At 43.4% G+C, this 68,609-nt stretch overlaps 8 protein-coding genes across 14 annotated transcripts in view; 4 read left to right on the top strand and 4 right to left on the bottom strand.

The window, feature by feature from the left end:
- Positions 1–13,703: 13,703 nt before the first annotated feature.
- fnbp4 (formin binding protein 4) lies at positions 13,704–22,798 on the bottom strand. Of its 2 annotated transcripts, none has more exons than XM_037450852.2 (17): positions 22,640–22,798; positions 21,980–22,057; positions 20,834–20,952; positions 19,709–19,880; positions 19,195–19,342; positions 18,925–19,027; positions 18,489–18,830; positions 17,996–18,191; positions 17,748–17,887; positions 17,566–17,670; positions 17,150–17,283; positions 15,981–16,147; positions 15,174–15,472; positions 14,955–15,072; positions 14,648–14,841; positions 14,352–14,509; positions 13,704–14,244 (listed from the first exon to the last, which is right to left on the bottom strand). In XM_037450852.2, exons 1-17 carry the CDS (start codon positions 22,641–22,643, stop codon positions 14,154–14,156), a joined length of 2,568 nt encoding a protein of 855 aa, XP_037306749.2. In that variant the 5' UTR covers positions 22,644–22,798; the 3' UTR covers positions 13,704–14,153. The 2 variants fall into 2 exon arrangements, with proteins under 2 accessions (XP_037306749.2, XP_037306748.2); XM_037450851.2 differs by having other exon boundaries at positions 22,520–22,759.
- A 469-nt stretch (positions 22,799–23,267) lies between these two features.
- LOC119195702 (seipin-like) lies at positions 23,268–26,068 on the top strand. Its single transcript, XM_037450853.2, has one exon. The coding sequence runs from the start codon at positions 23,595–23,597 to the stop codon at positions 24,828–24,830; it is 1,236 nt and encodes a 411-aa protein (XP_037306750.2). The 5' UTR covers positions 23,268–23,594; the 3' UTR covers positions 24,831–26,068.
- A 1,199-nt stretch (positions 26,069–27,267) lies between these two features.
- lrrc10 (leucine rich repeat containing 10) lies at positions 27,268–28,291 on the bottom strand. The gene has a single exon (XM_037452084.2). The coding sequence runs from the start codon at positions 28,274–28,276 to the stop codon at positions 27,452–27,454; it is 825 nt and encodes a 274-aa protein (XP_037307981.2). The 5' UTR covers positions 28,277–28,291; the 3' UTR covers positions 27,268–27,451.
- A 1,990-nt stretch (positions 28,292–30,281) lies between these two features.
- Positions 30,282–37,356, top strand: cnot2 (CCR4-NOT transcription complex, subunit 2). Of its 4 annotated transcripts, none has more exons than XM_037450945.2 (15): positions 30,282–30,422; positions 31,448–31,576; positions 31,687–31,762; positions 32,008–32,155; positions 32,294–32,476; positions 32,614–32,693; positions 33,240–33,365; positions 33,629–33,753; positions 33,870–33,987; positions 34,300–34,456; positions 34,749–34,810; positions 35,178–35,227; positions 35,323–35,423; positions 35,750–35,894; positions 35,986–37,356. In XM_037450945.2, exons 2-15 carry the CDS (start codon positions 31,460–31,462, stop codon positions 36,070–36,072), a joined length of 1,575 nt encoding a protein of 524 aa, XP_037306842.1. In that variant the 5' UTR covers positions 30,282–30,422; positions 31,448–31,459; the 3' UTR covers positions 36,073–37,356. The 4 variants fall into 4 exon arrangements, with proteins under 4 accessions (XP_037306842.1, XP_037306840.1, XP_037306843.1 ...); XM_037450943.2 differs by having other exon boundaries at positions 31,666–31,762; XM_037450944.2 differs by lacking the exon at positions 30,282–30,422 and adding an exon at positions 30,434–30,725 and having other exon boundaries at positions 31,666–31,762.
- Positions 37,357–37,952: 596 nt separating this feature from the next.
- On the bottom strand, positions 37,953–47,533 carry washc4 (WASH complex subunit 4). 2 transcript variants are annotated; one of them, XM_037450942.2, is made up of 33 exons: positions 47,427–47,533; positions 46,792–46,931; positions 46,657–46,710; positions 46,504–46,569; positions 46,073–46,118; positions 45,910–45,977; positions 45,744–45,826; positions 45,522–45,564; positions 45,329–45,432; positions 44,899–45,019; positions 44,616–44,739; positions 44,402–44,529; positions 43,774–43,934; positions 43,553–43,679; positions 43,230–43,355; positions 43,021–43,128; positions 42,772–42,918; positions 42,609–42,688; positions 42,378–42,483; positions 42,029–42,145; positions 41,721–41,889; positions 41,276–41,430; positions 41,095–41,169; positions 40,900–41,004; positions 40,685–40,819; positions 40,427–40,535; positions 40,285–40,351; positions 40,019–40,105; positions 39,622–39,769; positions 39,394–39,490; positions 39,105–39,301; positions 38,560–38,656; positions 37,953–38,206 (listed from the first exon to the last, which is right to left on the bottom strand). In XM_037450942.2, exons 1-33 carry the CDS (start codon positions 47,485–47,487, stop codon positions 38,157–38,159), a joined length of 3,501 nt encoding a protein of 1,166 aa, XP_037306839.2. In that variant the 5' UTR covers positions 47,488–47,533; the 3' UTR covers positions 37,953–38,156. The 2 variants fall into 2 exon arrangements, with proteins under 2 accessions (XP_037306839.2, XP_037306838.2); XM_037450941.2 differs by lacking the exons at positions 45,522–45,564; positions 45,744–45,826; positions 45,910–45,977; ... (3 more) ...; positions 46,792–46,931; positions 47,427–47,533 and having other exon boundaries at positions 37,953–38,203; positions 45,329–45,449.
- On the top strand, positions 47,515–54,572 carry slc41a2a (solute carrier family 41 member 2a). 2 transcript variants are annotated; one of them, XM_037450947.2, is made up of 11 exons: positions 47,515–47,815; positions 48,664–49,116; positions 49,427–49,534; positions 50,126–50,197; positions 50,327–50,471; positions 51,152–51,298; positions 51,424–51,571; positions 51,758–51,837; positions 53,045–53,176; positions 53,305–53,453; positions 53,531–54,572. In XM_037450947.2, the coding sequence occupies exons 2-11, from the start codon at positions 48,748–48,750 to the stop codon at positions 53,705–53,707; spliced, it is 1,527 nt and encodes a 508-aa protein (XP_037306844.2). In that variant the 5' UTR covers positions 47,515–47,815; positions 48,664–48,747; the 3' UTR covers positions 53,708–54,572. The 2 variants fall into 2 exon arrangements, with proteins under 2 accessions (XP_037306844.2, XP_037306845.2); XM_037450948.2 differs by lacking the exon at positions 47,515–47,815 and having other exon boundaries at positions 48,893–48,958; positions 49,048–49,116.
- A 5,263-nt stretch (positions 54,573–59,835) lies between these two features.
- Positions 59,836–65,871, top strand: si:ch211-106e7.2 (uncharacterized). Its single transcript, XM_037452317.2, has 4 exons — positions 59,836–60,070; positions 60,889–64,967; positions 65,241–65,297; positions 65,386–65,871. The coding sequence occupies exons 2-4, from the start codon at positions 60,929–60,931 to the stop codon at positions 65,508–65,510; spliced, it is 4,221 nt and encodes a 1,406-aa protein (XP_037308214.2). The 5' UTR covers positions 59,836–60,070; positions 60,889–60,928; the 3' UTR covers positions 65,511–65,871.
- Positions 65,872–67,254: 1,383 nt separating this feature from the next.
- The window catches only part of etfbkmt (electron transfer flavoprotein subunit beta lysine methyltransferase), a 2,569-nt gene continuing 1,214 nt past the window's right edge, over positions 67,255–68,609 (bottom strand). Inside the window, exon 3 of the mRNA XM_037452626.2 lies at positions 67,255–68,609. This exon is cut by the window's right edge and continues 317 nt beyond it. Coding sequence (XP_037308523.1) covers positions 68,577–68,609 — 33 coding nt within the window. The 3' untranslated portion in view covers positions 67,255–68,576.

The raw sequence follows: 68,609 nt of genomic DNA, 5'->3' as shown, positions 1-68,609 counted from the left end.
AATTGCATCCCAAAGTAACTTGATTATGACTATATTGACATTTTCAACACATCTGAAGCCCTCAGGTCTTCATGCCAACTGCTGCTTCCTCTTCCAGCGTGACAGAGAAAACATGAGCATTTGTTATCGCTCACTTAGGATTTCCTTCACCTCACTCTGTGTTACTTTGAAAGAAGAGATAGAATCCACAAGACATGAAACAGGAGCACAGAACCAAAGAATCACAATATACAATCCGGAAATGCATCAGAACGGAGCAAAATACGTAAAAAATTAAAAAAAATACAGAGCAACGTGCAGAGTAGACTGCACTGAGCTCCATCATCATGCGGAAAATCAACCAAATCATATTATTTCCGGAATTATGCGAAACGTGAAATTATATATATATTTCATCTCTCTCATACTGAACCAACAACCTTTTACAGTAAATTCAGGAATTTAAAATGGGAATCCATCTCCCTGGAGAACCTACATCACTTTCCTGAACCAGTTACAGTGAAAGCCTTTGGCAAAACAACTGAGCATCACATCTTTCAGCCACAAAACACCAGCAACACTAATTGTGAAATCTGGCAAGATGGGTCAAAGACACAATAGTTCAAATATTTAACTATTCAAATGTTAATTGCTGAATCTTTCTGTAGACCGACATTAAAATAAGCTGTAAGCACGGATGAGCAACCAGATTCGCCTGGAACAGAAAACTCCATTGTACTCCCACTCTTCCTTTGATAATTGCTTGTGACAGTTTTGTGGTTGTTGTCCATGTGTCGTTAGTCCAGTGCACCTCTGCTTCGGAGAGCAGATAGCTAGCAATGTTCCAGCGCCTGTCATAAGTAAAGCACATTACTACTGCAGCTGCAGTGTAATAACCTCCTCTCTGCTGTGCTCCCATCAGCCTGCTGACCATGGAGGTGAAGTGGGTTACAGAGTTGTGTGTGTGTGTGTGTCTTTGCACTTGTGTGCCCTTTTCCTCGTCTTAGAATTCAATTTGTGCAAGTGTGGAAAATGGAACATTTCTCTATTTCTTGGCTGTTATCGACTAGATACTCATTTTAAAATCAGTTTCTTGTTGTCCCTTGATTTGATCTTCAAAGGACTACTTAAAGGTCAAATTAATGGAATATTCAAAGATCGTTTACAGCCAATACAACCCTGTGTGTAGTTTACTGAACGACCCAATGTTTTATGTAATTTTTGAGTATTGCATAACTCTTATTGTTTTTATTCGTTCATTATTTGAGATGACGTGTCTTTAATACATGAGAAATAAATGAAATTATGTTCTCAGTTGAAAAAATATTAATCACATTTAATGTGCTTAAGAATTCAATGAACATGAAAGTAATTTAAACAATAATTGAATAATTATCACTGTGTTAATCTCAACACATCATCCGGTAGAGACAAACGGTATATTCCGCCACAAGGTAATATTCCTTTTGGCACAAAATCAATTGGCTTATTTTTAAACAAAGAAATACTGTTGGAAACAACATTTCGCCTGTAAAAATCTTCAAAGTGTTCACTGTGCTTAGACTGCATTAGATTAAACGATTCCAATGACCTGCTTCATTGGATGAACTAAACTGAGCATCCTGTACAGACTGATTTGGGCCTGAATGCATGTACTACTGCCCTTGTGCGTCTCCCAGTGATTGTGTGTTTCTGCATGTGTGTGCACCTTTGGGGGGGGGGGGGGGGGGGGTGTACATTTGGTGCTCATGAACGCCATTGTGTCCTCCCCTCCATGCTAATGCCCCTGACCACGGCCCCGGCTCTCCGCGCTGCTCTCCGGGAGCCAGCCGACCGGAAGACAGGATCAAACAGAGGAGGAGGAGATCTCGGTGATGGAGTCAGACGCTCTTTCATCTCTCCTGTGCCGTGCCAGCACACACAGTAATGCTTCATCCCCCACCCCCCCGCACAGGGGGAGGGAGTCTCCACAAAGAGCGCTTTCCAAGTGAACTCTCTGTGTCTGTCGGTCTGTCTGATTCCTCACTGATAGAAAAGCAGATCAAGATAAACCTATGTACTTCAATTTCATATGCATCCCTTTTATCCCCCATGCGGGGAGGAATAAATGTGTGCGATTCTTTCTGCCTTTCCTATGAATAGATTTTCCAGAGGTTTCGCGGGGTGTGTTTGCACAGTGCGAGAAGCCTGGCTTAGTTAACAACTTTTACAGAAAGTCTGAAGGTGGCCCACATTCGTATGAACGCTACTTACTACGATGCATGCCGTGGATCTACATCGTGTAGATTTACATTGGACTAAAGAGGCAGTCCCTGATATCAAAGTGCCCCGCAGTATATTTACTCTGAGCCCACCATTTCAAATCTGCAGCCGTGCCGGGTTTAATTATGGTGAATTAGCAGCAGAGAAAAAGATGTGTAAAATTTGAATATTCCTATTAACAAAGAAATAGAAAAGTCCTCTTTCAGCAGGAGGACGTTGGCAGGGGAAATGAAAGCAAAAATGATTTGGGAAAGAGAGCGAGAGAGCACATTTTTGGCAATGAAACAACGGTGTAGTCATCCAGCTCCATCTTATCGGTTCTGTTTAAACACTGCATTCATCCAGCGTAGAGTAGAGACAGGGGACTCTCATTGATATCTCTTCAACACAAATATGACTCTTTTTTCATAATGACATTGGGCCTCCAGTGGATCTGGCAAGATGTTAAGCACCTCTCAGCATCAGTCCTTGACCTGTGACCTGTTAGCGTGCTCCGGGTTTGATAAAGTACTTCTTATAGTTTCTTTTGCTTGTTCTTGCCTCTATGAAAACTAGGACAAGAACAAAAAAATCGGCATGTTTTGTTGTGTGCTCGATTTTATTGTCCATCCACAACAAGCTTTCGGATAAAATCTGTATTATAAAGTGCTCTGATTAGTTTACTGATAATCCTTTTCAATTCTGGTAATTCATCAACAAATATTTAATTTGTGGCCCCCATGTTTGAATGAGACAAAAGCCGGCGGGCTGACTGGAAGGACGACAACGAGACGACCGATTGGCTGCGCTGTCCAGCTGATTAGTATGCAGCTATTGTCTGCTATAAGACAGGCCGAGTGGCCCTGTGCATTGTGACTGCAGGAGTATGCTGTATATGAAAGAGAGCACAGGTTGGTCCTGAGGGTAGTACAGCAGAGCATTCCCTGGGGCGTTGGAGGGCAGGGGGGGCAAGACTGGTGGTAATCTGGGTGGAAGGCTGAATGGGAGCAGTAGTGTTCACAGATTCCTGTCACGTTGCCGTGGAAAGACAAGAGAGAGGCAGAGCCTGACACAGATGCATCCCCCCTGACGGCGAGACAGGCCGACTGAGAGGTGTAGCTGATCCCTGAGACGCACCGCCGGCTTAATATCCCCCTCTATATCCCCTCTCCGTGCCTCCTGGTACCATCGTGGGCTGACGTCAGTGTTATTTCTGTCCCTTGGTCAGGGTGGGGGTCATCAACTCTAATGCATTATTCACACCAGCTGCATTGAACTAGACAGATCGTATCTGGAGAGGCCAAAGCAACACTGACCTCAGTGGAGGAATAAACTATAAAAAAAAGCATAAATAGTTGAAGCGTTATTGGTTTTTACGGCTGTCCTTAAATTGTCTGAGAAATATGTTGTCCTGGTATTTAATTTTTGAGATGTATCTGCTCTTTGTTTGAAACTCGTTAATCCAAAGCAAAACCAGAGATATAGATGCACAAATCTCAAGAATAAAAACAAATAACTTGTCAGATACACAAGCAAATTACCATGATGAACACAACAGCTGTCATAGGACACACATTCTCAGATAAGCAGTCTTTTCTGCAGTGAACCCATGGGAAGTTAAACCACACACAAAAACACTTATTGAATACACAATAAGACATCATGTCTTTGACATTACATGCGTACAATACTCAGACAATGAAACAGAGGGATTCCTCGTCTCTTATTTTGACCCATGCATTGTCTGTCACTCTGCCCCTGATGACGACGACAGTGAGCCGCAATCCTCCACTTTAAGGCCGTTTAACTCACAGAAATCTAACAGCTTGCACATACAAACACTTGCTCGCAGAAAGCCTCGCGGATGACTCACTCGTGTTGTTGAGGCCGGCCATATCAGCGCAGGATTTCATGGATAAAAAATGGGCACATGCGTTCACATTTTCACATTCAATTAAATGTTTTAGGTTTCATAACAAACTAAATGCTTTGATTTTGATATCGGGATTCATCATATGCCATTCATGAATATCTTTGATTCATGTTTATATTGTTGAATGCTAATTTAGACTCAATTTGCATTCCGTCTAGATCTCGAGATGGGGAGAGAACTAAAGTGAAGCCTGCTCTCCTCGCTGTGTCTGATCCAGCTGTTAGGAGTAGATGTTGCTCTGCTTACCCAAACACAGCAGAGATTACCCCTAGAGGTCCTATGTGGGAGGAGGAGAGCTATGTGCATAAAATCAGAGTGGCTCATCTAAGTTTTTCCCTTTCATATTAAGTTTGAGCAGTCCAATCAACATTTACAAAAACAAAACCATAATATAGCCATAGATGCGGTAAACGACAGGCCAAGCTTAACACTGTTGCTCTTAACTGAATGCAGAAAAACATGTAATCACATCATTCAAAACCACCCATAACGTAAAGGTCCTTGTGTACAACAAAGTTCAATGATATTCACACTGCTCCCTCAGTATTATGTCCACTCACAGTTCACGGTTTTACCCGTTCAGTTAAAAAAAAAAGAGCCACGATCCGCTGGCCACGTTGTTGTGCGTGGACAAGGTGGAGTCACGTGTGGCGGGGTATTTACTCACAAACGTCGGTTAGTGGCGTGGAAGAAAGCAGGTGAGCTGCGGGCACATCACGGGCTGCAGAGGCGAGGCGGCTGGATGTCGTTGTTCGCTGGCGCGGTGAAGCCTTCGGCGCTGGCGACGAGCTAATAAAGTTCCTAAAGTTAGCTAAACACTTTTCACTAGCTAGCGAGGAGAGCCCGCCTAGCACTACACAAGCTATACTTTGCTAACCGCGGCGCCGGAAGATCTTCTACGCCGGAGGTGTAGACGCTCTTCCATCACGCGGCCACTCCGACAGTCATTCTTCCTCGACACGGACCCTGAACTAAACTTGAAGCTAAACTTGCGATTGGCTGACGTACCCTACCGTCGCGCTTCCTCAATCACAGTTGTACTTCGCGGGTCCCGCCATTCTTCTTCCTCGTCCCGCCCCGCCCCCTCCGCTCTCTCCGCTCTCTCCATTCGCCTGCGCACCAACTTCCTGGTCAATGATTGGCCGGATCTATGGCCAAGTTCAGGGGTGCTATTGGGTGTGGAACTTGAGATTGACATCCCAAAGTAATCTCAGGGGCTGTATATAAAGAAATACAGTATGTCCACACTCTGGGTTGTACCCCTACACTTAGATATAAAAAATAAATAAAGAATTGTGTTCTAAGTTAATGTATTAAAAAATATCTTTAAAAAATGCAACTGCATACTACTTACTGAGATAAAGTTCAGATGAAAACATTTTAGTGGTCATTTATTTTTAATTCACTCACAGGAAAAGACATCAGATGCACACTTTACAAGACGGACAACTGTCCCCAAACTTATCCAGATTAGCAGTTATTTTGAGGTAATGTTATAAGTGTATTAAGTACAAATATGCAAACGTGGAGTTGCAAAGGCAGGTGCTGTTTATTCGTAAGGCTTGAACTTGAGCTCGTCGGCTGCAGTGAAACAAACAAAAGTTCAGTTGTAAAGTTATCCATTGCCGTTTAATAGTTGCGAGTCACTGTGCGAGGGAGATCGGACGAGTGGATACCGAGAAGCGCAAAGAACACAAAGGGACAATCAGAATCCTTGCTTTGTATCAGCAAAGAGTTTCATCTATCTATATGATCAAAGAATATAGCGAAAGACAACCACGTGGCTGTTGTGACTTAAGGAGGTTCTTGCTGTTTTCATAGCAGTAAATCGCTGAAACATTTCAGAGAGAGACATAGGCAGACATAAGCCTAGATTATTGCTTCATAAAAGCAAACCATAGCAAAGGATATTACTATATTGATCTTCACCTGGTCAACATCCAAGACATGATGTGATTTAATGGTGGAAAGACACAGTTTATCTCCTTTAAACACAGTATTTTTTTTGTCTCAAATATACTCCGTTGATCAAATGCTTCCAAAGATGTCTCCAGTTCCATCTCTGGAGTGCCTCCCAAAAAAAACTCTCTATGACAGGATCCGATTCCTCTCACGCAGACAGAGAAGCATCATCATGAGTAACCGAGTTGGCCCTGTGGGGCGAGCAGTTGGAAGACGGAGACTCAAAACATGTTTGCAGAAAACAGCCTACAACCCGAGCAGCGAGGCAAAAAGCCAGCGCCTCGGCAGCCTCGCCGAGCGGCCGTGGAAGCTGCGCTTCTTCTCAAGTATGGCACGAGTGAGCGTGTGCACCTTCCCGCCGGAACGCCACCAGAAGGCACGGTTTATGCGCGGCCTGGTGATTCGATGGGAAATTAAGTTCACGGCATCCAGAACTCTGACTGCTAGCAGATTTGCATCGGATTTAAGTGTTTGAATTCAAGTGAAGACGATCAGCCTCAGTCAACAACGTCACCAAACGATGAATCGGCCAATCACCACTCTGACATACGAGTTCATGTTGAAAACCGAACTGAGAAACATGCGTGGCACCGTTGTTGGGAACAGTGAGAGTGAATCAAAACCACATCACATTGCAGGCTGTGAAACCAACCAAGGAGAAAAAAGATGCTAAAGATGGTGACACGAGAACGATCCATGGAGCTGAGGAGAGTTGCAGGGCTCAGATCATGACCCTCTCTGGGCGCGTCCCATCGAGCAATCCCTCACACACACAACATGGAGTGTGATCCATTATTAATAAGTGGAAACCTTGCAGCTGGGACGTGCAAGGCCAAATGTCCCAAACTAGTGACACAGATTGGTCTATAGAGTCTATAATGGGAATCCTGTGTATTACATTTTCATCTACAGTTTTCTGCAGGGGTCTTTGAGATTGCTAAAAAAAACACAAAAAACAGAGTAGTGTAATCATGCTTTAAAAGGTGGTGTTGTTCTCGATGATCTATCGTGTTTCCCACAGCGAAGACAAGATGTAAGGTTCCTTTTATTTATTTTTTGAGGCAAGGCAAGTTTATTTGTATAGCGCTTTTCATACACAAGGCAGACTCAAAGTGCTTCACATCATAACATGTCATACAATAAATTGAAATTAAATGCAAGAATTAAAAGACAATTAGGAAAAAAGCAAATACATTTCTAAATATAAAAAGAATTAAAAGTTACAGTGCAGAGTGAGAGATTAAAATCTTATTAAAATTGTTTAATTAAAGGTCAAAAGGGCAATGTAGGTCAAATTTAGCAGAAGGCAAAGGTGAAGATAAAAGTTTTCAGTCTTGTTTTAAACGTGGTCAGAGTCTTAAATCTTCAGGAATTTATTCCAGCTGTTGCATATTAACTAAATTATGCTTTCCCATGATTTGTATTTCCTCTGGGAATCACTAACAGATTGGTGTCAGAAGATCTTAGCGATCTTGAAGGCTTATGTAGTGGAAGCATATCAGTGATATACTTTGGCCCTAAACCATGTAGTGATTTATATGTGAGCAGTAGGATTTTGAAATTAATTCTCTGACATACTGGGAGCCAATGTAAGGATTTAAGAATTGGTGTAATGTGCTCACATGTTTTGGTCTTTGTTAGCACTCTAGCAGCAGCGTTTCTAAACAGTTTTTTTTGGAAGACCTGCAAGGAGACCATTACAATAGTCTAGCCTTCTAGATTAACTCTTCCACATATTGTATGTTTCTGTTGCTAATTGAAAAACAGTGCTTCCCAGTGTCATCCCATGTGATCTTTTCTGAATTTCTTCCCACGTCTATTATTAGTTTTTGAAGTAAATATATTTCTGACTTCTGGCACCTGCATTATAACTTTTTCCATTTCTTGGAGCACAACAGAAAGGACTCCTTTTAGTCGCCTTCAGGTAATAGTTATTCATTATCCATCTGATTTCTGCCCACTTCCCTTCTCGTGATCCCCGGCTCACCGTATACAGATGTGGGCTTGAGGAGAAAGGCGGCTGATGGATGTGTACTGCAGCCGTCAGCCGCCTCCGCTGACACAGTAATTGAAATGGTAATTTCCCGATGCAGCATGGTGACCTGTGTTCATCCAGAAACCCCGGGCCTTATTGGATAATGAATAAGGAGAGACTGGACCCATCAAACTCATCGGTGGAATCACTCACAACTCGCAGTCGCAGGAAAGCTATTTGGGTGTTTATTCACAGAGGGAATGGAGTGTTTGTGCATCTCTTTCCTCTCCATTACATCGCCATTTGGGTTCTATTTTCATTACACATCAGTGAAGTCTGGGCTCTGATACGTTAATAGGTTGTGAAGATTCTTTCCTTACGTTCACTTTGAACGCTCTTTTCTGTTTAGCCATCACGAGGACAATGCGTGGGAGTAGATGTGTAGCAGTGAATGTCTGTGAATAACAGTTTGCATTAAGGACGTTCCCTTGATGTCTATATTTTCTGTCTGCTTCTAGTCGCCATCTGACCCGACTTTGTGTTTTCTCATTCCAATCCTTATCTTAATTGCTTTTCATTGCTCTGATGGCGTACGGAAGGTTAGTTGTTGAACCTGAACAACCAACTTGCAGTGACCAACTCCTTTTTCATTGCTTCTCTCTGTGTTCACTTGCCAGACAACGATGCAATCCACCACGCAGCTCCCAACGCAAACGTTTAGCAATTAGTCTCAACTAATTAACAATTTGGTCATTGGAATAATTACTTATTAAAAAGCAGAGGCACACTTGAGTTTTTAGTTACAGGGGAAACTCGAAAAATTAGAATATCGTGCAAAAGCTCATTACTTTCAGTAATTCAACTCAAAAGGTGAAACTAATATATTAGTATATATATATCATATATTATATAGCCATAATCATCCAAGTTAAATCAAATAAAGCCTTAAAATATCTCACATTGAATGTAATGAGTCTATATAATATATTAGTTTCACCTTTTAAGTTGAATTACTGAAAGTAATGAGCTTTTCGCACGATATTCTAATTTTTCGAGTTTCACCTGCATATTCTTATTATGCTCCGGTAGTTGTGACTGACCTAGGTCTGTTTAGTGATCATCAGATTTAAGTAGATTTATCCTCTACCTCAGCTCTGATTCCTCATTCAACCCGTAATGATAAAATATGATTTATGGCCACTTTAAGCAGCGGAGACAAGCCGTAAACACCAGTGAAATATGAGAACTTATTGAGTTGATCTAGGGAACTTCAAGGAAGCTATTGCATATTTAAACACACAACAGATACAGGGCCCAGGCACAATAAAAGTATTAATTGAAGTTTTTTGATATGACAGATAATGTATAATGAGGTTTGCCTCATGCACATTGTATAGGATCCTACATTTGCCTCCATATATCCAGTAAAGTCCTCCCCACCGCTGATGTTAATTACATTCCATCCAAGTATTCCATAGTTTCAACACGCGCGCTTACAACAATGGTAAATAATAAAAGCAATGGTTTCCATGGTGACCATACCTGAACGCGAGGGCAAGGAAAGGGACGAGTGATCCTGTGCGATCTTGCGCCGCGTCTATCTGCGTCTCTACTCGTCTCCCAGCAGGCTTCATATTCAAATATGTGTGTGTGTGTGTGTGGGGGGGGGGGGGGGGGGTGTAATATAATGTAAATAAGCCAAGATGAGATTTCAGCCAGCAGGAAGAGCCAGGGAACCAAGCAAGGCCCTGACTGACTGGAACGGCAGGCGAGACAAAGGAACACAGGGACAAATCAGCCATCAAAAGGGGGGGCCGCCGAGGCTGACGTTATGTGCACAATAATTGCGTGGTTTTGTCTCCATAAAATGTGGCCCCTTGAGAAATGGGTTGGAAATGTAAATAAGGACACCCAGACGTTTCAGGGGGCAGACTCATGATAAGAGATCGCCCTGCACACCAAGTTTTTTCGGGGGTTTCTCTTTTGAATGCAGAAATATTCAAGGAATTGCGGTGAACTTTGAATGCAACATTGCATTCGGGCTGTTAGACATTACTCGACACATCGTCTGGTGGTTAATATTTATTTTGAGGTAATTGCCTCTGAAGGCTGGGTGGTGGGGATTTTTCATTAGCTCCCTTGCCCCCGTCTGACGGCAAACATTTTACCTGCACTCATTAGGAATCAGACATGACACATCAGAGGACCGCTGTGCCGGTGCTCAGGCTGCTGCGACGCCACGCTCTGCCCTCGCTGAACAACCTTCTCCTCTCATGTCCTTAAGATTGTCTTAAACTGAGTATTTAGTCATGGTTTTAAAAAAAAAGTGTCTTCTCCTGCTTTGTGCAGGAATGTGAAGTCAAAGGGTGAAATGCACCTCAAGTGCTTCAATTCAAACCTATTAAGGATGTTCTTTTGTTCTTTTTCTTTTCCAAGGATTACTTCATGCAAACTTACCATTTGTATGTCAGTACCTGACAACCTGTTAGCCTGAATCCTTAAAAATAACTCAAATAGAATTGAGATGTACTACTGGAGGTCTTCATCATGCACCAGAAGTGTTCTAGAAACACACAAATAGCTTTTTCATCAATTATACACTTGAACTTGTCGTGTTTTATATAAGCTTGAGCATAAACATTTTATTATAAAATTGATTGAGTTATCTAAACAAATATTTTATCTAATGTTTTGTAAAAAAAACATTTACAGCAAGCATGTCTTGTTTAGTGAAAACGTTGAAATACCTCGTTTTTCAATGCAAATGACCTACATTTGGATAAGTTTACATTTTGGAGTGTGTGTACGATGGAAGCCCTTCTTTAAGAATACCACAGAATGTGCCCAAATAACTAAAAGGGTTTAAATGCCTCCTAAAACGTCCACACATCCACAGGCGGGGGCGGGACGGACGCAAGGAAAGCAACCAAAATCCACTTGCTGAAGAATAATTGAGAACATTGCATTTAATTGCCTTTGCGCTGTTACCTGAGTATCAACTCTGCAATGCAGCTTTCAGACTGCATCCCGCCAACGTTAAAACTTTGACACCCAGTGGCTTAAAGCATTCTATGGGGGTGGGATTAGAAGAGGAAGGGAAGAGGAGTCTCCGTTGTGTTTCATTACAGGCTCCCAGTGCCCTCTGGTGGTCCTCAGAGCAGAGGACACCCAACTCCACATTTCTCCCTCGGCTGGTCCCTCTATTAATAGCTTAGTGCCGCTCCAGCTCCCATTGTTATTCCTGCCTGGCTGCACGCTGCTCTAAGGATGTCGCATGGTAATCCGACCAGAAATATTGTGCGCCTCGGCCTTAGGAGAATGAACTTCTAGGGAAAGTCTCCTCTGAATCCAGAGGTCCTCCTCTTGAATTCTTTCTTTCTGTGCTTTTCAGTACGCATACTGCCGAACCAATAAGTGTGCCATGAAAAAGATTTTGAATGTCCCAATGCATAGCATCACAAGCAGAGAAGACAAGGATGTCCTACTGTATCTTTGTGAGCCAATGTGCTCCTCTGGATATTAAATCAGCAATCATAAATCAGCAAGGAGGTCAGAGTTCAGGGTAGAATGTTATGAAGCAGTAGGAGGTCCCAATTGAATGCAACGATACGCACTTTGTAAGGGCGGCTGCAGTGTGTCGCACTGGCTTAAAACAAGTCAGCAAATTGGAACACAGTGTTAATCTCCGTTGACCTCTTTGACCTCATCTCTGGCTTTGTAAGATCTCTCAGAAAAGGCTCGATCATCGATGTGAGAGGTAAGCGTAACACTGCTCGACAGAGTGCAAAGAGTCGGTTATGTGTGAAAAGTGGATCGCTGTTGGAGCCTTTTGGAAGGAGTTGGAATTGTATAAAATAAATGTGTCAGCTGTGCACATATCTCGCACATATCGATCTGCAGCATTGTTAGGTACCCGTGATTAGAAGGGCCAACTGTCATCTAGTCTGTATGACTAGGACATGATGTCATCTGGGATCACTCAGCCCGGTCACTTTTCTTTGGTCAAAATCGTGTGCACATGAGTGGTATGTCACTGAAGGATAATCCCATAGATTATCAGTGCATGGATCACCTGGTGTTTGAATGCACTCTGCAGGCTACGTCAGGAACTACAACAGGCAGGCCTGTGGTTTTATTAGAGAGAGACTCAAAACGTGTGGATTTCACCATCCCTTCTATTAGATCAGCATCCCAAAGCCAACAGAATGCTTCCCAACAAGGTTTTTTTGTTTGTTTCCAGAAGAGCAATCTCCTGCTCTCCCTCGTTTCGATCATTGACATTTCTCCTGTCTTTTACATCTTTGAGCTTGGACTTCCCTCCTTTTTGAAACCACATTCTAACATTCTAAATATGTAGAATAAAACTAAAGGTAAGGCTGACTGACCTGAATAACCCTGCATAATAGATACTTTGTGTGTTTTAAATAACCACTGGAATATCATTTATTCCATATGAGGGCAGGTCCTTTCATGATTTTAAGACCTTCTCAGTGGTGCCTTGTGCACACGTTCACAGACCTACTTGAACTGTACTCACAGTTAATCTTATGCAAGTAAAAGCATTTGAGTAAAAGTAGAAAAATAAAAATGCAAACATCTGGTTGTGTACATTTCTCCCAGGTTTGTTGTGTTGTCGTACTCACCTGTCTGAACGCCCCCCCCCCCCCCCCACCCCCCGGCAATCTGCTCCTGGATCAAATTCTCATTCCTTCTTAAAGCATGAGACACCCAGACCAATCGGACCATATTTCCCAGAGGCTTCCTGGTCTTCTGTGACCTGAGTGAAGGGATGAGCTCACTGAAGGTAGATCCTCTGGGGACAGAGATGTCCTCAGCATGTTTAGCATTACGCATATAGTATTGTAGTGTTGTGCAGCAACTCATTTATCAAGATAGAAGCAACATTTATTTAATCCATGCCTCGTTACAATGCTGGAAAGGACACCCGCAAAACCCAACGGGTGAGGCTTGGTTTGACCCTTGAACTCAGCACGTCACAACGTGTTTCCTGGTTGCTGCGAGTCTCCGCTGCGCCCTCCTGTGGCTGCGGATCTACGCGCAGCTAAGAATAAATGAAGTGAAATAAGCAATGCTTTATGCTCTAAAAGTGTACAAAAAATGTCTGGTAACAAGTTAATGGAATCCTTAGACATTTGATGTAGCACTAAAAAAATATTGAAAATGTTTATACCTTTGAGTTCTATATCTAATTCATGGTTAACGTTTAAATTATTTCTAAAAGTTCTTATTCGTTAGGTAAAAAAGGACCAGCCTGCCACATCATTTCTTCACTTTGATTTTCTTGAGATAAAAAGAAGTCCTCTGTAGGCATTCTAAAACCCCCGTGGGGCGTTGTCCTTGTTGTCTTTTATATTTTCTTAGTTTAAAAACGCAATTAAGAGGATTCTGAAATGTTGTGGCTTGGCTCAAATATCAACCAAGACCTGTCAACTAGGATACTTCATGAATTATGCTGCAATTAAAATGCAGATTATGTAATATTATATTAGGATAAAACTGCTTTTGAATTTAAAATAATAAATGAATAGTCAATTAGTAACTCGTCTTAAAGCCGTAATAAAATACATAGCAAACAAATAAACAAAGAAAATGTAAAAAATGAAAAAAACTGTTTAATAACTTTACAAAATGTACAGGTTCAGCAACCATCCCCTTCAAAAAACATTGCACATTATATTATACATGAATGAACAGAGTTGTATAAACTCAATAAAATAGACACTCCCCTCCAAACAAACTGTGGTGGTCCTCGATGTCATGAAGCTCTACAAAACGGTGGTGAAGTATATTTTTGATGAACCCAATCACTTTGGCACATTTACAACTGTCACTGCAAAAATAATAAAAGGACATTCAAGCCCTTCTGTGGAATGGCCTGCCATGTAAGGACCTCAAATGTCTCCATTGTCCACCATAAAATGATGAACAGAGTCCATTGACCATAAAATAAAACGCTCATCTCGGGCAGGATAACCTTGTAGTAAGGGTTGGAGCCGAATAAAAATATTGGTGACACAGGCGCCGTTTGACCCCGGTTGGATGTTACGTGTTCTTCGTCGTCTTCCTTTTCTTCAGTCGGTCTCTCCAGTTATCGGGCAGCGTCTCAAAATTAGCATTCTTTGAAGCTTTTCCTCTGTCGAATTAAAAACAGGTTATTGAAGAGCGGGTCAGCGTAGCCGCTCCATACACAATCATCAAAAACCAGTTGCGTAACGTTACTCAGTTCAAACGTAAACATACGTCATGAGCTGCTGTGTCTTCCAGTCCTCGATACTCCTCTTGTTGAGTTGATCTCGGTCCTCGTCACTGGAGCTGCTTTTCTCCTCTTCGTCCAACTCCTTCTGGATGCTCTGCCACTTCTTCACCAGAGATGGCATTTTGATCTTACTCTTCTTTGACTATAGAGATAGGAGGGAGGGGGGGAAAAAATGCAAGAAGCTAAATCAACACTTGTCTTGAAGTTTGTTTTACATTATTATTTTTTTTCTACCGTCCCATCTTTTACAATTGATGTAAAATGTTAAACCAAAACTGACCTTATCCTTTTTAATTTTCTTGGTCTTGTCTGGGGCCGGAGGTTTGGCTCCAGGAGGTTCAAAGGGCGGCTGGAAAGGCGGCAGTGGTGGCTGAGGGGGTAGGGCGGGGACAGGTGGGAGAGGAGGCTCACAAGGGACCAGGGGAGCAGGAACAGCTGGCACGCCCCAGTAAGCGGTCGCAGACATCAGAGGAGCTGCACAAAGAGAAACCATCATTAAAACGAACAGGGCTTTGGTCTTGGTTCAGAGGATCTGGAATAATACCGCTCTGACAGGTACGCGCATATCGGGGAATACGTCATTTTACCTGCGCTGAAAGCCGGCTGGGTGTAGAGAATGGCACCACTGCCAATAGTTATGGATTTACTCAGCTGGCCGGCTTTACGTTTCTGACCCCTCCCCAAGGGAACGGACGACTCCACAATCTGTGGGACGCGAAACACTTTTAGCCTTTTCTCCTAAACATATACACAATCACGTACATGGTTAGCTGCAGATGGCTAAGTTAAATTGATTTCTCGCGTACCTTCACGCTAGCAGTGCCTGGAGGCAAAGGAGGTCTCGCAGAGCCGTCCTCCTCTGTTCCGGGAGCGGGGGGCTCGCCGTCGTTGTCGTCGTCCATTTCCATCTCCACCTCCATGATCTCTTCGTCGCTGTCGGGAGGAGGAGGGGGTGGAGGTGGGGAGCCTGGGGGCAGAGGCGGCGGCGGAGGGTTGCTGGGAGGGGGGGGTGGGCTGTCAGGAAGGGGGGGTTGAGGTGGGGACCAGAGAGACGATGCAATGGGCTGGGGTGGCGCTGGAGGGGGGGCGGCTGGGGTTAACGGTCCTGTTAAAACGGATACAGTTGCAAAACCGTTGGGCGAAGCATGATACGGGGTTCATACACATTTTGAGTTCCATGACTTTAAAATCAAATTTCCATGACCTAACATTCAGGAAGATCTCAGTGACAGAATTCAGTATTTAATTATAAAGCTTACAGTGTTTCCACACCACCGAATGTATGTAGGGTAACTACCTGCGCATGCAGGAGTTGCGTCACGACACAGACACATGCGCGCACCCTCCAGCGGACCCCGTCTCCCTTTTAAAAGCATTATTTCAAACTCATCTTATATGAACATAATCATGACTATTCTGTTTTTTTCCAAGCAGCTTTCCGCGCCCGGAAATAACCATTTTAAAATCCCATGACTTTTCTAGCTTTTTCAAGACTGTATGAACCCTGATGATAGCGCTGTCGCAGTTTTCATCATCTAAGCACATGTTCATAGGAAGAACAGGAAGACATACATATACACTCTGAGCGGGTAAGTCTGGGGACAAAGACTGACCTGTGACCCCGCCAGGAGATGCGCTCAATGTTTTGATGGTCTCTTGGCTGGAAGTCTGTGTCTCGGTACAGTGTGTGCCTTTCAGGTCTTCCCCCTCGTCCTCTTTTGGAAAATCCCACTGGGAGGCACTGGTCCGGTCGTTCACATAGAAATACCGCCTGTGCTCTCTAAAGAGTGGAACAACAGAGATAGAAGGCAAGAGTCTCAACGACTGTCCCAGCAACGGCGTGAGTGGCGGGATACCCTGGGGCAGTGGGGGCGGGGGGGGGGGGGGGGGGGGGGGGGCAAGGGAGTGGACATATTGGCCACACTAAGGGGCAGGAGTGTTGGTATGGACAGCGACTTTAGCTGTCCAGAAGCAGGGCCCAATTGGAGTGTGGTTAGGGGATGTGGATAGGGAACCCACCTTGCTCTCAAAAACAAAGAAAGCAAAACAAATCATCTCTAGGTCCTGAAAGTAGCAATCAGCAGCTCACACCATGGTTGTCACATTTGTTCCTTTCTACGACAACCATTCCCTCCCAGACACAGGAAGACGCCAGAGAGGAAACACCATCGTAATCATCAAGAAGCATAGGTCAAGAATTACGAGCACACACTCATCTCTTTTTACATCAGAAAGAAAAATAATAAAAACAGGAAGACATATGAAATAGAGTAGGTCTGACCTGCTGGGTTCCCGTCATTGCTCCATCTTCACCTTTTATTAGATGCGTGACACTCCTCGCTTCCCGGACATCACTGTCTGCATTGCATTCTGGGTGCTGTAGTCCTGTAAAGTTCAAAGCGCTCCCACGCAACCGACCTTCCTACCATACCGCCCCCCCCCCCACCCCCACCCTTCCAAAATTTCCACTGACTGGACCCATAATCAGTCTGCAAATGCCCTGACAACAAAGGGCTTAAGAGTCTGTTATGGGGACAGGGAGCTTTTGGCGGCAGGAATATTTAACAGGAAGCAGGCTGGCCCAGAGTGGATGCTCCCTTATCAGTATGTGCACGGCAGAGGGCCAGGATTGCATCACAGAAACCTGCAGAGTCTTTCTGGAAAGTATTCTGATCCTTCCAGACTGGTTAAGCGTCTCCCCAGGTCATGAAACAAAGTCTGCAACCTTTTTCGGGGGGGGGGCGAGGGGGGTTTAGAGATGTGAAAGGTAAGGAGCGCGTACCTGTCCCAGTGGCAGGACCAGCCTTTAGGAGTGGCGTTAAGTTCGTAATATTTTATGTGTTCGGCAGCTTCCTGAAGCCTGCGACGAAGATAGACCCCATTCAGAGCGCCCTCTCTCCAGTCAGCAATCCGAGTCTGTGGGGGGCGATAGGAGACACCGAGTGAGATAAAAAGGATGCAGAGACATTAAGACAAAAGATAGATGTGAAACTCGGAAAAGTAATTACATTACGTTTCCAAATGACACCCTATGATCGATTATAATGAGAATTTTAAATATTAAAGTACTACGACGAGGTTTTGTGCAAAATGATGTGAAACAAAATGAAGCGTTAAATATTTTAAATGTCACACTTTGGGATTCCAACATCTGGAAGCTAGGATGGTTGCTCAGAAAATGAATAGTTTTCCTCTCACCTCAGTTTGTAACAGAAGAAACTGAAAGTTTGAGATCGCCTTTTTGTTTATCCCCAGGAACTCCATCTTGCTAGTTAACGTATTGGCCAGTTCTCCAATCTGAAACTAGATATGCTTTCGCATTACAAACTATCCCACAAAAGAGCCACAATAGCCATGGATGGTGGTAACCTCGTTTTTACCTTGAGCTCAGGCGTTTCTACTTTGAGCTCCGGTGTTTCCACCTCTTCTTTAATCGGAGGATTTGTAACCGCTTTCTCCTCTGAACTGTCCGTTTCCTTTTCCTCTGCTTCTTTGACGCTTTCTTGAACTTTCGAAAGGGCTACAAGACACAAAAGAGGCATTTAAAGATGTAAGGAGATGAGAACAAAAACATTAAATCAAAGGAATATTCATTGTTCACGTATTCTTCCGTGCATGCCGCCCTCACTTGTCGTCTCGGCGATGTCCTGAAGGTCTGAGCCGATGCTGTTGGACTCTGGGCTGGGAGCAGAGGGGAAGGCAGTCTTCCACCGCTTTTTCTTTAGTAGAAGGCCTCGAGAACCGGAGGCTTCTTGGCTGGCCTCAGAACAAGGACTCGAGCCCCCGGCACTGACGTCGCCCTCCTCTAGCGCCCGCAGCTCAGCCTAAGAGTGGGAGAACAGCTTAGGGGGAGGCCACGTTGTCCCGGTGCACACTTGGAAATACTTCTGCCGCACCCTCAAACCAGAAAAATGCCTGGCGGTCGTATGAACGCCTCGAGCCAACCAGTCAAGTAGCAGTTCACAAAATGTCCGTCCAACATGTCATCACTTCACTTCACTTCACTTCACTTCACTTTCACTGCAATGATCAGAATTATATAGTGACCATTATCCTCCTCCTTTGTGCCAAATTAACCGTTAACTGTTGCCAGAAAAAAAAAAAAAAAAGTAGTGGCTCACCTTTTTCCTCTCCAGGGCCAGTTCCAGCTCCATGGTGTCTTCCTCGGTCTCCTCCTCAGCATCAGAATGGCCTTCCAAATCCTTGTTGCAAAGGTCTTTCAGGACCGTGGGGATTGGGTCAGGGTCCAACGGAGGAGTGGGTTGAGATACTGCACTGCGAACACCTTCCCCATCAGAATCTAAACTGTTCTCAGGCTCGTCCAAGCCTTTAAGCAACTTTTTTCTCCATCTCTCTTCTGATTCTTTCACTTCGGAAGGGATCAAAGGTCCAAGCAGAGACGCCGCCACGCCATGGCGCTCCTCTTCTTCACTTGTGAGGCCTACAACACTCTCAATGACCTCCTTTTAGACAAAACATGAGGTAAAAATATTAACGCTCAGAATGCTTTTTTAACACCAGAGTCAAATTCATTCACATTTATGAAATTAAACTTGCCTTCACTTTGGTCTCCTTCACAGACGGCGGGGCTGCAACAAATGCAACATTTTCCTTGGCGTGATAGGTTACATGCGCTGTGCCGTTGCCATTGACACTAGAGCTGCAAAGAATACAAAACTACATCTTACAGGTCTGAATTTCTGTACGCGTGACAAAAACAAAAACGTGTGAAGAAAGGTCCTTGAGATCAGATAGAGAGCGGGACTTCAGAGATGACGCTAGCATTCACAAAGACGATGATGAAAGCGTCTTTCTGTCTGTTCCTACCTGTTGGTATTCTGACCCAGGCTTTGCACCTGATCAGCAAGATAGTGTGGCAGCTCCCAGGACACCTCATTGGTCCGAGTGCTCCAGTAGTAGTAGCAGCCAGAGTTCTCGTCCCACACCTCCTGCCAGTCTCCCATCTCTACACCCACTGCAAAAACATATCAAAGCAGAGTTCAAGTAAGGCTAGCACATAAAATTACAAAATTAAATCGTCACCAATGTATAGCAATTTGGAAGGTAGAAACAAATGATCATCAGGTCTGATTGGTATTAAAGAGGTTGCTGAAATGTAGGCAGTTTATTTGTAATCTAGCAGTATTGTCGTTGAATTTCAAAGAGCAATTGATTTGTATTAAATATATTAAATAAATTGTTTTTTCATGTAGACGAACAGCAATAATCTCAAAGCAGAAAAAGGTTGCAAACAAATATCGGCATATCATGTCATTAAGACAGATTTAATATTGCTCTTCTATGAACACTTCCATCTACAACATCGCACACAGACAGTTACCTCCAGAAAGAGAGCACTGAGTGTTGTACTCAAACTCTGTGCTTTGTTGGTTCTGAGCTGCACTGGCATCTGACTGCCGAGTATCCACCTCAGGTCTGGGTGGTGCGGCAGTTGGGACTGAAGGTGGAGGTGTATCTTCAGAATTTGGCTGGGTGGTGATAGCATCAATTTCCTGTGGTGAAAAATGGCCAAAGGAGCGTATGAACAACACACAAAAGATTTTAAATCAGGGAACCCTAACATGGACCGTCTGCCCTGCCGATAACTATCCACGGTAGGTTAGTCTGAAGATCCATTTACCATCTCTCCTCTCAGTTCTCAACTGCGTACTGTGCTGTGCGATTGCTCATCTATAATGATTACGTTTCTTTAAAAAGAAAAAGGCACCAAGTATAACTTAACGTTTTGCATAATTGACTTTCCTGTCACTTGGTCAAATCATTTAATCAAACATTTATTTCAGGCCCATGGTCCAGATTGTACAACACATTAAATAGCTGTCTATTCATAAACCTACGAATGCTTTATGAATAGACAGCTGTATCAATGCCTCCACAGCTGGGCCATGTAGCGTGTAGTACATTATTTCATTCAGAGATATTAATCCAGCAGATGAATACATTATCTGCTGGATATATTCCACTGGCACTGCACCATTTGGTGTCTTTAGTAATATTCTCATGGAATTGTGAGCTACTTTGAGTCTCTGTGGGCTTGCTTTTTGGTAATTAGACCACGAGTGAGCCGTGTAGAGGGGAGTACAATATTCTCTCAACAGACATCTTCACTCCATCACATACTGACTGACACGAGAGTCGCTTTGGATAAGAGCATTAGCTAAAATGACATGTAATGTAATGATGTTTGCATGATACGATACATAAAGAAATTAATATTGTACTCTTTGGGCCATTTCAGGTACACTCCTGAGATGAGACACTATGTATGTAGAACCAATGCAGGAACATGCATTTCAGGACTGGTCCGAGGCCGAAATAGCCACATATCAGTTGGTTGATTATGTACCTCAATTAACTTCACATATATGTATGAACGTATGTATAACCATTGGTTCCGATTTCAGTAACACAAACATGATTAAGATATACAGCAAGTTATACTCACAGCCATGAAGTTGGCCAATGTGCTGTCGATGTCTGCTGACTTTGCAGTTGAATGCTGAAGAGAGTCTCCAGCCTCCTCTTCATCGCTGTCCTCGTAGACTCCAAGCAAAGACAAGCCCTCTACAAGTGGAGACAAAGCAGCCTGATCAATCATACGTGCTTTGCTTAACCTCTTATAACCCACCCATTTTTCAGCTCTCTGCTCTATCAATCAACTCTTTATTACAGACTCTTCTTATTAAAAAGAGTAAATCTTTGCAACCGTACGGTCTATTTGAATCATTTCTGTGATGTAATAGAAGAGAACACCTATAAGATTTGTTCAGATGTGTAAATAGCGTATTTTTTCCTGTTTAAGAGTACTTTCAGGATGTTTACCACTTTTTAATGATACATTTGCAGCTTTAAACCTCTCCCAAATCATAGCCCCACAAGGGGACAGTCAAGTTTTCAGTATTGACAGTTCAAACAACGTCTTCACTTGTTTATCACTAATGGTGTTCAATACATCCAAATACAGTAGCTTGGGGCTTTAAATATATATAATTACGCGGGACCATAACTTTGCAACCTATGACCAATTTGAGCGATTGGCATCTCATTTGAATTGTTAGAGCCAATAGATTTGAGCTATACAAACCAAAATCTGATTGGCAGAACTGTTAGCCAATAAGAGTCGGTCAAAAGCTGCCCAGTGGAAATCTCCACCTTGTATACACTGCCAATCCGACCTATTCCCCATGGTCATAACATCATCTAGAACCACCCAGGAAGTGGATTTCATTGTGTAATTACTGGGAAAAATACATATTTCTTAGTTTAACAGCTCAGGAAAGAGAATATTTTTGACTATAGTTTGATAGAGATATTGTGAGTCTTTACAGCATGACGTGTCGTTAAGTAAAAGCCAGAGAAAGGGTGAGTGGGATGACTAGGCGGCGTTATGGGAATGTTGACATCTAGTAATTAATTTAGTTGTTTGGATCATGTAAAAATGGCTTACATCAACATGTAGCCCAGGTCCTTATGTTTAATATGTGACTTTGTGGTTAGTGAATTCATCGTGGCAGTTATTGTCTTATCCCAGTCTTTGGGTTTTAAGAGTATAAGAAACACAAACAGCTCCCAACGTATACCGTTATTCTACCTGTGGCCTTTACTGCGGCAGTCTTCATGTTTGTGAGTTTTTCCTTCATAAATCTGTGTCCATCAACCTCCTGTTCATCTGCAAAAAAAATGTCAGCCAAGAGGTTAGCCTTGGGTTAGCTACAACAAGCTAGCAGTTATAAGCTAACGTTATTCTCCCACACGGACAGCATCCTCACACTGACACAAGTCAAACGTAATGGCGACGTTCATGGTGTACAGGTGATCACGGGTGGGTTCCACAGTCATTTGTCGTAAGACTATTTTGGCATGCTCACAAAAACGTCTAACGTTAGCTTAGCATGCTACACGATAGCTTCTGGGCGAACAGTTAGCTTAACTTAAGAAAAGGTCAGTTAGCATACCGCTATCATTATGCGTGGACATTAGCTATTGGTGATGGTGATTTAACCTTGCACCCATGGTTAACTAATTCGACTGCGGGATTTTGTCAAGTTTTTAAAAGATCGCCACATGCTTCACACCTCCAGCATTTAGCATTCAGCTAACAAACCACTGAGATGACATTATTAAGAAATACCATCGGATCCCGAAGGGGCTTCTTCCCTCTCTCCGATACTCCCGCTGCGCAGCCCGGGAGGGGAAAGCTGTAGGATCGTTCTCCGACCGACCGCTCCTCCCGTGAGGCGATTTTTCTTACCCATCGATGTCCGTCAGAGTCTACGGGCCTGCAGCCTTCCCTGGCGTCGTTGTTGCGGCTCGGCTCTGCTGCTTCACAGTGGCACAAAAGAAGGCATCGCCTTCCGGTTCACACGGTCATGCTTTGGAAAAAGCTAGTCCTGTGACTGGGTGGTAGCTAACATGCTAACAAGGGGGGGTTCAAAGGAAACACAATTATCTGTTTAATTAGGAGGGGAAGTACAATGTTGTGGAGATTTGAATAGTGCATTACGGCAAAGTGTTGATGGTGGCATTGGAATGGCTATTAAAGAGTTTCTGGAGATTTATAGATAGATTAATGTAAATTAAATTAAGTGAGAAACTACTTAACACCAGAACAGACACAGAGTCGGCAATAGGCATTACTTAACTATCTATCTACTATCTACAGGAAGGAGCATGATCAATAGGACACCATAGCAAGGAAAAAGTACTTATACACATATAGATATTCTGCATAACATCTCAAGAAGTACTATTTTGGTATGCTATACTCATTATTATTATTTAGAAAGCATTTGCCCATTGTTTTATTTATTTATTATAAAATAAACTGTATAATCACTTGACACCCTCCCTCCATACCAGCTGGTGGCGGTAGTGAAGGAATTCCTAGTTTGCCGATAACCTTTAAAGAAGTCGAAGAAAGGAGGAGGGAGGAGGAGAAGAAGAAGAAGGAAAACAAGCTTAGACGGTGAAGTCAGGTAGACACCATCCCCGTCTAACCTTTAGGAGTAAATATTTTGATTTTTTTTTCGAGTAGGCTTAAAACACGTTAGCTAGTGAGCCGACCTGGCCGCAGCTACCGTTAGCATAAGCACGAGCTAAGCCCTCTGCTAGCTGGCGGATCTATAATGTAGCTCTCTGATCAGATCATTAGGCATGGGAGGGCGAAGATAAGCGATCACACAGTTTTGGAGGGGCACCGCCCACCGATGTATGACCACAGGGATCCACCACCGGGGCCGCAGTCTCAGGGAGCCGAAGGAGGAACACCCGACCAAACCAGGACCAGAAGAAAGTCCGGATCGGACACCATCATAAGTACGATGGGAGCGGTCCTCCACTGGGTCCACGATGTGGCATCTGTCACTCTCCTGAAAGCACGGCGGACTCTACTGCAGGCCGCCATCCTGTTCTGTGTCCTGTTACTGCTGCTCTGGGTGTCCATCTTTCTCTATGGAAGCTTCTATTACTCCTACATGCCCACCGTGAGCTTCTCCACCCCTGTGCACTTCTTCTACACCTCCGACTGCGACGCCTCTGAGTCGGTCCTGTGCTCATTCCCCACGGCCAACATCTCCTTCATCAAGAATGAGAGGGACCAAGTGATGGCGTACGGTCAGCCGTATCGGGTCTCGTTGGAGCTGGAGATGCCAGAGTCCCCGGTGAATGAAAAACTGGGTATGTTCATGGTCAAGATGTCTTGTTACACCAAGGGTGGCAAGACCGTCTCATCGGTGGGCCGATCCACAATGCTGCATTACCGCTCCAGCCTCCTGCAGAGCCTGAGCACGTTGCTCTTCTCTCCTTTCTTTGTGACTGGGATGGCCGAACAGAAGCAGCTCATTGAGGTTGAGCTCTTCTCAGAGTACAAGACGAATGCCTTCCAACCCTCCATCGGTGCGGTCATCGAGATCATGTCCAAACGAGTGCAGATCTACTCCTCTCAACTGCGTATCCACGCCTACTTCACCGGCGTGCGATATGTCCTGTACAACTTCCCCCTGACGTCTGCAGTGATCGGTGTCGCCACCAACTTCGCCTTCCTCAGCGCCATCGTGCTGTTCGGCTACCTGCAGTTCGTGTGGGGCGGGCTCTTGCCTCCAGAACAAGTGCGGGTGAGGGTCATGATGGGGGACAACACCCGCATCCAGCAGAGGAGAGAGGACGCTCGGAAGCGCATGGAGAAGGAAAACTCGCAGAAGGACCTTGGCGCTCCTCAAGTGATCGGCCCCGTGACCGAGGCCTCGGATGCCCGTGACAACGGCACGGGGGCACGGGAGTTCCCGGCGAGGCCCTCAGAAGTCGCGGACCCCCCTGGGGACAACAACAAGGAGGGCCGCCCTGGGGAGGAAGACGACGGCTCCGGCGTGTCGGAGGGACGCCAACGGCCTCAAGAGGGTGAGACGACACTCCGACAGAGACCCGGGGCGTGGATGAGCCTGTGAAGCTTTGCCACTGCACCCAACACAAGCACTTATAGTATATGCTCAATGTTAACACAAATATAATGGAGGTTTCGGGTTTTAAGCTAACAAACTACTGCGTATTGTCCTGTGTTGAGTCCTTGGCCTAGTTGTAACTTTGACTTCTTCTCTGTTGTCTTCTCTGCATATTGTCCACAGCACTTCTAAAGTCTGATGTTTTACCATCGGTGTTGTTATAATGCCCGTATCAGAAGATACTACATTCCAGCTCTGCCGTGTCTAACAGAATATGAACTAACCCTTCAGAGGTCCGTTGAACTGTGAGGTGGCATTTTCTCACATCACGGCCAGCGTTCAATAGCTGAATGCAGACATCCTGACACTCCCACGATAACTCAAGTAGACGTGTCTTTATTGCCGGTTCATACATCCGTGCACAGGATTCTGTTTTTGAATGTAGCCCCCCCCCACGTACTTGTTACAGAATTGATATAGTTTAGAGACTTCCTAGAATGTTTCACACCCTTTTTAAAGGTCCCAGATAAGCAAGCCTCGTGATACTCTTTCACAGAGTCTCTTTCAGAGCAATTTGATTTGGAAAATGTGCCCAAAATCCTGTCTTTGTTTTTAATTGCTTACCGTACAACGTATGTGAAGCCTGAGGGACACAAGACATTTATTTTACTTGTTCATTCAGAGACGTTCTGTCTCAGTTTCTTGAGTGATTTTACAGCTCGTTCATACTTGGTTAAAGCTGGGATCCTTTGACAAAGGAGGTCTTCATTCCACCATCACTATTTCTTTGTCTTCACTATCTGTTACAGTGCAGCTTATACACTGCAATTTAATGTCGAGAAAGTTTTATTTATTTAGTTTTCAACAAAAGCACCAATATTTTAGATGTGTCTTTTTAAGTTGTATCTAACATTACGGAACGGTATAAGAAGGATAAATAAAGTTACTGTTTCAAAATCGTGGTCGTTAAAGCTGTTGAAGAAGATTCATGAGTTGTTGGAATTAAGAACTGCCTACAAGTATTTATCCTGCACTCCGGGGGAGCCAAGGGTTTAAGCCTTAAGGGAGTTTATGTAAGAGTTTTGCAGGCGACATAGAATTCTGTACCAAAGAGATATGTTATATATGATGCATTTGTTTGATGTCATGGAAATATCCTTTTCAAATGCCTCAAAATGATTTTAATAGGTGTTATTTATGTGTTGAACAAATGAAATAAACATGCAGTGGCTCTCTTCCCATGATTCATAGTGTCTTGTTTACATTTCCGTGACATCAAAGTTTGGTTCTACGCCGGCATCACTTTCACAGGAGGCAGCAGCTTTAACGCGATATGTTTTGTCTCATAAAGTTGATATACTTCTTGCTCTTCGAAAAGGGTTTACCAGTATGACAGCATTACCACCTTAGCCACCACGCTTTTTCATCTTTGTTTACTCAATGTTTTATTAAACACAAGGAAAAGATCCATTTATAGCTCTCTTTTTGTGCAGATATACCATTTGGCATGGTGGAAAACGCATGTGGTTTTTCCTCATTTCATATTGATAAAATATATTTAAAATCAGAGGGCTGAGGGGCAGTGGGATTGGGGAGGTTTTGGGATTTCAGTGAGCCACGGGCCTTTCTGAGGGCTGAGATGTTTAGGCATTGCACATCTTTGACACCGCATTTAAACAATGAAACAGAAGGATGACTGTATATGTTCCCAGAATGTCTGGGAGGTTCACACAGTTCTTTTTAATGGCATGCTCAATTAAAGCCAATACAGTAGTTCTTTGTGTCCTAACATTTCCAGTGAAAAGACTGGTATGATTCTGGTAATTCAAAATGCCTCAAAAACATTTATTGTTTGGAACATCACTGTATCCTGTTCAGAGAAGACTTTTCTGGTACCCTGAGGAATTGGAAAACAGCATTTATGATCAGTTTCGGATGAAAACCTTATGGCGTATGATATTACGGCCCATTAGCAGCCTCTATTCAAAGCCACAGCGCCAATCTATCTGATGAATTATGCATTAGTCTGGATAGGAGTGCACTAATTGACTTAAATCATCCATCATTTGTATTAAAAACCTTGTGTCAGCAGGTTCAGATATTATCTGAGACTGCGTGTGGTGGCTCCATTTCTTTTTTTCAATATCTGCTCTACTGACCAACTTAATAGTCAATTTACACATTTACAGGAAAGTGTTGTGCGCACACATCACATAGAAACATGCACTGTTTCCTGTAACATTCTGTAAGTTTATGTTGGGTATGTAAGATAAAATAGTTGTAGAATATATATATATATATAATAGTCATTTAGGCAGACGATTTGATGATTTGATGGTTAATAGGTAGCTAATCATTGGAAATTGTATATAGAGAGTTTTACTTATTCAAATAAGACACAAACCTTCTACACAATGTAAATAAATAATCATTTTAAGCACTTTTTATTCCCGGGTTGACATTTCTCTTTTTGTCAACAACTCGTACAACAACCTGACTTGGCCGTATATGGACCAAATGCCACCAGCCTGATAAACAACACTTCACTCGACTTGAAGTGTTCCACTTGAACATCATCCTGTACTGCCAGGCGTCTCGCAGGCTGAAGGTCACTTTGTTCCTTGACCCTATATGTTACGCTCCTCCTCGGGGTGTCCCTCCGAGACCTGCGCTGCGGTCTCACTGGCTGCTTTGGATCCATCCCCCTCCAGCACATCGTCCGGGCTGTCCGCCCACCGCCCGATTCTTCGGACTCCCTCGCCCACCACCGGGGCATTAACACAGGGGTTGTGGTCATAGATGACGAGTTTCAACCCCTGCAAGTGAGACAGGCCCGGGAAGTGACGTATTTTGTTCCGATCCACATCAATGACAGCTAAGAAGTGCATTTCCAGCAACACCGACGGGAACGCTGCGAGCTGGTTCCCAGCGAGCCATATACTTCGAAGCTCTTCCAGCAATCTCAGCTCGGTCGGTAAACTCTCTATCTGGTTATAACCAAAGTGCAGGGTCTTTAAATTGGGGAGCTCACAAACTACCTGTGGAAAAACAGTGAAGCAATTAGTCTCAAGCCACAGAGTATTAAGTTCCTTGAGCTCTCTCAGTTCTCCGGGGAGGCTGTAAAGCTTGTTGTTACCCAGGTAAAGGATGCTGAGCTGAGGCAATCTGCAAACTGCTGCAGGGAGCTCTTCAAAACAGTTAAAGTCCAGGGCTAAGAGCTGCAGCTTCTTCAGGCCCTGCAGTTCAGCAGGTAGAGCGCTCAGGTTGTTGTCACTCAGGTAGAGCTTCACTAACTCACCGAAGACACAGGCGGCAACAGGCAGCCGGCGCAGCTGCCGGCCGCTGAGGTCCAGGGTCCGATCGGGCGGCATTTCCTTCAAGTCCCCCAAGAGAAAGCGTTGACAGCGCTCTGAGGGAATGAAGGCAACGGCGCCTCGCACGGCATTACCCATCTCGCAGAGTCTCGCGGATGCGCCGCTGGTCCTCCGCGTCAACTGAGTGCCGGATGAGGGTTGCTCTGAAATGGTCAGTTGGCGTCTTCAAGTCAATTTCATAGCATCCCGTTCATTCCCAACCACGGCCCCCTCTGGAGTTATTGATCTTGGGAGAAACCAAACAAGTTTGCAACAACGTAATGCATCTCTGTCATACTGCATCAGCATTGAGCAGCAATTACAGGATTATGATGCTGAACCACATCCTATCATTTGAAAAACAGCACAAAAAACGCTGTCTTGTCAACAAGTAAACAGAACACATAATAAGTGTGAAAAATATTGTAATTGAAAATTCACCTACCTTCCAATGTTTTCCTGTTGATGTCCATGACTCTCACCATCTCTCAGCAGTGAGCCATTTGTTTATCCAATTTAATGGGCTGAAAACATATTGTATTCCCATGGCGGATACTCCCCAGTGCAGCCCTCTCACCATCTCTCAGTGGCTCTGAGCTTTGCCCTGACTTTCATGGAGATAGCAACAGCTAGCCACTCTCTCCTCCCTATTTGTGCCTAATGACTTTCCCCCCTACTTCACTGAGACGACAGAGGTGGGCGAGAGAGAGAGAGAGAGAGAGAGAGAGAGAGAGGGAGGGGCAGGGTGAAAAGCTTAAGAAGGGCCTTGTGATGAAAGAGCAACGATGGTCATTTACATCGTGTTTCAATCCGGGAAGATTTCTGGGTCTGTGCCACCGAGGCAGTCGAGTGGGAAATTACATAATAATCCAGAGTCTGTATGTGTTTGTATGTCTGATGTTGATGGCGGTAATTAATTAAGTATTTTGGCAGGTAGGGAAAATCAAATAACAGGATTCCAGAAATACTAAGATGTGCACTGAAATGACAGATTGCTCTGTAGATTTCGCGAGCACCTAAACTGTGTTGTCAGTCATTGGGGAGACAGGATTTTAGTGCCGTAACCCCTCCAAATGGGCTTTTAGTTTTCCACATTGTTTGAAGAAATCAATATAATTTCCTTTTTGTCTTTGCTGGATAAAGTACTCCTTTGCTGTCCCGGGTGTGATTTGCAAAGGCTATCTTGCATAGTTTAATTAGGGATATTTTCCAACTCGATAAAACTGAGAAGGTATTTCATGTTCCTTATCAGAAGGAATACCGTTTGCCCCTTGTCTGTTTTCACTCCCCGCCAGACCGGTTTTAGCACATGTCCTTCTCCTTATCCACTGCCTGGGGGCCTCAGACAGGCAACAGTAGGCCTACAACTCCGTAGAACTATGTTACTGCCATTATAGACCATGTTTATGGCAGACAGGTTAATATGCCATAGCAGGGAAAGCACCGTAATGAATTGTTCTATTGAGTGATTACTAGATTACTAATGTGATTATGCCCTCATTTATGTAATCTCTGAACTGCTTTTCCTTAAAACATGGCTGTCAAACTCTTGACAAAAACTTAATTTGATGTTTCTGAAGTTAATAAAGAGCTTTCGAGGTCGTTCACAGGTCTAAAGTCAGCCTAAAGCAGAGTATTTTAATCTGAAATCCAGAAATAGTGAAGATGGTATTATTACTGAAATCCAAATGTAGTAACTAGAGGACATGAACATGATTGTATTGTCCTGCAAAATATTCTGCCCACATGCCTACAATTGAATGCATTCTCACTTCAAGGCAGGATCTCGAGATCAGAATCAATTCTGATTTAACACAAACCAGTTGATCTGGAAGGTTTTGGGGCCCCGGAGCTGGTGTGTCTGTTTCGTAAGGCCAATGGAAAACTGAATAAACATTACTCTGATGACAATGTTACCTATCTTGGCTTACTGAGTTGAAAAAACAAAAATCCTTTCAGATTGTTCTGATAAAAATAAGCTCCTCTGTTGGGACTGAAGCTAATGATCCCAGGACTTGTCATTAATATTCACTTAATAATGCACAAACTCTCCGTGGCTGTTCATGGCAGTGTTTTCCGCTGCCTGATGGTCTAACCCTGAGAACACTTTCTGTTTGTGACATGTTGAGTTTTGTGTACGGAAGTGGTCAGCCGGTTGTAAGGTCAGAGGGTAAAGGCTATCCTTCTCTGATTGAGAGTACACACAGCCATCTTGGATCTAACGTAGAGAAGGGAAATTGATGCGGTGAGGAGATTTGACTTATTTATTTTTTTGTCAAACTGAATCGGTTCGGTTCACGTTTCAGCTTTCGCTATGTGACATTTATTCCCCGGGTTTTCCCCGTTTCGAAACGGCCCGACTCTTTAGCCGTTAGCTGCGGCAGATTGTCACTGCTGGTCCGGCTGCTGCTGCTGCTGCTGTAAACGGAGCCGAGAAAACGGACAGCTGGCACTGGATATACGGAGGTCCTGAGGGCCCAGCACACTGCCGTATAGTGACCGCTGCTGGGGGAGCATAGTCGGGTTGTTTTGGAGTTGAAAGGCTTCGGTATGTTGTGGTACTTGGCTCCTGGTGAAGGCAGTCCACTTACGAGCTGGGGCTAGCTAAGCTAACACAGATTGAATATGAGCACTTAGCCTGCTAACGCTAGCTAACTGCACTAGCGCTGGCTAACTAGCAGGTTAGCATCGCTGCTGTTAATTTTCAAACTGTCAAATTGACTAACTATTCATCATTCAACACTAATAACTAATTCCAGTGGTAGTTTAAAGTGGGCAAAGTCACCTGTTGTTGCTGCTGTCACTTGATTTAAGTGAATCGTGTTATGTATAGTATAAATTGTTTATTTTGTTATAAAAGTTTCAACACGCTCTTCCGATATGCGTGTACATCGTTTTAAAATTGGACACATACTTTGAAAACCGTGTTTCAACACCCCGTGAAGACAAGTGTATCATTGTGATTTGAAACGAAACTAGAAAAACAATGAGTTTTCTATTTTATGTTGGAAGTGCCTTCTTAAAAGGAGGATCTGGGAAGTGCTGCAACGAGCAGAGGCTCAAATAATGTTGCAGTGTTGTCAATCATATTGTAAAGAGTGGTTGTACAACAGTGAAACAACTCAAGATAAAACTTTTGAAGCCAGATTAAAGTGTTCAACATCTGGTTTTTAAGAGGGATCAGTTTAAATGTGAACTAAAAACTCCTTCCTTCTTACCAAGCTACGTTCCCTTGCACATCTTTAACAGCAGCTCTTCTCTCTTCCTCAGGTGACAAAAGGCATGTTTGGTGCTAGAAAGAAATTTGTAGAGTTTGTCGAGGTAGTCGATAATGACTTCACTGATGAAAGCATGTACTACAGCCAGCCGTCGATGTTCCCACATCGGTCGGACAAAGATGTAAGTTTTGTCCACATGTCTGCACAACCCGTGTCATGTCTTGATTCAACGCCAGAGGAGGAACGTTCTGGTCATCTTACTCTTTCTAGTCTTCAAATGTTTTCCTTCAGATGCTGTCGTCTCCCTCGCCGTCGTCGTCGTCGGGTCAGCTGTCGCAGCTTGGTGCAAGTTTGTACGGCCCACAAAGTAAGTCTTTCCTTTCTTTCTACCGTCACACCCATATCAGTTTTCTCACATGTAGCACATTTGAAGTAAAAGTAAATCCTTTGCGTAAACAGTGTGGAAGGCAGGATGCAGATGAGCTTAGCAGCTTAGCAGAATTCTTGCTGATGTAACTCGAAATCAACTAACCTTTTTTTCAGATGGACTTTCTCTCTGTTGTCTGACGATAAATGTTCTTCTTCTGGTTTCCCCTCTATGTCTTTCTGCAGGTGCACTTGGCTTCTCGGTAAGGGGCATCGGGAACAGTACGCCTCAGTTAAATCGAAATCTAACACAAGGCACGCAGCTACCAAGTCATATCACCCCAACAACGGGGGTCCCCACCATGTCTCTCCATACCCCTCCATCACCAAGCAGGTGGGAATGAGGGCAGACTCAGTTAAGACGCATACTTGTGTGGTTTAAAAACAACAACCATGGAATAGAAATGACATTTGAGGTGGCATGAGTAAAGATTTAAATGCACCTAATCAGACCTATTCATGTTTTTAACAGGGGGACATTGCCGATGAACACGAGGAACATGTTGAACCACTCTCAGGTCGGTCAAGGCATTGGAATGAGTGGCAGGACCAATAGTATGGGCAGCTCGGGGCTTGGCAGCCCCAACCGCAGCTCGCCCAGTATCATCTGCATGCCCAAACAGCAGCCAGCACGCCAGCCCTTCACCATAAACAGGTAGACGGATCGGGCCAGAGGTCCGCGCTCCTTTGTGTCCTCTACAGTTCCCGATGCAGACGTTTTGAAGGAACAGTTGATCTCTTTTTTTTTTTTGGCCTCATCTTTGGTTTTCCTTTTCTTTTTTTTCTATGCAGCATGTCAGGGTTCGGTATGAATCGCAATCAGGGGTTTGGGATGAACAACTCGTTATCAAGCAACATCTTCAACGGCACAGGTTAGTGTGTTTACTCAGGATATTTTAAGGGATCATTAGTTTAAAGTTGTATTTAAATAAGCACTCTGGTGTTTGTTTTGAATATGACAAATACGTTCTAAGTGAAGCACAGTGAGGATTATAATCATATACCTTGCTGCACAATTGTTGAAACTGAGCTGCTGACATGACGAAATGCCCTGGATCACTGTAAAATGCAGTGAAGTGTGTCTTCTTGAAGCAAGAAGCATAACTTCTAAACGCATATGGTCAGAGTGATCAGCAGTTTAAACTGATGGGGCTCTTTTGTGTTGATAAGTTTAAAAAAAAAAACCTGAAAGCATTGTATCAATTTATCTTTGACTGCTGAAACAGACGGTGAGTGAATATTATTGTAACTAGCTGTTGTGTTTGGTCAGCAGTGTATACTTAGAGAAGGGCCATTTATCCCTAGAATTACAGGGAAACACAATTAGACTGACAAGTTAATTATCGACACATTACTACACAGATGCAGTTGAAGGTGACATTACATATTACAAGTTCCTAACCTTCCTATTACTGCAGATGGGAGTGAAAATGTAACGGGACTGGATCTGTCAGACTTCCCTGCGTTAGCAGACAGGAGTCGGAGAGAAGGGACTGGAAACCCAACACCGGTGCTCAACCCACTGGCTGGACGGGCTCCTTATGGTAGGCCATTAGGCCATAGAAAGTGTCTTACATCTACACATATTAAGCTTCAGGAAGAAGGTTCCCCCGAGTAGAGAGAACATTAAAAATAGCTTCTTGATTTGGGTTTATAACATTAGCCAAGGTTTTTTTTTTTTTTTTTTTTTTCAAGAATAGCTTATGATACCTTTTTTTTTTCATTGTGATTTATTGGTTATTACACCTCGGGTAATTATAATCTGTACTTCACTATGTCCTTCATCATCATCATCATCACCCTTAAGTTGGCATGGTGACAAAGCCGTCGACTGAACAAACACAGGATTTCTCTATCCATAACGAGGACTTTCCTGCACTGCCTGGGCCAAACTACAAGGACCCCACGTTGAACAACGACGACAGCAAAACTGTAAGTGTGAGCCGCCGAGGACGCCACGCTCTGACCGGGTGTCAAGGTTACTCATTAAATCTAACTATTGCTGTTTTGTTTTTCTGTGCTTTGAACTGGTTTTCTTTTTTTTTTAGAACTTGAATTCCACAAGCAAGAGCACATCCAATGCAGATGGGCCAAAGTTCCCCGGAGACAAGACGACCACAGCACAGAACAACAACCAGAAGAAAGGGATCCAGGTGTTGCCCGATGGTGAGACCTCTCAGCCAATCGTATCGCTCCAATTCCACTGAGACATCCCTTCTACCCTAAATTTGGGGTTAGTTATTTATTGGATAGGTTGCAGTGTGGAAGCCGCAAGAATATTCAGTGTGATACAGATCACCCTCTTCAGATCATCCTCTTTACGTTTGTCTGTCTGTGACCATCACAGAATTGGCTTGGTTTTCTCTCCAATGCTTGCACAAAGTGTGGGTCTAAAATGTGGAGGTAATGTATTGACTGTGCTTCACAGCCCAGTTCCAGTGGTTTGATGTTGAACTCTGAATTCTCTTGCTTCTGCAGGTCGGGTGACGAACATCCCCTCAGGAATGGTGACGGACCAATTCGGCATGATTGGCCTGCTGACGTTTATCCGGGCAGCAGAGACCGATCCGGGGATGGTACATCTGGCGCTCGGAAGTGACCTCACAACACTGGGACTCAACTTAAACTCACCAGAGTAAGGCATCTGTTCTACCCTCGACTCCGTAGCTTTTAAATTGTCTAAATGTAAATCTTAAAGAGTTTAAATGTGACTGTAAAAGGTGTTTCAGGTATGGATTGATATTTATGTAAATCTTAAGTTTAATTACGCCCCAGCCTCCACCTGTACCATATCTGACTCCGATGTGGGGAAGTTTCCAAGTTAACTGTGTTTTCAATAGTTTGTGTTTTTGTGATATATGTTATTTTGTTACTATCAAATGCCTTTCGTGCCAAGAGCTTACTGCAACTTTCCTTTTCTTTTACAGAAACCTGTACCCCAAGTTTGCCTCTCCTTGGGCTTCATCGCCATGTCGACCTCAAGACATCGGTAAGAATTTTGCAATTATGAATTATGTGGGAGAGGATGACATTTTAATCTACCTGAAACCTGATTCAGTGATCTTGAAGATCTTACAAAACTTGACCGAACTGGGTCCAAACCATTTTTACAACAAATTACACTGCACACTTTGAAACATATCAATGATTACATTTGATTACAGTCAATGATTACATTTGAAGGGAGGACTCATACAATAAGCAATGACCGTTGATCTTTCAAAGCAATGGCATGACAGAATTGCATCATCATTTTTTCCCCACCAAAAAGAGCTGTGATCTGTTGGCATGACAGTAAATGGAGAAAATGTTTTAAGATTACACGTTTTAGTCACTCCTACTTTTTGCCTTTTCAGACTTCCACGTTCCGTCTGAATACTTAACCAACATCCACATAAGGGACAAGGTAAGCTTGAGCTTCAGTGCCAGTAGAAGCAGTCTTCAGGGTGCACATGTCGGCACACAACTAATGCTCTGAATCCTTTGCCGTCCTTCCTCCAGCTGGCTGCAATTAAACTGGCACGATACGGCGAAGACCTGTTGTTCTACCTGTACTACATGAATGGGGGAGACCTGCTACAGCTTCTGGCGGCAGTAGAGCTGTGAGTACTTAACACATAACAAGTTAACTGTAAAGGTATTTCTCTGCCTTTTGATGGTGATCATGGGAAATGTTGGGCGACCGCGCCACATAGAGCACAGGCGGCGTGCCTGTAACCGCAGGGTTGATGGTTTGAAACCCGGCTGCTCCATGTCCCGCTTCCAAGTGCCCCTGAGCAAGACACTGAATCCCTAACAAGAGGCTGCTCCCACTGTGTACTTTCTTCTTCTGTGATTCCTGTGGCTTTATGAGGCTGTTGGGGTGAAAAATTCAAGACTCTGCGTCTTCTCATTTGTCTTCTTTCTTGTCCATAACGTTGCCCTCCAGTTTCAACCGGGACTGGAGGTACCATAAAGAAGAGCGGGTTTGGATAACGAGGGCGCCCGGCATGGAGCCTACACTGAAGACCAACACCTACGAGAGGGGAACCTACTACTTTTTTGATTGTCTCAACTGGAGGAAAGTAGCCAAGGTAGGAACCAGCCTCTGTCACCCACTGCCAAAGCGTCATGAAGTTTTGACTGACCGACCCGCCATGTTAACATTGCGTTTGCATCTCAAAGGAATTCCATCTGGAGTATGATAAGCTTGAAGAGAGGCCTCACGTGCCAACGACATTCAACTACAACCCAGCCCAGCAGGCCTTCTAAGGCCCGACCAGCCCAGAGGGCCGCAACGGCTCCTGCACACCACACTGTTGTCCAGGAGGGGCGCTGTGGTTGACACGGCTCGGTTTTTATTCCTCGAGGATTTGGCTATCTGACTGTGGGGGTCGTCGTCGCCACCATCAAAACTGCCGCCTATCCCAAATTTCATGCTGCCCAAAAACACCAACACTTGTTCTGTTTTTATTCTTTTGGTTCCTCCTGTTTTTTTGACTTGTTTTGCGCAGGATCTGTGTTATGTTTACGTCTCTGAATCTGAAGCTTGTTTTCTTTTAGAAAGGAGGACTGACCCTGTGACACAGGACAGTGACAGAACAAGGTTTACGCCTCACCAAGTGTTAAGAACAGAAAAAAAAGGCAAGAGAGTTAACATCCTCAGACGCAAGTGAAAGGGTGAAATAAATGCAATGTTTATTGTTGCACTATATTTAGTAATAAAAGAACACAAAATTTGTTTGTGATTTTTTTTTTTATATGAACACTCCCCGAATTTTTTTCAATTTTTTTTTTTGTTACGGGTCGGGTGGGTTCATGCAACTTTTATTTTTCTATCTTCCATTTACAGTGACTTCAACCTTTTTGTATTTGCATCAACATACTCTGCTTACCCCTCTGTCCGTCTCCCTCTGCGAGTTCTGTGCCAGTCGAACATGGAAACTGATCTGGGAGATTACTTTGGTTTCCACAAATGTGGACAAATCCTCGACGTTGCTCTTGAGCAAACAAACAATTTCCAGTCTTTGTTACAATTTTGTAAGAAATGTGTACATTTTTTGTTTCTTTGCATCACATAAATTAGTATATATGTGTATATATGATTGCTATATATATATATGTATGTATATATATATATATGACATCTATTTTGGAAGAAATCTTGCCCTGCCTTTTACCTCGTTTTTATGAGGTGGGCATGGATGCAATATGTGGACGCAACAGGACATTTCTTGATCTGCTGGACAGGGTGTCAAATGGCACTGTGGGCACTTACATCAAAAGAATACAAAATTAAAATGTAATTTAGGGAAAGGCTGGATTCTCAACCGAAAAAAATACAAATACAAACATGGAGATCATCCCACAAGTTTGGAGTCAAAATAAGGGATGTATTTCGGTTCAAGCAGTTTGGGCAGCAGCAGACGGCAGCATTTCATAGGAAACAGAAAATTGTCAAATTGAGGAGAATAAAAAAAAATCCAGACCAATCTTGTATTTTCAGAAGTTCAAAGCTTCTTTTCTTTGTAATAAAGCAGAAAAGGCTTTCCTGAACCACTGTCTGTGATCATTATTCTTTGTGAAAGTGACGCAACATCTCTCCTTTCTAGTAGAATTCAGCTTTGTACACTGACAAACAAGCAGATAATTAACACACTCTGCACTATCATCAGTTTGGATGCTTTAATTAGATCCTGTGATGGACATTCAATTCTGTTCAGAGTGAAGGTTTATTGGTCTTCACAGACGTTACAGAAATTTCTCTTCAAGCAAGTCAATTCATGGAATGTAATCTAGACCAGCAAGGCCTCATTTTCACATGTACCACATGCTGATAGAAAAATACACTTTCATACTATGCTACAGTAACAGATCAAGAATCTTGTATTATATCTATATTAATAAAGTTGTTGAAACATTTTATGAAGGCACATTCACAATACTTATAAAGGATAAAACAATAGTAGACAAATATGGCACATGAACGAGAGGAGATTATACATTCAAAAGATTCTACATCACTAGTTCAAATTTACACAGGCATTTAAGACAGCTACCGTTAAAGGTCACGGACAACCATTGAGAAAAGATGTAGGAAATGAACAATCACTAGAGGACGCGCAGAGCCGTGCTACCCTGCTACACCCCCCCCCCCCCCCCCCGACCGTCGCTTGCGTAAAAGGTACAACTTCAAACTTTAAAGTTCTGGCGGTGTTCTGTAGACACTTCCTGCAGTCGCACTCTTAAGTACACATTCTTTCCTCTGGTTAAGATGATTGTTTTGTCCCGGGACGCAAAGATACAACATCCGTGGGCCGTTATGAACACTGATCCGTTGTTCTGACGGGGGACGGTCACTTTGGGATGGGCTCGGTGAGGGTGGAGCCATCTGAAGGACCTCCTGCTTTGCCGGGCAAAACGGAGACAAAAATCATCTTTACTGGCCCAGTATAGAAATGGAAAACAGACAAGGACAACGAAGCTGGGCAGAGAAGAAGTAGTGGAAGTATCTGTAAGCATATGTGAAAGCACCTCTGACCAACGACAAACCAGGCAACTAAAAAGTCATATGTTGGATTTTAAATGAATGGCAGGAGAGTTATTTTTGTGATCTAAAAAAAAAGGAGTTTAACGACACAGACTTCCTTCATTAATCATGGTGCAATCTCTCCACAAAAAGCCTTCAGAACAGGTTGGGTGCGCCGGTGGTTTTGCATAATTAAAACAACTCCATTAATCATCACAACACCGCCAAACCTTTGTCTTTCTTCTCCTGCATCTCCTCGGCCGCGGTTTTATCTGCTCTGAAGAAGATCCGTGCGCTGCTTAAGGAGAAGTGGAGCAGCTCAAACTCCTGCAGTGAAGGAAAGAAGAAATAATGATCTTACATTGTCCGACGCGCAGGTGAACATTCTGCTTGAAATGCTCGATGGATTCATATGATCAGACACACAGATCCAGAGGCAATTAAGGAAGTTAGGAAGAAGGAGGAAGAATGGCTGCAATAACCGTCAAAGATTGTATTTCTTCTTTGAGTCATAACTTCTAAATCTGAACCTACGATACTTATACTTACACCCAGAGGTATATGTCAGTATGTGTGGGAGGAGGAGTTTCTGAAGACTAAATTGTCAAAAACCTTTTCTTTATTACCTAAGTTAGTGAGAGTAGTCTGCACATCCACGGCTACGTTACAAAAAGAAACAGCCCCAGAGAGAATTCGCCACGCTTTTCAGTCAAGAATTTGGCAACTTCCTGTTAACATTTCGCCCCCCCCCCCCCCCCCGTTAGAGGGACTTCACCTGGAGATAGACGTCCAGCCTTTTCTGAGTGAGGTTCATCGTTTGCAGGAGCTTTTCATCCTGGCCGCCAGTCTGGACGCTCTGCTCCTTCACCACGGCATTCATCTCTTTCTTGTACTTATCTCTGACGGCCTGGAACCAGTGCAGAGAGTCGAACTCCAGGTACTGGTCCAGCAGCTTCAGAATGTACGCCACACCTGCGAGCGACGCAGAGAGCGAGAGCAGCGTGAGGATCGTCGGAGAAAAGCGCGCCGAGCACTGAGCCGGTGTCGCCTGGCAGATAACTGACCCATGGCGAAGCCATCGTCTGTGAACGCAGCTCCAGTTTTGTTCTTCTTGTTGAGTTTCTCTTTGCAGCTGATGGAGTGCTCCACAAAATTCACCGTCTAGGAGGGAGATGAGCTGTGCATAAATGACTGGAAGCTCTGCAGAGACCACTGACGAACACAACACAATCACACAAGAGGGAAAAGGGACAAAGACAAGTGGAAAGAAAAAGAGAGGTCTCGACACTGACCAGCGGGGGTACAATCATGTAGAAGTTCCTCAGGTGCATATTCTTGGCAGTGCGAAACTCAGGTGCAAACACCGACACCAGCTTCTTGAAGTACTCGGTGCCCTCGGCAGAGTTGCTGGTCAGATCTCCGAGGACTGCATCCAGGACGCTGGAAGTGACCCAACATTTCAGAGGAATTGTGAAACAATGTTTCCCGTGCTATTATTTTATAGCTGGGGGGTCCCCTGCAGGGGGTAAAAGTGGAAATCCACTGAAAGTATCTTGACTGAACGTGAAACACAAAACATTCCATAATTTATATAGTAAACCTACTGGAGCTAAAGCTAAACTTAAATTAACCAAAATCCCAGAATCCCCAAAATGAAGTAGCCTAAATATGAATGAGCATTTGGCCTACCTAGCAGCTTTCTGGGTCTCCTCTGACAGTCCCTCCTCTTTCACCAGCTCCTCAAAGTTGACTATGTCCTCCAGGTCAGGGACAAACCTGGAGATGACACAAAAACATACAAGTGAGATGTGACAGTGACTCAAGGATTTACCCTAATGTTACAATAAATAGTTTTATAGGGCTTTCTCAGACGCATTTCGCCCAATATAGAAAAATGATACACATAAATAATAAAAAAATACAATGGCACAAAACCAGAATTTGAACTCCTTTACCGGATAGCACTGCTGCAACAGTGGAGTCCTCCAGAGCGGATCATACGCACATAGCCCATGGCGTTACCTGCAATATAAAAGTTACAAGTATAATACACACACACACACGCACACACACACACACTTATTTTTTTTTCCTCACCAATCTGGCTGATGAGCTGTCTGAACTGGTCCAGGTAGCTCTGTCCATCCGGAGTGATCCCCAGCTTCCTGATACCGCGGTTAAACTTCTCTGCTCGCTCAAACGGATACTGCAACAAAAACACCAAACACTACCAGCTCAACTGCAGCTCGTGGCTATTTGGGCCGACTTAACTATAACATTTCTCTTATAAAGTCCATGAAAAAAACAAATCATTTTGTGTGTGGTAAAGTGTCACAGACACCAAGCGTCTCCTACCTTCTGATCCGACTGGTCCTTTGTTTCTCTGAAGAAGCGAATGTCCTTGATGAGTCTGGACTTGATGTGTTCGTCGTACATGAATTGACTGAAGATGTAAAACTTCTTGCGCAGGAACTGGTAGGTGAAATTCACCTGATGAAAGAAGAGCGTAGCTGTCCAGAAAAAAAAAAAACTTGCCAGATGGCCCCCCGAGACCCGCGCTGTGAACTCACCGTGGTGTTCATGATGCCCGTGCCGTGGGTCCGGATGGAGTTGGCGATGTGACGGATGTTGATGGTGTTCAAGTGCTTGTTGTTACTGGCCTTCTCTACGAAGATCTGTTGGTAAAGCAAAAAAACGGTACGTACTGCACGTGCAACTGCTACGTTCAAGGTGCAGAAGGTGGACACGGATGCGACGGGTCTCACCTGGTTGTTGAGGTTATAAAGGTAGCGCGAGACAAAGACGTGAATGTTCCTCATGATCTCCAGGACGTCCAGACCCTGCCGAGGACACACAGTTACAACCAACCACGTATGCGTCGCCTTCAACTCTTCGAACTAAGAACGCCACCGCTGTCCTGATGTGTACCGCGAAACCACAACGGACCTGCTCCAGGGTCTGGCTGGGCAAGTGGGCCTCTGTCATCATGAGTCCGTAGCGCTGCGTGGCCAGGTTCCTCATCTCACTGTAGGTGGCCCAGTCGTGGAGAGCGACAGTGGTGAGGTTGTAGAAGGTTTTATCCAGGTAGTGGGTCACATAGGCTGCATGGAAAATAAGAAACGTAGTCCTGTAGTTGTCCAGCAGGTGTCAGCATTTCACATTAAACCATCTTATCTTAACATTCACTTCCTCCTGCCACACAGTTTGCTGGTGAGGCATCACACAGAACCAGTACTCTATCTCAATCTACACGTCAGCCAACATTGAATTTGATTACATTTGAAATAAATGGACATGGAAAAAAAACAGAAGCATAACATATACTTGTAGTGTAGTACGTTGTGTAGTACGGTAGATGCTAAAATGTACGTGTAATAAAATAGTTTTTCACCTTTGATGAAGATGAAGCGGTTGAAGAATCGGATGGGTTTGAGGGAGAAGAAGTGGGCCAGGTCCTTCATGCCGACTTTGAACGGGTTCCTGTCGTCCAGCTTCAGATGGGTGTGGACAGACAGACGCAGGTCCTTCTCAATCTCCTTGCACAGCTTGTCCAGTAGGTGCTACAGTGAGAATAAGATGTATAAATTCACACAAAGGTTAAAAAAGGTGCCGCAAAGCTCTTTAATTTGTGCAAAATAACCAAATTCTTTCACCCTTAATCCTCCCTTCATCTGGCTACTCTTTAACATGCTCTCTTACCTCGTTGAACACGTCCATGATCTCCTTGTCGTAGCTCTCCAGTAGCTGGTCGCAGGATTCCATGTGTTTGGCGTACAACATGGAGGGCACGCTGTCCCTCAGTGCACTAAACATGTACTGTCCCAGCAAATCACAGATGACATCCAGGACGGCAGCAGATCAGACAGAGCAGAACGAAAACGTTTAAAATCAAACTCTATACCAGCAGCTTACATAAATTAGAAGATATTCAAGCTTCCAGGGATCTGGTAGAACAGTAAATACAACGTTCATCCAGCAACAGCAAGTAAGCGTCCCTTTAAATTGAGATTTTGATCCTCTCAAACAGGGGTCAATCCACACTGCTTACGTGTATGCGTGCGGCGTCCACAGCGTGATCGTACACATCATCGAGGTAAATGGGAAACACGGCGCGGTGCCAGTAAAGGAAACTACAGTCACACTGCAGTTTGACCCTAAAGGAATAATGGAGAAAGTATGTGACAGAAAACATAAAATTGCCGATTATGTCATGCACCGACTGGCAAATAGGCTCCTAAAAATCTCCTTCAAACGTGCTCAAAGGGGAAAAAAATCCCACCTCTCACTCAGCTCACTGATCAGATCAAGCTTCTTCAAAACGAGCTGCAGGGGAAGCAGCTCCTCATCTCTGAAGGTTTTCTACAGGACGGCGAGAGATTTCAATTTCAATGTCAAACCAACTAAGGCCTACGGAAGTGTTGGTAAGGAACCTGGAAGCGTACCAGCTGAGTGCCGACACACAGCGCCAGAGACACCACCAGGCGCCGCTCCTTGGTGCTGGGACCACTCAGAGCGTTTTCCGCCAGAACCAGAGAGGACAGCACGTCCAGCCTCTGCTCGCTGTACTTCTTGTCGGAGATCACCCTTTTCTGCAGGAAGAAGAAAAAAAAAGACGCAACCCCACCACAACGTCACATGAAAGTCAAAACTCTATAAGCTCTGTGAAGATTCAGATTTGTTTGTTTTTTTACTTTGGCGACGGCGATGGCGTTGAGCGCCTGTGACTGCAGCTGCTGAGTAATGTGAGAAACGGAGTCCGCTACAAACATGCACCGCCTGTGAAACATGTGCTCCACAGCCTGAGGGGGGAGACATATGACATGACCCCATTAGGTTTTTTTTTTCTCCTCAAAAACAGACAATGCACTGGTGAAAAGTACAAAGACACACACACACACACCTTGAGCAATTCAACGAGTCGACACAGAGCTTTGACGGAGGTCTTGGTCATGGGCCGCTGCATCGACATGTACATGTTCATGGTGGTTTTGATAATGGTGCCGATGCTGTATGCATACAGGATGCCCTGTGAGGAACAGGTAACCTTTAATAAAGCTTGAATGTAAAAGGAAAGGAAGTGACCAGGTGAGGACCATTACATGACCAGTTGATCACAAACTAACTTCCATAGATAACAAATACTTTATTATTCAGTAGTATTTGTTAGTTGTTTTCTTCTGTCAAACCAAAGCCTCGTTGAGCGATGACATCGGCGTCCCTTACCTGTACAAACACATTACACCTGCTGTTCAGGTCTTCCGACAACTTGCCACTCTTATGCTCCGTGGACAAGATGGACTCCATCTTCATCATCCAGGACGTTACAAACACGTAGTAGGACTGCACATCCCTGCGGGGAAGAGACGACGGATGCCATCACATCCTACCAATCTAAAACTCAGCGTTGATCAAAGGAAACGTGGCCGATCTCTGGCACCACTGACTTGGTTAGTGTCTGGGCTCTTTGCTGCAGGCAGGCGTCTCTTTGCGCTCTGATCGCCAGCAAACTCTTCTTATCCATCAGTTTGGCTGCCGCTGGGACTTTGGCGACGAGGAAAGCGTCGGGAAACCAAACGATGTTTGCAGTCAGAGTGACAGCGGGAACCTGGAGGAAGAAGGCCGACACAAACCCACGTGATGGAGACGTTCTCACTGTCGCAATATGGTTCAAAAACAGAAATTGCCGGGGATGGAAGATTTTCTCAAACAATTCGGAAATCTATTATAAAGTCAGTGGCAAACTTCTTCGCAACCTTTGAGAGTCCCTAAGGCACGTATACAAATTCACAGGGGTAACACCTTGACTTTGTCATGGTAAAAAGACATTGATGTCCTATATACGTCTGATCTTAGATGTCTTTACTGACACCTCTGCCCTGGTCCTTTGTCTCGGCCTGAAGACTTTCACACTTTCTCCTTCCTTCCACAGACAATCAGAACAAAGGGGAGAAGTGCTGCTCAGACACCTTGAGCCGTGGAACCGCCACACTATTAAACTCGCGATCAGCTTTAGACATTTAATCTAATGCCGTTACAATAGTTAAAAAAGGACAGAGGCAGGGCAAGAGCTACCTTTTTACAGATGTCAAGCAGCGCCTTGTAGAACTTTTTGTCAACACTCCTGAAGATGTGAAAGTGAAGCACAAAGAGCCCACAGACGGACGCGTACTTATCCCGCTGGTCAATCTCTGAAGGTTCACCTGAAAACCACACCGACACACAGCCATAAATCACTCAAATTTGCAGCAAAGGGGCAAACTAGTCAAGCCTGAGAGGAGAAACCTACCAATTTTGGACTCAACATTGGTGAATATGGTGCGGATGTTGAAGGCAAACTCCTCGGCAAAGGCACTGTTTTTGGCGACAGCGCCTCCTTCCCCGGGATCATTGAATCTCTGCTCCACACAGGCCTGTCACCGTGTGAGGTGAAAGGTCATACACAGAATATATATGCCTCATGTATTAAGTGTGAAAATCACCCAATTGATCTCCGTTTACGTATTCACACTAACACCAAACAAAGGAAATCTATCCTTTAACAGCAAAAGGGCTGAAAGAAGTGAAGTCACCTGGAATATCATGCCGTCCAGCATCTGTCCCTCCAGTTTGAGCAGGAGCTTCTCAAAGGGTTTCAGCTTCTCCTCGGGAATGGAAAACTTCCCTGGGTTATGGTGTACAGATTTCAATAACCTATAATAAGAGAAGACGATGATGTATTAAGCACTTATGGATCATAAAAGGATGAATATGCTTAAGTGATAATGAAAACAACAATTTTGTACGATTCTGTTATCTTGTACCAAACAGTTTAACAGTTTTTTCATGCTTGAATAGTTTCAAACTCTTTTTATAAACCTTTTTAAAAAAGGTGTCCTTCGTGATAATCCAGATATTTTAAAATAAACAGATGAATGTTCTCTACAGCAGCAAAAAAATAAATAAATGCAATTCATCTTCCCGTTATCTCACTGGTTGTCACAGGCGTGTGTGGATATTTACCTTTTATACATCTTCCAATGATCTTTTAGTGTCCCGTGATTTTCCATTATCTCATCAAGTGTGAGCAGAACCACTAACAACTCCCCGAGGTGTTCGTACACTATCTGCAAAAAGGAACACAAAAAACAACTTGTAAGATATAGTTGGATGAATACAGAGAAACTACAAAAAATTACAAAATGTTAAAACCCGCCTGGAAATGGACACCCGATGACTCAATGATTTTTGTAGAACCCCTGAGATTTGAGAGGAGAAATACTTGAGTGCATTTTGTTACACGTCGTAGGAGACACAAACGATCAATAAAGTACTTAGACTGGAAATGCTGTCCGTTCTCGCTCTGTCTGCATGAAGAGCACAGCACGGGTATCTGAGCTAATCCGACAAGAACAGTGCATCCACTGTGCAACATTACTTGTTGCTGTTGTAGAGGGCAGCCAGCTGATGAACAATGTTGACCACCACTTCATAACATCTGGATACAAAACAGGACAGTTCCTGCCAAAGAGCAAAAAACAGAAGACGTTATTGGGATTTGAATAAAATGCTGTAAGTTTCAGCGGAAAGTATTCATCGCTTACCTGAAGGAATGAGATAAATCTGCCCATTTGAATCTGGGCCTCTCCTTCAACAACGCTGGTGTTGGACACTTTAACAGATAATATTAAAAATGATATTAATATTACTGTGTTAAACAAAGAGCAAACCAAGAATGAGAGTAAATAGTAATATCTGACGGATTACCTCCCTCTCCGTAGTACAATAAACCATTATAAAACTTGGTTTCTGCCTGAAAGGAAACATAAAATCAGGACGGTTAGAATTTGCCTCTTACATCACAACACAAACGAGGGATATCGACATTTCTTTACAGTGCAGCGTCACGCGATTTCTCTGATCAAGAAGTACTGGGATACGCAGCAAGGTGCAGGAAAGGGCAGAAGAAGATGATTGTAAGCGTGTGGGCTTTGATGTAAACAACGCTGGATTAAAAAACTGTTTTGTTTTTTCTGTTTTTTTTCTGTTTATAAAAAAAAAAAAAATGTTAGACCTCCAGAATGAACATGACAACATTATTCAAACTCCACATAGCACTTTGTGCCAGCTGTGATGAAAAACACAAATCACACTCACACCCAATAGCACAGGGTGTAATCGTGTGTTATTATGCTTACCTCATATTTGAGCTTCTTCACCTCACTACAAAGAGCAGCATAAACTGTAATGACTTTGTTCAGAACCTGCGCAGAACACAATATTAAATTACAATAAATTAAAAAAAAAAACAGAACAAATGTACAATTTGGGGTTGTCTTTAATAGGCCTACCTTGTTGTCTGTTTTAATCAACTCCAGTAAGGATGACTGCTCGTATGGGAGAAGCTGAAAGAGAGTAGTGGGAAGGAAGTTGTGTAAATGCCAGTAACAATTGGTGTATTTCCAGGTAGTGTCGTGGTGTTTCACCTTCAGGGCGATGGGGTCCAGCGTGAAGTCCCACACATCTCCGATGGAGTCATCCAGAGCCTCCTCAATACCCCTCAGCTGGGAGGTGTACTCCTCCAGGAACTTGCTGTAGTTCTTCAGTTGAACCTCCGTGTGTATTTCTGCACAATGGAGGGATTGATCAAGGACACTTCGGCAGTGCTCTCGTTATCGCTTATGGAAAATAGACACGAAATCAATAACCACACCGTTTCGTCTCTGCTAGGTGGACAAGGACATTGACCACAGGAGACCTGGCACGGTTTGTGCTGTGCCACCGTGAGCTCCTGTCAAAATTAGCCGAGTGTGGAACGACTGTCAAACCGATCAGCTGTATCGATGTGACTGATAGCGGTGATTAGCGTTAGCCAACTTTGCTGTCGCTTCGCTTTACTTACGCGTCCTTTACATTACAACTTGGTTGGGCGCTGCAGGAATATAAATTAAACGTTACGACGCGACGAGCTTTAGTTTGCACTAAACAGTCAGATGTGTTCCGTGCCACAGCAAATAGACGGCGCCCGGTGACATGTCAGCCTGCTAGCAGCATAGCACCGGATGCTAATGTCGTGAAGCGCGTCGCTATGTGTGGCACCGCAGGTCGGGGCTCTACTCACTTTGAGAGCCGTCGTCGAAACGGTCAAACTCCCAGTCAGGCGCGATGGTTTCTACCGCCATGGTGCCGGCAGATTGGAGCCAAAACACTGGTGTTACAGAGTGGGGTTACACGGTCCCATGACAGGTCTCATGATTTTCTGAGTGGCCGCTAGCGCTCATGGGAAATGGAGTTTTTTTTTAGATTGACGGACTGATTGATAAATGGTTGGCTTGCTGCGTGCGTGCGTGCGTGTGTGTGTGTGTGTGTGTGTGTGTGTGCAGTCGGGATAATGTCACACTAAAGAGTCTGCATGACATTCCGAGGATGACAGAGTCCACAAGGAAGAGTCATGGTTGGCAGAAGAGTGAGAGAATAGAAGCCTTCTTCTGCTATGGTTTAACATTAACGGTAAGAGACTTCTTTCGCTATTCTATTATTCTTCTCCAAACTATAAACCCTTTCTTGCTCAAACTATCATATTGAAATGCATGTATGCATGTTGAGGCATTGATTTTAGCAATATCCGTGTGAGCATATTTGCTGGAGAGGCGGACGAAGACAAAGATGTTCAGCAGGATAAATTGATTTGATAAAGGAGAATTAATACGGTGTCTTAAGTTCTTAGTTCGCGTTGGTCATGGCTTGAACGAGACTAGAGCCTAACTGCAAGAATCCCTTTGTTATACAGTGTTTCATGATGCAACATGTTTTTCTTTAGACACCTTTTGTATCTGTAGATCTCAAAGTACACAACTTCTTGTAGATAACATGACTTTGATGGATTTTTCAATCAAGAAGGTTTGGTTAGGTTAGGTTTGGTGCTAGTAACATTTCTGACCATTTTGAGCAGCTTATTATTAGAAATTGATGAACTATGAACATTTAACATCAAAGATTCTGTTCCTTGACTTCCGAAGATGTTATGTTAACACTTGTACTTTGTCTTGCTCACAAATCCATAAGCTCAGCTCTTTAGTACCTGGTCATCTCTCAGGAATTCCCAATGAAGTGTATAGTCCAAGTCAGACAACACAGCCTCAGTGTTGAAGAATGATGATGCAGGCAATCAGTGTCATCAGACTCTGCCAGAGCCAAGCTCTCTACAAGCCAATGCTGCCAGTTGAAGTTGTCAGAGTGAAATGAGTTTTGTTCTTTAACGAGACGTCATTTGACTTTTCAAATCAATTGTGTAAGTAAATGCCGGCTGCATCCACCAATTATACATTTCTCTTTGGTGTTTTTCCTTTTCCTTTTAGGCCAATGCTTTGTGAGCAGTGTTGGTGCGACGCTGTTTCTCTGTAGCCAAAGGAGTAGGAATAACATTCTGCCAGCTTTTCACCATGGTCGACACGGAGTTTGGACAAGATGAACCCCTGTTCCCAAGTGGCTCCGTGGGCAGAAGCATCTGCCAACAGTACGGATCCAACCCATCCCCGTCTCAAAGCCACAGTCCACAAGATTTTATTTGCAATGGGAACATTTCACCAGTTAACTCCAGTCTCGATTATGAGCCACAGGAGACAGACTTTCTGCTCCCAAATCTACTGTACGGTAGGTCAACACTCAGCGGATCCCCGGGACCGAAAGAGGCAGGTGGCTCCGCTGCGCCGGCTGAGTCAGTCTGTTGTATGGTGCTTCAGATCCTGGTGCCGTTTGTCCTGGCCGGGCTCGGGACCGTCTCTGCTGGGATGCTGCTTGAAGTGGTTCAGGTGAGAAACGTAGTAAAAGGGAGGAGGACAGAGGGGCGTTTTACATGTTTAGGGGCTTTTCCAAATCTCTAAAAGCTAAATTAAGGAGTTTAGTGTAAAAAAACATACTCATTTTGCCAGAAAGCAAAAAAATAAAGAGAGCTGAGACTATAGAATTAATACATTTATTTACTATTTCAAATGTGGTGGGTTTATTATTATTATTTAGGTGAGCATCACCCTGGCTGAAAAAGATGGCTTACTGTGTGTTTGTTTATGTTGACTGCGGTTCATCAGCTATATTCCATTTGTGAATGTATTTTCAAAGCAGAACTGGGACGTGTTCCAAGAAATCACAGAGATCTTCATCCTAGTCCCTGCACTGTTAGGCATGAAGGGGAACCTGGAAATGACTCTGGCCTCAAGACTCTCCACTGCTGTGAGTGTTCGCCCTTGTTATCGCACAAACAATTGTGGTTATTACACAGCGTTTAGTGTGCTCTGGTGCCTGGACACGTGCCCAATAACACCCTACACCACTTGTTCAAGTTGTCTGACCACTATTCCCACCATGACTTGGTTTCAAAGGGAAAGAGAGGTCACATGAGTCCATGAGATCAATTTGATCTCCGACAATAAAGATCGCAAAGACCCCAATGACGAAAAGGATGAAAATGATTTTAACGCTTTTTATTCCTGCAAGATCAGGCACAATGTTCATAAAGTCACACAGTTTGTGGGGCCGGCTTTCTTTTACTCTATACATTCTGTGTAAACATGCGGAACTTCTAAACACCAGGCTCAATACGGATTGTTTCTACTGATACACAATGTCAGTCTTTGTTGTTTTCAACTCTTTGTAATTTACGCATACACATTATTTTATGAGCAAACTGAATAAAAAGATTATTACCAAAAACAAATCACATCAAGACCCTAAAAGATGCCTCTCAACCATATTACTTAACCTCCATCAGCACATTGAGTTGGTCCCTTTTTTAACCAGTTCATCCATATCTGATATTCTCAGGTGAATGCAGGAAAAATAGAAACCACGAGAGAAAAGTGGTTGCTGATCGGTGGGAACCTGGCGCTGAAGCAGGTACAGCTACTTTGTGATTAATTGAAACAATGTTTTCTAGTTCGGTTTCTGTCTGTATCATTAACAGTTCACTTGTATAATTCTGTTGCATATTTGGAATCTTACAAATATTTCTCTCTTCCACCGTAGCTTCAAGCCACCGTGCTCGGCCTGTTAGCCTCGTTGATGGCGACGTTGCTGGGCTTGATGGCAGAAGGAAATGTTCCTTTACACCACGTGATGCTCCTATGTTCAACCAGTGTTTCAACTGCCTTCATGGCTTCACTGTTGCAAGGTAACAACACAACCTGTCAGTACTTTACACCGTAGCATTACAACCACATCTGTTACTGTTACCTCAATCCTTCTCTGCTTCACCCTTGACCTGAATAAATTAAGCCTAAATGACAACGGTGTAGCTTTAAAATGGGATCTATTAGCAGACATTGGGTTTAATATTTGTAACCTTGTTACCGATCAGTATAATCGCCTGAAATTAAGGTTCCAGGCTCACTTAACAGAGTTCACCATGTTGCACCATTATGTGTCTACAGTAACGATGCGATGTGTATACGAACAAAACAAACACACACTAAATCTCAGAAAACTAAGCACTTTCATAAAATCTGTTTATTTAAGTCAACTGGATGTCCTTAGGTGGGAACATTAACAGAGGGCACACTTTAGTTTCAGATGGCTTGTCATCAACCCACAATTTGAATTTCAGCAGTTTTTCACAAAAGTGTAGCAAGGTGCTAGTAATGGCTGCATACACAAGCCGTATTCAAGGCTCCACTTTCCTTCTTACCTTTATTTTCTTTGAAAAATAATGATACTAGCCTCACAAGTTAACAGCCACTCTTCCATTAACGTTGGAATTAAATTAAGTTGAGCTCTTTCCAACCTAATGAATTCCGTGGAGATTGATCTCTGGACACCTCTTAAGAACATTATCTTGTCTTTAACCCTTTCTAGGCATTGTCATGGTAGCAGTGATCATTGGCTCAAAGCGAATGGGGATCAACCCTGACAACGTGGCCACACCTATGGCTGCCAGCTTTGGGGATCTCATCACTCTTGCATTGCTGGTCTGCTTCAGCCAGTGGTTCTACTCCCTCATGGGTAAAGAGAGACCCGCACAATGGAGTCTTGACCTTTGGCCAAACGGATGGTGCTCTGTAACATAGCCATAGAGAACAGGGACCTGGTTTAAAAGAATGGCTACATAAAGGCCTTTGTCTCAACAGACCTATATCCGCACGTGTTGTACCTGGTGGATCTGTTGTTTTTGTGCCTGGTTCCTCTCTGGGTGGTCATCTCCTCCAAACATCCAGCCAGTCACATCCTGCTCCGCACAGGCTGGGAGCCAATCATTACAGCCATGGTCATCAGCAGGTACGAATCTTCATCTTGAACTGGAACGCATCCACATTTATTCAATAGCACTTGAACTTTGTTTATCTAGGTGTAGGATGGGTCTTTAAGTTTTTTAATGAAGTCTTCACGTTAAAAGGCCCAGGCCTAGAGTCTTACATCTGCACACTAATCATCTCCCTTCCATTGCTGCTTTCTTTCTTTTAGTATTGGAGGACTTATTTTGGACAAGACTGTGTCAAATCCAAACCTCGCAGGAATTATAGTTTACGCTCCCGTCATAAATGGTAAGTTTCAAAATGTAAATTAATGGTAATTTAATGAATAATTAAGCTACAACCCGCCTCACCACACTGCCCACCACGTGTGTTAACATGGTCAAAATAAACACAGAACATTTTCCAGAAAAAGTGAAAACTAATACCATTTGACGTGAATTGCGCCTCTCCTCCAATACCACAAAGATGTTTGAAGAAATCACTGGAAACATAAACGAGTTTAAATCCTGAGCAGTTCCCCGGAAAGAAAACAGAATATTTTGCTTGGAGCGTCAGCTCGTATATTTCTTCCGTCTGGAGACGGTTCTACACAGTATTCTTAAATTTCATCTGGTCTGGTCTGTCTCCCAGGTCTGTTGCCTTGGAGATAATGGCACAATTGGATGGAGATAACATAGGCTCTGCTGTGATTGACTCATTGATGGTCTGATTTCATGGGTGAAAGGCTGTTGAACTCCTCAAGTTCAACACAACATTTTTGAAATACTATTAATAATATTTCTGATTTATTGTATGTGTATTTAAAAAATGAAATATATTTGCTAGGGCTTTTTTACCATAACAAATCAAACAATACATGTGTGTTAACAAGTTTCTGGGAGTACTGTGTGTGGTGGAAAAGTATCTTGGACTTGCTTTATGATTTAAGTATTTATTACTAACGAGAATATAGAAAAATGATAAGGAATACAGAAATCATCAACACAAGCCGTAAGTACAGACAGAAGTCAAATGACTACAATTCAGCTGAAAAGGGAAAAATTGTTCCTTCTCCCTCGGAGGAGCAGGAAGATCTGACAAAGGGGAGAGGGGAACAGAGAGTTTTTATACCTTTCTGGGAAAGGTACCCCTGTCACCCCTCATTAACCCTCAGGACAGAGTTAGAGGAAAATCTCCAAAGGTCATAAAGCAACACCCCTGACCCCCCCCCCCCCTTAATGGCGCCCAATCAATCACCAACCCCAAACAAACAAACAAAACAGGATATGGATCAGTCAAGGCATTTGTTGGCTTCTCTGTTTAGACTGGAGGCTATCCTAAACTCGGACAGGTCACAGGTCTCCCAAGAAAGGTCACCCCACAGTCCTGAGCGACTCACACACATTCCGCTCACCAAATTCCTCCCCTACACTGTGTAAGAGCAGTATACATCTTTTCATGGTTCTGCTGTGGGAAGTCTGATGAATTTCCTTCATTTTATCTTTTCTATATTCAGGTATTGGAGGAAACCTTGTCTCCATTCAGTCTAGTCGCATTTCTACTCATTTGCATTTGAATTACTCACCTGGAGAGGTTCCTGAAGACCGTAAGGGTTGCTACAGCCCGTGCCGCACTTTCTTTGGTTCAGGTAAAGATTGAAAATGTTAAACCATCTAAATGAAGAATGAACCCCACCCCCCCTCCCGCCCCCCGCCCTAACCCACTCCCACCCCCTCCCCTCTACACACACACTGATGTTCAGCTTTGTCATGGCAGGAGCAAACCATCGATCTGCTCAAGTTCTGCTTCTGTTGGTGATCCCTGGTCAGCTCATCTTCTTACACGTTATCCACCTTATGAAAGGAGGCCAGACTTTGCCCAGTCTTCTCCTGACTGTTGCCTTCCTGTCTGCTTCCCTGATTCAGGTGAGTGAGACTTCTGGACATTTACCATTGGCCTACTTCCTCCCTGTTTCACAATGTCTCTCTGGTCTGTCTCCCAGGTTTTTTTCCTATTGTGTGCAGCCGACTGTATGGTCCATTCTCTATGGCGGAGGGGTAAAGACCCAGACAGTTACTCGATACCCTACCTCACAGCCCTTGGAGACCTACTAGGGACTGCTCTCCTCTCTCTTGCCTTTGTCATGCTCTGGTGCGTCGGTGACTCAGGAAGTGTGTAGGTTCAAAAAGAAGAAAAAAAAATCTACATATATTTAAAGGCTAGATGTCTCGTCCGCGTTGCCGGCCGACGGAGTTGGAACGTCCGCACATGGCGGCCATCTTGGTAGGATGAGCTCGCTCACCCATTACATTTCGTTGGTAGTGATACATTTACGTTTTAAATAACCATAACTTGCTCAATTTTCAACCAATTTTTATCGGTTTGGTTTGTTATGAACGTCAGAGATGTAGTTATTATTATTATTATTTTAAGACATCTAGCCTTTATGTATGTCACAGTGTGTTGGTCCTGCTGCTGTTTTAACAGATCCAATTGATGCTGGGGGAGTAAAAACATTTGTTGCATGTGGTCCATTTGACCTTCCCCGCTATATTGATAAGGCTCACTCTAAAAGGAATGGCAGCACCTGATAAAGGTAATAAAAATCCCCTTATCTGTTTGAAAGTCTTCTTCTTTGTCTGACCCTTCTTTAATCAGCAACCAGCTTGATGAGGGTCTTCTTCCTGAATAAATTGTACTGTTTGTTGGTTTAAAGGAATAATACCTCCCCTTGGAGAAAATTAGTGGAGGGTGTCCTTGTAAGAAATCAAAAGTAATGTTAAGCTTGTTTGTGATTAAGTATTTATTACAGATTAACATAGGAAAATCATAAAAATACACATGTCTTCAAACATGAGCTATAAATACAGACAGGACCAGGATTGTTTTGTCAGAACTTGGAGGAAGTAAAATGTTCAGGCCCCACCACACAAGAAAATTGTACATTTTTTGGAAATTTTATTGAAAGAACATTTTGTGAAAAACTGTAAACTAAAATTGCTCATATAGAAAAAAACACAAATACATTGTACAACCATCCAACAATGCAAATAAAGTTCTATCTGTTAAAAACATTATAAATATTTGGCAGAAACTGTTTATTGTGGCTGTAATTAACCTGTTTGGGATATGTTCAATATAATAGCAATACAATACAACCTTTCGAGAAAAAAAATCAAGTTAGAATATTTGGCAATAAAGAGTTTTACAATGCATATTTTCAAAAGAACTATAATGGGAAACAAAATGTAATATCAGATAGATACATGGTTTGATTGAGGACACATGTCTTGAACAATGTGCCATTGTGGCTTAGTTTCAATCCAGCAGGGATTACACAGTTAATGAGAGAGGTCATAGTTAATGAGAGAGGTCACAGTCTATGGGAGAGGTTACAGCGTGTGAGGTCAATTTCCCCACCAAAAAAACCAACAACACATTACTTGCCAATATTAAAATCTGATTTTTAGACAAAATCAGATCATTGTTTTTGGAACTAATATCCCGACTAGCCTTTTTCCCAGTGCATCAGCTTCTGGATTGGTGCACAACATCTTTGCACCAAGGCACTTTTTCTTTTTAATTTTTCAATAGAAATGATTTTCCATGTCCTGTATTTATATGATCAGGATATTGTTAGATAATTTAAAATGATAAGGAGCGAACAAACGCATCAGAGGCACGTGTTCAAAAATGTGAAGCCTGGATGGGGACGTCTGGAAGAATTCAGCCAAACAACTTCTCTCGTTCTGGTAGATTTATTCGTCAGATCACAGGTCAAGTATCAGCGCTGCGTTTGCAAAAGCAGGAAGAACACTAACTAACATCAGCAAGAGCATCATGTTTTATAACCCGAAAAGACAAAGAAAAGATTTCTATTGGCCCTAAGCTGGCGTAGGGGAGGATCCTCCTCCCCCCGCATCTAAAGATCCGGTCACATTCAATGTCCAGACCGCCTAGCCCAACGTAAACAATGAACAGAGTGTGGATGTTGGATCGTGTGGTGTGGAACCCCCCTTATCTTACACATCTGCTGGTTGACCCGCTGACCTTGCTTCCTCAGTCAGGACAGAAACCGTTCCCATATATACTGTATGTAACCCAAGAAACTTCTGTCTATACGTCTGTTTTCTAGCTCTCAGCGACATCGGTTAGGGCACCCCCATCCTGCCAGACTGTCTGGCCTTGCTGGCACATCCTGCTTGCCCTCTGAACTTGAATTCTACAGCAGAACAGGGCAACGATTTTCTAACTCATCACCAAGAAAAAGCTTTTGATTATCAAGTCCAAGAATGCAGGAGATGCAGTGGACTAGATTACGACTGTAACACAAGAAGGGTTAACTTAGACAAGAACACACTTTTCCATTGTGCAAAAATACTGACAAACCCATTTGTGAGAATATTATCATCGCCTTAGTTATCTGTCAGCTGCTGGTTCAAGCTGTCAGTCGAGCTGGTGCTCTGGTCACCGAGTCATCAGGAGCTGTGTTGTTGAGATGGTCGCACAACAAACCGACCCAAACATTCTGCATTGCTGGCAGCTAAAGAGTGACTCATTGGTATTCCACCGGTGTAAAAAGAGGCCTGCGGGGTGCTAATAGCACGGCTGGTGGTTAGCTTTGCAACATTGTGAGTTAGCATTTCGCTAACTCATAGCTAAATACTATGAGCGCCTCATATGGTTTGGTGAAGTAAGTGCATGATGTAGGGGGATACCTCTGAATGTGTCATGTTGTGGAATATTTCAATAAGTTCGGTAGAAGATTGATGCTTTGTCTAATAAAACAGAGTCTTGATGAATGATCAAAGTTGCAGAAAGTCCATTTATTGCTTGCAAGCCGGAGGTCAACCGCACAGGCCCATATCACGGTGCTCTGTGGAGATGGCGTCTCAGCGCAGTGAAAACGCCGAGTTCTTATACACACACATGAAGGTCATTTCTAGAGGTAGGCGGCCACGAGAGGTACCCAAAACCCAAAACTCTAAACCACCTGTGAGATAACAGAGATGAAAAGTAATAAATCAAGCAGGAAACGAATCAAGGCAAAGATGGGAGTAACAGAGTTCCTTTGTTGGAGCATTCGGGTGAAGGCCGGTTTGACTGTCCTCCTTCACACAGCTGCAAAGACAACTTTTGGGTCTCCCTTTTCTTCTCACATTGCTTCAACACAGACAATAATCATTCTTTTAGCATAAGATTATCTTATAACATATTTTACCATTACAGTCATCTGGTGTATGTAAGAGGGAATTACATTAATTAATAATTGTGTAATTCAATTATTAATTTGGATTGAATATTTTTAGACATTAAAATGTTTTTTGATTAAGTTTAGTTTTTGGACTTTGATACTCAATTTGAATTTATGTTGACATTTATTCATTTTTAATTTTAATCTTCATTCTTTGATTTTTAGCTTTTGACTTTTTTCTTAAATAGTAACGTAGGCTTCTATTCATGTGTATGCAAGATATTGTTAGGGATTTAAGTAAAAGTATATTACATGTAGTGATGCTTAGTGTAGAATTGTAGTTTGAGTGATGTTAGATAGTAGATATGACATTTGTATGTTAGATGAAGTGAATGCATTATAATCAATAACAATTTATCGTCATGTAAATCATATAAATACTGTACACATTTACATCCTGTCATGATGTAATGTTAAAACCTGGGGGCGGAAGCTAATTGCCGTCCTTTATGGATTCCTCCCAATTTTATCCCCAAAAGTGTCACGGTTTGGGTCCTCTTCCTGTCTTATTTTGTAGTTTTCTTGTCTCTCGTGTCTCTGGGTGAGCTTCACTTCCTGTCCTGTCCTGTGATTGCCTGATTGCTTCCACCTGTGTCCAATCACCTGCACCTTCCTTGTGTATTTAAGCCCCGTGTGCCTGTTGTCCCTTGTCGCGTCATTGTCTATGTGTCCCTTGCCGTTGGAGCACGTTATTGTTTTCTTGTCAAGATTAAAGAGCACGTTGTTCGAGAACCTCTGCATTTGAGTCCTGCTTCCGCCTGCTCCAGCACCGTTCTTGACAAAAAGAGTTTTTTGGGGGGAGTCTTTTTTAATTAAATGAGCAACTGGATGCAAGACAGCCGAGTGAGGCAAAGTACTGCACCACATAAACTGTGATAAACCATGAAGAACTGTGATCTTTTATGTTGTGTTGTAATTGAAGTGTACTAGTTATAAGATGAAGACAAACTGTATGCTATGTTATATTCACTCATTGAAGCATTAAGCCAAATGTTTCTACATAGAATGTATTGGATTGTGAGGGAGAAACAGAGTGGTTTCAGGTTTCTGCAGCAGATTCACACACTGATGTGAGGTGGATGAACCAGGAGGAGACACTTTGAAGGAGAAGCCGATGACATTTAAATGCACCCAAAAGACGGCCCCCCGGGATACCAAACTGAGAGAAAAACCGCTTTGACAAGTCACCTTTGACTTGGTCAGAGAATTCTCTATTTTGCGAAATACATCACTGTTCACATTGTATTTCACTTTGTAAATGGTATTCCTTATCACTTTGTTTAGTTATTAAATACTTTTTGATTTTTTAAATTCGAGCCAGGTGACTCTTTTGATTCATCGTAGTGCAATCTCCCTTGAAATGCCTTCAGAACCCTAACAACACCTAAGGTGTTTGCTGATTTAAATAACAATGCACTAACCCGGAAGCAGTCTAGTTGTCTTGTTGCAGTTTTTCCTTTTGTGCTTTGCATTAAATACGTGGTGTCAGTGTAACTGTCTTAGGACACGATCATTGACCCCTCTTTGTTTTAGCAGTCCGGGGGGAGGGGCTCGTGGTTCCCAAACTCCTTAAGTAACGCGGATGTGATCTCCAGATGTGTTTTGTTAAGCCGACCGATTGGCTGGTGGAATTTGGATTTAAGGGGTTAAAGTAAGACAACTCTGACATTCTGGATCTGTTGTGAACCAATTTAGAAATGGACAACCTCATGTTACAAAAAGAGATTCTCCAGGTATAAAACATATTTGGACTTCAGGCCAAATAAGGCTCTTCTACACTACTTATACACAATGTGACAAAGCTAATCATTTTTGTTGTTCCCAAAATTCTGAACACCGTTTTTCACACAGATATTTTGTGAGCATGCTAAAAGAAAAGAAAAACCATTATCACGCTCTTTAAAACTAATGAAAATCTCAAACTACTTCTCGTCCAGTATGACCAAAGAGGGCACACATCCGGTGCCCGGAGCATTCTAGTCGGTTGCAAGGAAGCGACAACCTACATTTTTTTTTAAATGTTGTGAACAATTTTGTGAAATTATTAATATCTCCCATGAGGAGAAAGATGGTGAGATTCGGACAGCAGACAGACTCTTCAATGGAGTCTCCAGGCATACCTGGGGGAGATTGCTCAATGTATCTATTTCTCTCCTAAATAAATGTAAACTTTTAAAACTTGAATTGATTGACACGTCGGATTCTTCTCATCAACCAACTCGGAGGGATTTGAAATCCCAACACGAGGTGGGCTCCGCCAGGAAGATGCCCCATGCAGGGAATGATAATCGCTCTCTGCAGAACATTGTGATGGAATATTTTGCACAGACAATCGCAAAGTAAGAAACAAAAGGCTCTGAGTCAAATATGTCTTTCTCCGTTTATTTCCTTGCAAGGGAAGAAAGGTCACAACAGCTACGTGCTCTGCAGACTGTCATGAACCTCCTCGCCCCCTAACAGAACGAGGCAGATCTTATACCTAAGTTCAGTTATCGGTGGCGTCAACAGAAACCTTGACCACCTTGTTGAGTCTCTACAGCCAGGATTTTGGGGACATCTAATCCATGTAAGACATGTCAGTTCTTTGACCATGGCCTCGCCCTCCCAACACTTGAAAACAAATCTGGTTATACACATATAAACCACTTTGTTTAGTCTCTACAGCCAGGACGCTGGTGTATTGGTAAAATGCTTTAACTCTGTATTATCAATGTGCAAACTGTCTGAACTGAGTAGAAAAGTCAAGTGGAGGATATCAGACAACTTCTGTACAGACGTTCTCTGTGGTTTGTACTTCCGGTTTCGGTTTTTTGACCTGCTCTCTGATTGGCTCGTAACTGTCACTGAGCAAAAGCCAGTATAACATAAACGCAAACAACTAACGCAAACAACTCCTTATATGAACTTGCCTGCTTGTTTTCGAGAAAGCGGAAGTCAGTTTAGATGGCCCTAAAAAAAGGAGCCGCCTCCATCATAGTAAACCAATCAAAATGCTCTGAAAAACTATATAATCCGAGCGCACGCTGGTCAAAATGCAGCGCTGGTGGATAAAAAGAGGGGCAGGGCGCGAGCCGGGGGGGGGGGGTGTTCCTCCTTGTGCATATTACGTCACACGTTGGCGTCGTAAGGAGCTGATGAGCGGGGAGGAGCAGACCAGTCTGCGTGTGGTGAAGGTAGTCGAGTTCCACCTGGAGGAATACTCTTTTGTTCACAAAATATGGAGTAACGAAAGCGAGCGTTACCGCACGGTTGCCCGGATGTTGCTGACGTGACTGTTGCAGTTGGAGGGTAAGTTATTATCACCTCAAATGTGTATATATCGACGTGCGCATGTGGGATGGAAATGATACCGCTGCAACGCATTGACTCGCAGAGACCGAACTAACAGTTTGCTGTTTCGTCTTCACTTCTTCACAAGCTTACAACTGCCGTTAAATGGGAAGAGAACATATAACGGCAGCTGTCCTCGTGAATGCCGCATTGTGTAAAACTCAATTCAGCGTCGAGCCTTCTCGTAAACGTTGTAAAGTATTTTGAGTAAAGGCTGGAACATGCTTCTGCGTCTGAGTCTTGTGTCGACGGACTCGTTTCTATTTAGTTCAAAAAGGCGTGCGCGTGTTGCAAAGCAATTCACCGCCAGAACACTAGGTGGAAAAACTTTTTTTTGTTGAAGACGACCCTAGAGAGTGACTGTGTGTGTGTGTGTGTGTGTGTGTGGAAGTCGTTTTGTTTATTTATCAAACTTTTTTTGCCCCGTGCATCGCCACTGCTGCTTTTCAATGCATTATTTTCGCGGACATGTGTGTTCCCATATTTTCCTCCAGAACTTTGTTCACCCCTCGCCTACTGGTTTTTACACCCACTGGTTTCCCTTCGCGTGCGTGTTTGTATTTATCCGACAGCAGCTGGTGTGTCTGAGTCTGTGAATGTGTGACGAATCAGGAAACAAACATATTGCTGAAAATCTACAAAACGCATCACAAATCCATTGCCGTGTTCACGATTTGTATAAGTGAGCGCTACATCACAGAAATGGAAATTTGCATAAAAAGGATTGTGCAACCACCTGATCAATATTTTTTTTAACTTTCATTTTTCTTTTCCAGGGAACGTTACCGCCTAAACCTTTTCACATCAGAGGACAAAATGCTGTCTTTTACAAGGAATAATGGACCGTACCAACAGGATGGACGACTTGCACAATCCCCACCAGCTGCTTCTCAGTTTAACTTCAACACAATTGGGAATCAGCAAACTGGGAATGCAAATAGGTCTCAATATACTCATCACTATGGAGCGGAGTCTCATCACTATGGAGCGGATTCTCAACGACAGCCATCGAAATGGCAGACCTCAGCAGGACCTCATCAGGCAGTTTTTTTTCAGCAGACTGCTGGAAGTGACGATTATCAGCAACGCTCCCCAACTAATGGGCAAACTGGAAACTTCAAATTGCATGACGTTACAGGACAGAATTCATTGATCAAGAATCCACCCAACGTGATGCTGGCAAAAGAAGTACTCCCTCAGCAGGTCAATTCGGCAAATTGGAATCAATCAGTGGGAGTTTATGGGAAACAATCTATAACGACACAGCAGGGTAATGTGTCCGATCGCCTTAATTGTAGGGGTGAGAAAAGGTATTTTCTTAACCCAAATAGGAAATCTGTTCTACCGGTTTATACAACGGCTACCTCGCCTCAACATGGAGCGGTGGCTTACGATGGGTCATTGGGGCCTGCTGCTGCTCACCATGGACCAACTGCTCAGAACAGTCCCAAACAAAACCACACTCAGCATTGCGTCAACCCACCAAGTTATTGGCCTGTCTACAACAAAACAACACACTCCTCCTCCAGTGGACACAACTTGCAGGTTTCCAGCACAAGTCTGATTTGTCAACAATCCTCAACCCATAACAATGGGGGGGAGACCGCCGGCTTCATTAACTCTAAGCCTAATAACTGGCAGCATGAAACCAACTTTTCCCCGTCAAAACCTAATAATTATCCCTTGAATCCTGCTGCACAACAGGATCGACTGCGACGCCAAACTATCGCAAGAATTGAGGACTATCTCCGTACGCCAATCGCTGCTGGCTCCGATGGACAACCTCAAGGCAATACTAGTTCATCTTACGGACCAAAGAAAAATGTTACAACCTTGACATCAACCGTCGCTAAAATACTGAATGCAAATGCCTCCCAGGCCATACGACAAAACTCTAGACACCCTTTGCCTCAAACCACTCCTAGTGTTGTGTCTGCGCAGCGCTGTGCAGATCCACGACTCCAGCAAAGCTCTGTGCCAAATGTCTCCGCGACACAACATGGAAACCACGGTGAAATGCCGTCAGCCAAGATAAGTGACCGTTCCAGTCTCCTGTCCCACGGTTGCACAAGAGTCGTTGCTGTCGTGCAACCGCTGTCACAGGGAAGCTACCAGGTGGCCGGCCAGCAGAGCGGTTCTAACGCTGTCGAACCGTTGTCTGAGGGCGCCGCAGCAGACGGGTCCAACTCGGAGCGTTCACTCCTTTCACCGCAAAAGCAGTTGGGGTTTCTGAAAGTTGGACATTCTTCTCTCCCAGAAAACCCAAACCAAATTACTTCCAGTCAGTATGAAATCCTGCTTTCAGCAGTATACAATAATGGGACTTTTGGTCTGTCGTCTTCAGCTGGACCTCAACACATTCAGCAAAAACAATCTACAGTTGCCGCAAGATCTGAACTGGATGTTGACACACAAGTACACAACTGTGTTGCAACAACTGCTCAACAACAATCCATAACTTCCAAAGCGCCAGTGAGCCCAAATTGTGATATGGACTTAATTGAGACGACAAACAAGACAAATGGGGATGTTGAGCTTTCCCCTGTCCTAAAAGCCCCATTGAAAACGGTCACATTATCAAAATACATACAGGATTGTGAAGAAGCTCAGATAAAGTTAAAGGATTTTACAACGTGTAGTCCAACACATAAATTATTGCGCATGTTTTGGGATGATGACGTTAGCAAATTGGCATGTGCACTGAAGAACGGCATGTACTCTACTTTAATGAACGAAGTCCAGAAAGTCTGCCGCGAACATTCAACGATTGAGTCCATGTCCGTAGTTTGGGGCTCATGGTCAGCAGTCACGGAACTCAAGAACTACCGTGTCCTCAAAGATACAAACGTCTATAAAGAACGGCCTTACAAGTCATTATGGTTGAATGTCAATGAGCAGCTTGATGACATCGACAAAGAGTTTGACTTCCCACAATCTTTGAAGTATCATCGTCATACGATTAAGAATGTCAGTCAGCCGTGTGGGGTTGAGAAGGAAGGCCACATTCCTGCACAAGCTGTAAATGAGGCGCCCAACCAGATGTCGTCAACAGAACTTCAGCAGGTGGAGTTAAATGAAGAAAAACAAGACCCCAGTGTTGAAGCAACTTTAACACAAACCGCTGCTCCTATCGTAGAGGACACGGATTCCAGTGACCCATACTCCTTTCAAATCCAAGTTCTTACCCCGGAGGATGCCAAAGACCTCTTTAAGCAGCTGATAAAAGATCCACCAGAAAGTATGGACATGGACCATCGCTCCATGGAGGTTGAGCTACCTGACGTTCTTGATTTAACACAGAGTGACTCAAAACTGGACAAAACGTTCTGTCCAATTGAAGAAATTTGCTGCGTTGAAAGGTGGATGGAAAACATTTTGGGGTCAAACACTGCTCTGAGTAAATGCAAATGCCAAAAAAATCAACGTCAGAAAGAACTTCGTGCTGAGACCATTGACAAGGAAGGGACGGCAGCACAGGAGACCGATGCATTCAGTCCTGACCGTAAATCCCCCCCCCCTGCTGCAGCCGGAGAGAATCAAGCCGTGAGTGGGGAGAGCGTCGACAATCAGGTTTCAACATTTGATTGGCCTGTGATAGTTGACGTATTCAGTGAAAACGTTGGCATTCCTGGCGACCATGACAAACCTCCGTCATATGCTGACCGAGACCCAGAGAATATTCACCAGATAAGCATAGATAGCGGCCAGTCTAGCATCCTAGTCATAAGCGATGACGAAGAACTGTCCGGCATTGAAAGTAATTCTGGACACGCTCAGGTGGATTTGACAAGAAGTGGCCAGTCCAACGGTTCAGATGGTAAAGAGACCAATATAATTTTAGAAATTAATTCAGACTCTGAAGTGGAATTCTTACCATACGAGTCGGAAAATACTCCGTCATCTACTTTAATTAAAAGTGACCAAAAAATAAAAAATCCTTCCAGCGGTGAAAGTGACTCTGCCATCCAGATGACGGACCTTAAAGAAAATTGTGGACAAGCTCAAGCAGCATCTACAGATGAGACTGAGTCGTCATTGGAAACTGAAGAAGAAATGAAGAGTGCTGCGGCAGCCCGGCAGAAGCCTCGGGGTGCTAAACTGAAGAGACCACGCGGCGCTGATAGATTTTTACCAGCATCAAAGAAATGCAACTCCCCAGTAGATGTGAACTCGCAGCCTAGCCATGAGGATGCATCAAAACGCGTGACTGTTTCTTTTCGCGCGTCTGATGGCGAACCTTCGCCCTTAAGCCGCCCAACAGTGGACCTGGTTCTGTTTGGCTCTAGAACCCAGGACAGCGGCGTTGTTGGTAGAAAGAACCACACCTCCTCTCCAGATGCCGGGTCTGATGCTGTACCAACGCCTCCCAAATGTCTCACTGTGAATCTCAGTCCCTTGAAGAAGAAGACCATTAAAACCGTGCTGACGTGGGAATGTTCGGTCAAGCGGCTTTACAAGAAATGGAATATTAATTTTCCACCAGCTAAAATCAAGCACAAAATCAAACGAAGAAAGGGTAGCTTTGCCTCGTCATCCAAGTGGACTCTGGAGAAGGCTGGCAAGGCTGGCCCTGCTCACACTGACCAGCGGCCAGTTTTCTCTAAAAAGAGGATCTTTAAGGGAAAAACCAAGCCCTGCCCGAATCTTCATTGGAGAAAGCCCCTCTCTGAAGAACTTAAACGTGAGGAGGAGAAGACTCAGACGCTCAACCACCCTGATGGTCAGGAGGGCAATAACGGTGGAAGCGATTCTGTCGCGCCGCTCCAGATCAACAGTGCCCTGAAGTATAGTGTCTTACCGGTTTCCTTTATCTTTGGATCCAATGGGATGAAGGAAACTAAGGATTCTGTTCCAGGTAAATCATAACATTGAGATTAACCAGTACCTGCAAGACATTTTAAACGGTCAAATGTTATGCAGCACAGTTGGTTATTTAGCTCCAGGAATACTTTTTAACAGTGGTGAGCATAAAAAAATAAGATCCAATTAATGGCCAAACTGCTTTGTCCAGATAACTAAGCCCAGAAATGTTAGATGTTTTCAAAGTTGAAAGGGGCGTTTTATTCATAATTTAAGTAATTTATTATCAATATTATTGAAATGTTTATCTTTTTTTCTTTTTTTCCAGAAAAGGCTAATGTTGACGGAAAGGACCACAGACCCAACCAAACTGTCGTTGAAAGAAGTAATGATCACAACTTTAATTTTGGCTTCTGGTATTTCCTGTTATTTATAGATTTTATTTTAATTTTTCCAATTTTCCCTTTTGTTAGGTACATGGTGTCCAATGACCCCCACGAAAAGTCTATTTTCCCCTCCCACACCAAAGACCAGAAGCCTCTTCCACATGTTTCAGAAGAAATACATGGAGAAGGTGAAGCCACTTGGGGACAAATAAGATGCCAGAAGAAAGTTTTCAGTCAGATGTTTACATCAGTTTGTACTTAAAATGGGCCTTTGTTTACATGACTGTAAAGGCTGTCTACTCCTCCACATGGAGTATATTTTTTTATGACTCACTATTTTACCTCAGATATATATTTTTCAGATATATTTTTTTATTATATTTTTCTGCAATATTCCCTTCTGGGACAAAAATATTTTTTATACCAAAGGTGCCTAGAATGGCAGGTTGGGTGTTACACAAGATAACGGTAATGTTGCGCGTACTGACTGGAGTGAATTCAGGAGAAAGTACCCAGAAAGATGGACATTATGGTGTTTAGTTATTTCTTTTCAGCTGAAGTAAATCTATTACCATCAAATTCTGACACTGCTCTTTCTCAATGATGTTACATTACATGTCATTTAGCCGACGCTTTTATCCAAAGCGACTTACATTGCATTATAACCCATGCATTGCATTTTTTTGCCTGGGGAGCAAATGTGCCACTTGGACTTGGCACATGGGGCAGCCGGGATCCGTACCGCCATCCTTGCGGCCCCCAGCGCCCTTTTCATCAAAGTCTTTGGTGAAGTGTGGTGAAGAATGTAATCTACCTGGCCGAGGGGCAGGAAACGTTGTTTTTGCTTTTTTGTATGTAAATGTTTAACCACTGGGGGTTTGATTTAACTTTGCTCGGTTGGCCATGAAGCCCATTATAGACATTCTTATTTAACCATTAGGGATGAGTTTGTATCATAGGAAAGCCTTGGCTTCCATTCTGATTTCTATAAATCAAATCCCTCTGTATACTTGTGCTTTAAAAAGCTACAAGCTTATGACCACCAAAAATCCTTGGTGGTTTGACTGGCATAAGGTGACACGAAAAACCTTCATCAGATAATGGACAACAATTTGGATTCATTTAGGATGTGTACATTTTCCTTCCACATGGACACAATATGCGTGCATGATAAAAACCAGTGTGAATATAGTGTTTTGAAGGGTTAATTATCAAACTCAACAGGTCTTTAACATTCCTGATGTTGCTCCTTTTCTCTCCCCCGTCCTCTCAAGGCTATGATAGCTTTGTGCTGGCCGCTCCAAATTCTCCTTTCATTATTTGCCAAAATAGCAGACATGCTTTCTCATGTACGAACACAGGCCTTCTCTTATTCGTACACATTTCACAAGTTTTGCTTACAAAATTACTGCTTAAACAGGTTACCGGATGGATGAATTTACAAAAGTTTCCAGTTCAGGTAAGACACATTTTACCAGACAACCCCTTGGATGATCCTTGTCTGGCTCCTATAATTCTAAAATGGAAATGATAATAACTAGATATTCAAACATTGATTATTATTACGTATTCTGTATAACGTGCCTCATGCCACGTGCTACATATTTCAGCTTCAAAGACATAACAGCGGTTGAAATGATTTCCACCACTGCTGGAGGACATAGTTGGAGAGCCAGGGATTACACAACAATATAAAATAGTTGGGGGAAGAAGGTATAGAAGGTTGATTTTGTCAGGGAAATGAATCGTATTGTATTTTGTTAAACATACCTTGCATTGCTTAAACCCAAACATATGCAGACAAGGCCATTAAATTCACCAACCCCAAATAATAAATATTATAATGGTATTTTATGTTAACTAGAGCTCTATTCATTCAGCTGAAGTATTCAAAACATCTGTTACAATACATTCTTAAGACATTATTTACAAGAGGGAGTTTAAAAAGATAATATTTCACTAGCTATTTACATCCATCTCTTCCTAGGGACACCAATAGGGGACAGTATGTACTACAGTATGTTACAAAGAAAACGGAGGTAACAGAGATTTAGTATGAAGAAAAAGAGGAACAATACACAGGCCTGGGAGTCAACGTTGGGATCAAATTAGCATAAAAGTATAAAATCCTTTAATGTAGGAACTGTAGTGTACATTTGTGGATTGAAGCCTTGTGAGAAATCAAAAGTATTGTGAACTCGCTTTGTAATTAAGTATTTATTACTAACTAGAATATAGAAAAATAAATACAGAAATCATCAACACAAGCCGTAAGTTCAGACAGAAGTCAAATGACTACGATTCAGCTGATAAGGGAAAGAGTGTTGCTTCTCCCTCAGAGGAGCAGGGTAAGAGGAGTTTTATACACTTTGAAGAGGGACTTTTGTGTTTCAGCGCAAACCCCCAGGGCAGAGCAACAGGACAAGCCCCAGCTGTGGTAATGCGACACCGCTGACCCTTACTAATCCAAGACACATCTGTGGGTCCCAGGATGTCCTCAGGAAATAAGCTAGGTCCCAAGTAGTAGTGAGAAAGGTTCCTGAGAGCAGGGGCGTGGTAGTGGGGGGAAAAGTGGATTTGACTACCCTTTGCTAACCCGCATTGTACAATGGCATGTGTAGGGGGCCCACTGACATTGAGAGTATACAGGGCCCAGAATTTGGTGCTACGCTGCTGCCTGAGAGACTCACACTTTGCAGTTCAAAAAGTAACCTGTTGATTTAAGTGTTAGGGTTGAATCCGATGCTGATTTACATAAAGGGTCGATAAATGTTTGCATCATCGCCAGGTCATCAGGGAGGCTGTTGAGTCTACATGGTTGACCCCCCAGAAAAGATCCCTGCAGACCCTTCCTCGCTCAGGCTGCTTGCATTCTTTATTGCAATTTAACCTTCTCTGTGCAAAGAACAGATACTCGAAGGATAACTTCTGCTTTTTGGAATTATCATTAAACAAAACAGCTATAAGATTCTCCACCTCCGGGCTTAATCTATTCCTAACACGAAATAATCTGAATGTAAACATTGTGATTTCTACACCATAACAAAAGTAGTCTGAAATTAAAAATAAATTACCGTAGTGGGTACTGAAAACAGAAGACTGGTTAGCTTACGGAAAACGGTCTGTCCCAGTATAAGTAATAGGAGATGATCATTTAATCACACACACACACACAATTCAAAGAAATCCCATGACATCTCACACAGTGCTTGCGGGTCAGTACATATGACATATTTTTCACATTCAAACAAGACAGCACTGGGGATCCTCTCAGGTCCTCAGAGTTCAGGACAATAGCACCAAACACTGCT

Source organism: Pungitius pungitius, chromosome 6, assembly GCF_949316345.1.
Source record: "Pungitius pungitius chromosome 6, fPunPun2.1, whole genome shotgun sequence".
NCBI lineage: Eukaryota > Metazoa > Chordata > Actinopteri > Perciformes > Gasterosteidae > Pungitius > Pungitius pungitius.
Note: the sequence above shows the minus strand (reverse complement) of the source record. Positions and strands in the feature narration are given on the sequence as shown.

Excerpts from the sequence above, each read along its gene's own strand:
- fnbp4 (XM_037450851.2), bottom strand. The coding sequence starts at position 22,643 with ATGGGTAAGAAAAATCGCCTCACGGGAGGAGCGGTCGGTCGGAGAACG. Across the intron at positions 17,671-17,747 it reads TAGAAACGCCTGAGCTCAAG|TTTCAGATTGGAGAACTGGC; the intron begins GTAAAAACGAGG and ends AAGCATATCTAG. Across the intron at positions 15,073-15,173 it reads CAGGCACTGCTAGCGTGAAG|ATTGTGGAGTCGTCCGTTCC; the intron begins GTACGCGAGAAA and ends CGCGTCCCACAG.
- washc4 (XM_037450942.2), bottom strand. The coding sequence starts at position 47,487 with ATGGCGGTAGAAACCATCGCGCCTGACTGGGAGTTTGACCGTTTCGAC. Across the intron at positions 46,119-46,503 it reads TGAAGAAGCTCAAATATGAG|GCAGAAACCAAGTTTTATAA; the intron begins GTAAGCATAATA and ends GTTTCCTTTCAG. Across the intron at positions 40,820-40,899 it reads CGGGCATCATGAACACCACG|GTGAATTTCACCTACCAGTT; the intron begins GTGAGTTCACAG and ends TTCTTTCATCAG.
- lrrc10 (XM_037452084.2), bottom strand. The coding sequence starts at position 28,276 with ATGGGTAATGCCGTGCGAGGCGCCGTTGCCTTCATTCCCTCAGAGCGC.
- slc41a2a (XM_037450947.2), top strand. The coding sequence starts at position 48,748 with ATGGTCGACACGGAGTTTGGACAAGATGAACCCCTGTTCCCAAGTGGC. Across the intron at positions 49,535-50,125 it reads CCTCAAGACTCTCCACTGCT|GTGAATGCAGGAAAAATAGA; the intron begins GTGAGTGTTCGC and ends TGATATTCTCAG. Across the intron at positions 50,198-50,326 it reads GGAACCTGGCGCTGAAGCAG|CTTCAAGCCACCGTGCTCGG; the intron begins GTACAGCTACTT and ends CTTCCACCGTAG.
- cnot2 (XM_037450943.2), top strand. The coding sequence starts at position 31,460 with ATGTTTGGTGCTAGAAAGAAATTTGTAGAGTTTGTCGAGGTAGTCGAT. Across the intron at positions 32,156-32,293 it reads ACCCCTCCATCACCAAGCAG|GGGGACATTGCCGATGAACA; the intron begins GTGGGAATGAGG and ends TGTTTTTAACAG. Across the intron at positions 35,424-35,749 it reads CTTCTGGCGGCAGTAGAGCT|TTTCAACCGGGACTGGAGGT; the intron begins GTGAGTACTTAA and ends GTTGCCCTCCAG.
- LOC119195702 (XM_037450853.2), top strand. The coding sequence starts at position 23,595 with ATGTATGACCACAGGGATCCACCACCGGGGCCGCAGTCTCAGGGAGCC.
- si:ch211-106e7.2 (XM_037452317.2), top strand. The coding sequence starts at position 60,929 with ATGCTGTCTTTTACAAGGAATAATGGACCGTACCAACAGGATGGACGA. Across the intron at positions 64,968-65,240 it reads AACTAAGGATTCTGTTCCAG|AAAAGGCTAATGTTGACGGA; the intron begins GTAAATCATAAC and ends CTTTTTTTCCAG. Across the intron at positions 65,298-65,385 it reads CCAAACTGTCGTTGAAAGAA|GTACATGGTGTCCAATGACC; the intron begins GTAATGATCACA and ends CCCTTTTGTTAG.